A 71,382-nucleotide genomic window follows, 5' to 3' on the forward strand; every position below is an offset into this window, starting at 1 on the left:
AATGGAGAGACAGTATCGAGACCTGGAAGTGGATGTTCCTTGGGACCTAGCAGTAACCTTTTCCACATTCAGCCATCATGGATGGAGACTATCAAACCAAATGTCTTCCAAGAGGAAGGAGAGAAGAAACACCCTTACCACCTGCAGCCACCACTTTGGTGTGGAGCTCTCTCAGTGGAAAGGGACACGAGTCCCTCTCCCCGGAATGGGCTGCCCTCCTCTTGGAGGAGTCTCCTTCCATGTCCCCTTCCATGGAGGAGATGCTGGAGACTAGCTCACAAGATGGTGTCATGCTATAGCACCGTTTTCCTTCCAGGAATTGTCCTGCTTTTGGCCAGGATGGAGTCATTTTTTTTTTATTTTTATTTTTATTTTTTTTTTATTTTTCGTTGAAGCTGGTATGATGCTGCATTTTGGATTTGTGAGGAAAGTCATGTAGACAACCTGTGGATGTCTTATTTATTCTGAGGAGTGCTTCCACACAGCCACGGGCCCCTCTTCTTGTCATCACACTCTGCCAGTGAGGAGGTAGGGGATGCCCATGATATTGGCAAGGAGAACAGCCGTGAAGCCAACCTGAGTGGGCTAAAGGGATACTCCCTACATTATGACACTATGCTCAGCAATAAATCTGAGATACAAAGGAGGAAAGGGAGATATTCATATGATGGCATTGGTCTTCCCCAGGAAATGTTACCTGCGACGCAGCCCTGCTTTCCCGGAAATGGTTGAACCTCTGCCTGCCGATCAGAATCAGTGAATAAGTCCCACATTTTGCTTTGCTTGGGTTTCCTTGGGGTTGCAGATTTTACCTCTTAAAATCTCTCTATGTCAATCCATGAGTTCTCTCACTTTGAGCTTTCCACTTCTCTCCCCCAGCCAATTGGAGGAAAGTGATTGAGAAAATTTGCAGTATTTAGCTTCCCACTGGGGTTTAAGCATAATAGAATTGAAGGTTTGTTTAAGAATTGCACTGCTCACCTAGTTTGTTTTCCATCTCAAGCAGGCAGTCCTTGGTCCAGGACTTCTTGGCTGCCTCCAAACCTTTGGTTATTCTGTCTTCCATCTCTTCTCTGATGATCTGAAGGTCTTTCTCTCTGGATACCTCCAGGTTCTGCAGACACACCTGCAGATTATGTAGCTTTTCTGAGATGGCCTGGAGGGAAGTCTGGATGTTGGCCTGTTCCTCCAGAGGTGGGGCTGCATTCTTTGAAACCTCCAGTTGGTTCCGCAACACAGCCATATTCTGATCCATGATCCTCTCCACCTCTTGCTGCGAGGATTCTAGGGCCCTTGTGATGTTTATCTCCACAGTCCTTCCTAACCCCCCCAAACAAACAAACAAAAACAAAACAAAACAAAAACAAAACAAAACAAAAACAAAACAAAACAAAAAACAACAACAACAACAAAAAAAACGAAACAAGGCTGATTGGGAAACTGATTTTTTTTCCTGTTATGTTAGCCCTTCTCTCAATTATGTGAATGTGTGTTTTGAGAAAAACACAAAATGGAAAACATATATGTACTTTTCTTTTTGATGTTCCATAATTTCTACATAATTCTTTTGGAACAGTCTTTTTCTTTCAGTTCTCTCCAGGGAATTCACACTTTTGAAGGCAAGATTGTATGGAGAGGACAGAATTCACAAAAAGTCTAATTGGGCCCTACTTATCAAAACAAGAGTAGTAGAGCTTGCCAAAGACTTTGCTTCAAGGTCTCTCTTTTTTAGGTATCTCTCTGAGGCTTTTAGTTACTCATGATAACTTCAGCCGTACACTGCTCATCTCCTTGTGGTCCAAGGTCATATAGGTTTTGGTTAGAAATTTACAGAGCACAGAAGATCCTTTCATCTCCCTTGCATTGGTTTGAATGGATTGACACCAGAATGATAGAGCCTATAAGAATTCAGTCTTCCTCTCCCAAACACAGCAATACACTCTGCTGTAGGAGGACGTGCCTGATGTTAAAGAGGTGTGCCCCTAGGATCAAATTAATCCCTTCCCAGAGTCTAAGCCTTCTGCTGTGGACTGGAAGATCTTCTGTGGGTAAGTTGCGCAGTGACCCATCCTACACAAGCTGTTCCCAAAGAGGACCATGAAAAAGAGGAATGATATCCGGCATACTTACTTGGAGGCTCAAAATTCATCCTAAGGCCTTGGACCCTCCAAGATATTTCATTGCGTTCTGGGCATTGTATTCATATGAAAAGACAGAAAAGAGGAAATTAGCAAAGACCTTTTCCTAAGGAAGTAGAAGAAATTATATGCACAGCTTTTGGGAAAGAACACATCACGTAGGCAGCACAAAAAACATGGTGTCCCGTGAACCAAGGGCCTGATAGGAGCACTGTGGGTTTGCACCAATGAATCCTGCTGTGGAGTCCCATTCATGCTCTCAGGGCCATGAGGCTGTCTAAACTGCCCCAGAGCCCATCTAAACTGCCTCACAGCCCAAGTGCAGCATCCCATGGTCTTTGCTGGGAAGGTTTCAGGGAGCACATTCTGACCCTTCCACTCCTTCCAACCCACATAGGGATTGCTCTGCTTTGTCCCGTCTCCTCTCAGCAGGTAAAAGGCAACTGGACTTCATGCCCTGGAAGGTTCTGGAGGAGTTTGTTGCATTTGTCCAGCCTTGGATTGGGACGTAGGTTTTTGCCTTTTTCACCAAGTGACATAGTTGTTCAGGGTGGGGCGGACCTTGGAAGGCCTCTAGCAGTGTCTGCTGCTGAATCCAGGGTCTACCCTGAGGTCTGAGCAGATGTCTCTGGGCTTCTGTTGAGTGGGTTCTGAACTCTTCCAAGACGGGAGAGGTCAGGTGTGCATCTCCAGCCCTGCTGCAGTGGGGCAAGCCCACAGGTATCTGAGAGCTGAGCCAGTGTTAATCCCAATTGCAAATGAAAGGAAACTGAGGAATTCTCCAACGCATGACGCTTTTTGTGTCTGTGTGCTTGTGCTTGTGTTTGTGCTTGGTTGTGTGTGGCGGAGGTGGTAGCACATTGTTCCAGCTGCAGTTAGTATGGGAAGAGGAAAACAGGACCTGCAGAACTGTGAGAAGGGGACTTCCCCTCCCCGCCTCCCCTACCGACCCTTCCCTCCCCTTGTAGACTGCAAAGAAATCTCTGTGGAGATGGCAAGTAGCCCTGACATAAGGAGCAGGGCTACTGTCAGGGTGAGGACTCAGCATTGTAGAGATGGGTACTCTGTCACTCCTAGTTACCTCTTTGCAGACTTTCTGGATTTCCTTCCCCCTTGGTCAGCTTGGAGTAGTGCTCCTGTTCTCCCTCATGGGAATGCATTTGTCTTCCTTGTTGGAAGGATTGTTCTCCTTTAAGGGTGAAGCCTGAAAAAAAGAAACCATAGAACCTAGGTAAACCCTTATCCACAGCCAGAAGCATCTCCTGTCCACGGTGTGAAACTACGAGGAATGAAAACAAACAAATAAACAAGAAACCACCGCACAAACTAACAAGTGTTTTCAAGCAAAAGCAATGGCCATACGTGAGGACGCAGGTCTCAGTAATACTAGGTCATCCTTGAGCTAAGAGTGTGACTTTGGAGGCAGGTCTTCTGGGGAGGACAAAGGCAGGAAAAAACTTGCCCTCCATGCCAGGGAGGATGGGATTCAGTGCAGTCTGGCAGCTGGTCTGACGGCTGGCCTAGCCTTGCAGAGTGTTATTATAGACACCCTTCTTAAAGACATCACATGCTGCCCAAGAGATCTGCGTGGGTTTGCAGCGTACAATAAGGAAATTATTCCAGGCCTTTGGGAGGCACGTTATGTGGGATGGTGAAAGAGACAAAGAGAAGAGGTCAGATTCACCAGGCATCTGTGCCAGGGCTACCAACTAATTTGCCCATTGTTAGGCAGCTTCTGCTGGTGTCCAGGAATATCTGACACTTGTCGTTCACCTGTTATGCCTTCAGGAGCTAGAGCTCTTCCTTGCCTTTTGAGTTCCTTTTTCACAGGTAGTCCTTCTCTGAGGGTCTGTCATCCTCCCATGGGTGTTCTCCAGGTTCATGGTCATTCCTGACTCATGCCCACAGGAAGCTGAACACCAAGGGGGGATGCAGTTGTGTGCTCGGAACAGCTGATAGGGAAGGCTTACTGCGCTCTTTCCAAGAGGTTTCACGAGGCTGAGGTCAATCTTTAGCATGACAGACCTCCACAGGTCCCACGTATCTGGCAGTGCCTCACACCAGCTGCCAGCCAAGAAGGAGCAGCAAGTGCAAAAATACAGCCAGGAAGGGGCTGAGAATACCCGAGCCCTCTGTGCCCACAGAGCTAGTGCTATTTGCATTGGACAGGGGAGAGGTGACCTCTCCCAGAGTGTAGCCAAAGAGGTGGAAATGTCTTGAGAAGCCCTTATGAAGATACCTTTTCTGAGAAAGTTCAATGTACTGGACACCTTCCCAGCTCTGAAGAATAGGCTGTGGAGCCCCACGAGGTAAGATGGGACCCTAGGAGGGAGAGGAACTGACCCAACACTGCCCTTCTAATTCTTCCCAAGACAAGAGCACTTGTCCCAGCCCCTCCACTTCCCTTTGCCTCCAGACAGCATGCATGAAGCCAGGCTCCTATGTGCATGGGGAGCTGTCTTATTTCCACCAGGGACTTCCAGCTGAGGAGCTGCAAAGCTGCCACTCACATGAGAGTTGAGGTGTAGAATATCCATTGCTTACTCTACAGCACTATAGCTATGAATGTCCACCCTTACCGTACTGCAGTGGAGGGAAATCTAACAACGACCTGTTCACCCCTTCACCTCCTCCCCCATCAGCAGCATCTTCCTTTGAGCCCATTGTCTGAAAGCCTTCTGGTCCCCACAACAGCAATGCTCTCTGATGGAGAAGGACATGCCTGATGTTAAAGAGGTGGGGCCCTGGGAACAAATCCATCTTTCCTGAAGGCCATGCCTTCTGGTCTGATGTGGAAGGGTTCTGTTGAAGCTTGCTCAGTGGAGTAGACCTCCACAGGGGGTCACTTCTCTCCAATCCGAGATTCTCCCAGGAAGGACCATGAGCAAGAGGAATGGAATCCTGAGTACTTACTTGGAGGCTCAAAATTCATCCTAAGGTCTTGAACACTCTGAGACATTTTCTTGCCTCCTGGATAGAATATTTAAATGAAAAGACAGAAAAGAGGAAATTTAGCAAAGACCTTTCCCTAAGGAAACACAAGAAATGATATGCACAGATTTTGGGGAAAAATAACATCCCTTCCCATAGTCTAAGCCTTCTGCTGTGGACTGGAAGATCTTCTGTGGGTAAGTTGCTCGCAGGAGTAGAGCCCACATGGGTGCAGTTCTCTCTGCAGACATCCATCCCACCTGGGATGTTCCCAAGGAAGACCGCAGGCAAGAGGAATGGGATCCGGCATACTTACTTGAAGGCTCAAAATCCATTCTAAGGTCTTGGACACTCGAAGATATTTCCTTGTGTCCTGGGTGTTGTATTCATATAAAAAGACAGAAAAGAGGAAATTAGCAAAGACCTTTTCCTAAGGAAGTAGAAGAAATTATATGCGCAGCTTTTGGGGAAAAATCTGGGGGAAAAAGAGAGTTTATGTCTAGTGGAAGAAGGGACTGGCTACTCAGGGAGAGTATAATGCAGTTGCCAGCTCTTTCTAAGAGCAGCAGTTTTATGATACCACGGTGGTCCCTTAGGCATGACAGACCTCCACAGGTTCCACCTATTTGCATGTCCCACAACAGCTACCTGCCCAGAAATAGCAGCACGTGCAGAAACACATTTGGGACGGGCTGAGGATGCCCGAGCCCTGTGTGCCCACTGAGCTAGAACTGTCTGCATTGCACAGGGGAGACACCACCTCTCCCAAAGTGTGGCCAGAGAGGTGGAAATCTCTGGACAAGCCCTTATGAAGATGCTGTTTCTGAGAAAGCTGGCTGCACTGGACACCTTCCCAGCTCTAAAGAATAAACTGTGGAGCCACATGTGGGGATCTGAGAAAGGATGGGACTCTGGGAGGCAGAGGAAGGGACCTAGCAATGCTCTTCTAATTCATCCCAAGACAAGAGCACTGCTCCTAGCCTCTCTGCCTGCCTTTGCCACCAGACAGAATGCATGAGGACAGGCTCTCACCGGCATGGGGAGTTTTCGTTCTTCTGCCTCGGACTGCCAGCTGAGGAGCTGCAGAGCTAGCACCTGCAAAGAGTGTAGGGTGAAAATATTCCATTGCTTCCCTTAGCAGAGGAAGACCTGGCCTGGTGCCTTGCCCTCCTCATCACAGGGAAGTTCCACAAAGGGTTGAGACAGTCCTCCTTACCATACAGCAGTGGAGGGAAATCTCACAATGACCTGTTAACACCCTCCCCCCTCACCTCCCCCATCAGCATCATCTTCCTCTGAGCCCATTGTTTGAAAGTCCTTCTCTCCCAAACACAGCAATACACTCTGATGTAGAAGGACGTGCTTGACGTTAAAGAGGTGTGGCCCTAGGATCAAATTAATCCCTTCCCAGAGTCCAAGACTTCTGCTGTGGACTGGAAGATCCTTTTTGGGTAAGCTGCTGAGAGAAGTAAACCTCACATGCCTGCAGTTCTCTATGCAGTGATCCATCTTACCCAAGATGTACTCAAGGAGGACCATGAGCAAGAGGAATGGAGTCCTGTGTACTTACTTGGAGGCTCAAAATTCATCCTAAGGTCTTGAACACTCTGAGACATTTTCTTGCCTCCTGGATAGAATATTTAAATGAAAAGACAGAAAAGAGGAAATTTAGCAAAGACCTTTCCCTAAGGAAACACAACAAATGATATGCACAGATTTTGGGGAAAAAAACATCCCTTCCCATAGTCTAAGCCTTCTGCTGTGGACTGGAAGATCTTCTGTGGGTAAGTTGCTCACAGGAGTAGAGCCCACATGGGTGCAGTTCTCTCTGTAGACATCCATCCCACCTGGGATGTTCCCAAGGAAGACCGCAGGCAAGAGGAATGGGATCCAGCATACTTACTTGAAGGCTCAAAATCCATTCTAAGGTCTTGGACACTCGAAGATATTTCCTTGTGTCCTGGGCATTGTATTCATTTGAAAGACAGAAAAGAGGAAATTAGCAAAGACCTTTTCCTAAGGAAGTAGAAGAAATGATATGCACAGCTTTTGGGAAAGAACACATCACGTAGGCAGCACAAAAAACATGGTGTCCTGTGAACCAAGGGCCTGATAAGAGCACTGTGGGTTTGCACCAATGTATCCTGCTGTGGAGTCCCATTCATGTTCTCAGGGCCATGAGGCTGTCTAAACTGCCCCAGAGCCCATCTAAACTGCCTCACAGCCCAAGTGCAGCATCCCATGGTCTTTGCTGGGAAGGTTTCAGAGAGCACATTCTGACCCTTCCACTCCTCCCAACCCACATAGGGATTGCTCTGCTTTGTCCCATCTCCTCTCAGCAGGTAAAAGGCAACTGGACTTCATGGCCTGGAAGGTTCTGGAGGAGTTTGTTGCATTTGTCCAGCCTTGGATTGGGACTTAGGTTTTTGCCTTTTTCACCAAGTGACATAGTTGTTCAGGGTGGGAAGGACCTTGGAAGGTCTCTAGCAGTGTCTGCTGCTGAATACAGCGTCTACCCTACACTTAGAAGTGTAACACTAACAAGTCCTCCACTAAACCATATCACTAAGTTCAACATCTAAACATCTTTTAAAGACCTCCAGGGATGGTGACTCCACCACTTCCCTGAGCAGCCCATTCCAATGCCTAACAACCCTCTCAGTAAAGAAGTTCTTCCTAATATCCAACCTAAAACACCCCTGGCACAACTTTCGCCTGTTCCCCATCATCCTGTTACTAGGCACATGGGAGAATAGACAAACCCCCACCACACTACTGCCTCCTTTAATGTACTTATAAAGAGTGATAAGGTCGCCCCTGAGCCTCTTTTTCTCCAGGCTGAACAAACCCAGCTCCCTCAGCTGCTCCTCGTAGTGCTTGTTCTCCAAACACCTCACCAGCTTTGTCACCCTTCTCTGGACTCACTCAAGCACCTCAATGTCCTTCTTGTAGCGAGGGGCCCAAAACTGAACACAGTACTCGAGGTGCGGCCTCACCAGAGCCAAGTACAGGGGGACAAACACTTCCCTAGCCCTGCTGGCCACACTGCTTCTTAGACAAGTCAGGTTGCTATTGGCCTTCTTGGCCTCCTGAGCACACTGCTGCCTCATATTCAGCTGTCTATCCACCAATACTCCCAGGTCCTTCTCTGCCTGGCAGCTTTCCAACCACTCATCTCCCAGCCTGTAGCTCTCCTTGGGGTTATTGTTCCCCAGGTGCAGGACCTGGCACTTGGCCTTGTTGAACTTCATAGAGTTGACCTCATCCCATCAGTCCAGCCTATCCAGGTCCTCCTGCAGAGCCTTCCTACCCTCGAGCAGATTGACACACACACCTAACTTGGTGTCATCTGTGAACTTACTGAGAGTGCACTTGATATCCTCATCCAGATCATCGATCAAGATATTAAAGAGGACTGGCCCTAGTACTGAGCCCTGGGGAACTAGTGACCAGCCTCCAGCTGGATTTGACTCCATTCACCACAACTCTTTGGGTCGAGCTATCCAGCCAGTTCTTAACCCTACGAAGCATACACCAGTCCAAGCCACGAGCAGCCAGTTTCTTGAAGAGAATGCTGTGGGAAACGGTGTCAAAAGCCTTACTGAATTCAAGGTAGACCACATCCACAGCCTTTCCCTCATCCACCCAGCGTGTCACTTTGTCATAGAAGGAGATCAGGTTCATCAAGCAGGACCTGCCTTTCATAAACCCATGAGGACTGGGCCTGATCTCCTGGTTCCCCTTTAAGTGCCGTGTGATGACACTCAAGATAATCTGCTCTATGAGTTTTCCTGGCACTGAGGTCAAACTGACAGGCCTATAGTCTCCTGGGTCTGCCCTCCAGCCCTTCTTATAGATGAGCATCACGTTTGCTAGCCGCCAGTCAACTGGGACCTCCCCTGATAGCTAGGACTGCTGATAAATGATGGAAAATGGCTTGACCAGCTCCTCCGCCAGTTCTCTCAGTATCCTTGGTTGGATTCTTTCTGGCCCCATCGACTTGCGCACATCCAAGTGCCGTAGTAGGTTGCCAACTGTTTCCTCATGGATAATGAGGGCCACATTCTGCTCCCCATCCCCTTCCACCAGTTCAGGGTACTGGGTATCCAGAGAGCAACTGGTTTTGCTGCTAAAGACTTAGGCAAAGAAGGCATTAAGCACCACAGCCTTTTCCTCATCTTTTGTAACTAAGTTCCCCCCTGCATCCAGTAAAGGCTGGAGATTCTCCTTAGTCCTCCTTTTTGTGTTGATGTATTTATAAAAACATTTTTTATTGTCTTTAACGACAGTAGCCAGATTGAGCTCCAGATGAGCTTTGGCCTTCCTAATTTTGTCCCTGCACAGCCTCACAACATCCTTATAGTCCTCCTGACTAGCCCGCCCTCTTTTGCAAGGATTATAAACCCTCTTTTTTCTCCTAAGCTCAAGCCACAACTCTCTGTTCAGCCAGGCTGGTCTTCTTCTGTGCTGGCTTGTCTTTGGGCACGTGGGGACAGACTGCTTCTGAGCCATTAAGATTTCCTTCTTGAAGATTGCCCAGCCTTCCTGGACTCCTCTGCCCTTCAGAATCACCTCACAAGGGACTCTACCAACCAGTGTCCTGAACAGTTCAAAGTCAGCCCTCCAGAAGTCCAAGACTGCAGTTTTACTGATCCCCTTCCTGACTTCACCAAGAATGGAGAACTCTACCATTTCGTGGTCACTCTGACCAATACAGTTCACAACCACCACATCTCCTACCAGTCCTTCTCTGTTTATGAACAGAAGGTCTAGCAGGGCACCTCCCCTGGTAGGCTCACTAACCATCAGGAAGCTATCTTCCACGCTCTCCAGAACCCTCCTAGACTGCTTCCTTTGGGCTGTGTTGTGCTTCCAGGATATATCTGGGAAGTTGAAGTCCCCCACGAGAACAAGCGCTGACGATTTCGCAGCTTCTGCCAGCTGCCTGTAGAATTCCGTGTCCATCCCCTCATCCTGGTTCGGCGGGGTCTATAACAGACCCCCACCAGGGTGCTTCCTTTGTTGGCCTTCTCGCTGATCTTAACCCATAGGGATTCAACCTTATCATTCCCAGCCTCAAGTTCCACAACATCAAAACTCTCTCTGATATAGAGAGCCACACCACCACCCCTTCCGTGCTGCCTGTCCCTTCTGAAGAGCCTATAGCCAGACATTTCAGCCCTCCAGTCATGAGAGTGGTCCCACCACATTTCCATGATGGCAACCAAGTCGTAGCCTGCCTGCCTGCACCTTAGAGCACAGGAATGGGAATGGGGGGTTGGTCAGTTCATAGACTTTATTTCCATTGATTCTTTTTCCACACAGTGTTCCACTTCAGTGTGGGGTCCCTTGCGAACAATGCAGTCCTTCCAAAACTGCTCCACCATGAATCCTCTCCATGGCCTTCAGCTTCCATTATGTGGAACTGGCTGGAACCGGCTCTGTCTTACACAAGGCAGAGACACTGGTCTCATTCCTCAGAGGCCACCCTTGCATCCACTGCTACCCTCAGCCCCACCAAAGCCTTCCCAAATAAAACCAATACATTATCTTACACAGTCAAAGGAGAAAGGTATCTTCCATTGGAGACTCAGAGCAACAAGCTAAGGAGGTGCTCTGAAGATAATTCTGACCAATCATTCTGAAGGGAGAAATAGGGATCTGTTTGTTACTGTGGAGGAGTCCTGCTCATGGCACACCTGATTGCTGTGCTCTGCTCTTCATCTCTCTCCCAGTCATCTTTCCTGTTGCTGTCTGCTTGTCTTCTCTTTAGCTTTCTTTGGAAAGTGCAATGATGAAAAAGAGAAGGACTTTGTCCAGGAGTTAGTGAATTACAGGAAGGACTGTTAGGTGTCAGCAGAGTCACTGCCTTGAACGTGCTAAAGGCAATGAGAAAGTGGAGGTGCTAACAGTGAGAAAAGATACATATAAATGTTTGTGAAAGTGAATGTATTTGTGTGTGCCTTAGTGTCATGTCTGAGCTCTGAATTCCTGATAAGTACTTTGTGGTATCCATGCAACCTGCAGGGGATGCAGGAACTTTGGATTCTATGAGACATTTCCTAAAATACACCACTTATTTGTCATAACATCCATTTGCTACACAATAAAGGCAGCATTGTACTCCACCCAGTTACAACATCAAATGGGAAGGCAAATTTTAAAGAAAGCCAGTCCCAGAGGACAGTACAGTCCCACAGGATGCAATTGCAGAAGCTTCCTTGATACAAAGAACAAGTGATGGAAATGTACAATGTATGCATATGAGTAAACACATAAGACACAAGGCAGCAGCCCACAAGTGTGGTTTTATCAAAGGGAGGAAAAGGAACCCTGAAGAGGAGCCCCCAGAGTCCTGCTGTGCCTACTTCAAGCTGATCTACATCCCTCACTGTACACCTTTGGCTGAGCTGACTAGCTCTCCTCTAAAATGCAAGCTAAACTGAACAGCACACATGTAGATCACCCCAGCCTTGGCTACTGAAATGCTTGTCTACCGTTTATGCCAGCATTGGTGTTTGAAGTAGGAATGCGTTCCTTGGAAGGGAATCCTGTTCTGGGTTGTGTAACACCACTAGCTTAACTATCTGGATTTCTGGTGTCTGGGAGATGTTGGTGATGCCCTTCATCATCTGTCCCTGCTCTTCTCCAGCAGTTGCCAATTGAGGGCCCGGGTCTCACTAAGTACTGACTCAGACCTGCCAAGCCTGTAAGGGAGTCTCCAGTAACCAAGGGGATCCCAAAAGATGCCAGACAGCCAGGTAGAGATGTGAACTGCACCCTATAGGTGAGGTAGTGGCTCTGCTTGCTCGAGCATATAAACTTCTGCACGTTGTCCCAGGAAGGACACCCTGTGCAACTATGAACTCCAAGTGACTCAGCCCCCGTGGAAGGACGCTCAGTCCTAGCAGTGAATCTTTAAGTCCCAGGCCTGGAGACATACATCCTCCTCTCTCAGGGCAATAAATGCCCAAAGTTACCATGCTGGGAAAGAGCACCACAGAGGTAAGATGCTTCCCATCTCAGTACTTCTGAGAGCAACAGAAATTACCACAAACAGCTGAGAAAAAGACCTGAAAGGAACATTATGGAAACACAGTTTTAAGCGCAGTATTCCTTCTTCAGCAACCAGAGCACCCACCCTGAGCAAGTGAAACTTTTCTACCAGCTGAACTGGCACTTGGAGGGAGAAATCCCTTGTGAGAAATGGAGCAAAGAATTGTTCTCCTCATTGATTTTGCAGATAAGACTTGCCATATCTTACTTTTTCTCATGGCTAAACAACTTATGATAGCAACTGTGTGTACTTCTGGTTGTCTTTTTTTTCACCCCAGAACAATACATTTCTCAAACCTGAATTTCAAAATGTCCTGAAATCCTATTGGTTGAAATATGTATTTATATATAATTACATACATATAAAATATATATATTATATTAAAAATATCATGCTTTTATATGACTAACAAAACTCTATTCCTTTAAGCTGCTTTCTTATTTGTTTATTTTCTTTTCGAAACAATGAAGGTAACCTAGAACACTATGCTTTCACAGATTTTTTCCTAGCAACAGTACAATAGAGTGATACATTCTTAAAGAATGACTGTAGATATATACAAAAATGTGTTAACGTACCTTCAGAGAAACCTCATCTCATCTGTGTCTCTTCTGAACTGACTGGCTTTCACTTGCAGTAAGATGGCACAGTTACGGGCAGCCTTCAGTGCCCTTGGACTTTATACAGTTACAGGAAAGAGGGCTTTAAAAAAATGTTGCACTAGGCCTTTCACTAACAGGCAGAAGAGTTTTTATGACCCTTTGAAATCTCAACCTTGCATAAGATTTAGCATTGTGCCTTTCTTTAATGAATGCCTCCAAGTAATCTGAGGAAGAAAGGTTGCAGGACATACATGATGTGTGTGGTTGGAGTTATCTTTGATATGCCTCTGGTACAGATAACATAAGAATGGGTCCTACATGGCGAAGGCTGGTCCCTAGCAGAAAGACAGCTGTATTTTCAGGAATGGATTACCCTGCTGATTTCACAGTAGGAGACAATTTATTGTAAAGGAACCCCTTTATTGTGCATTTTTAGGGATGCTTCTGTAGGCCAGATCGAGCCATATCTGACTTTTTCTATTGTTTCCTTTACAGAACATTGTAGGACATTAAGTGGTGAATGGGACCTTTTAGATTCAGAATAAGTTGGGAATCAGGTTTAAGAAACATTGTCTTGCCCATGAAATAGTGATTTCTAGTAGTAGCATGCCAGCAACCATGTTCTAGAATTTTTCTCTAAATAACAGAATCAAAGAATCATATAATCATTAAGGTTGGAAACGACTTCCAAGATCATCTGGTCCAACCAGCCCCTATCACCAATATCACCCACTAAACCATGTCCCTAAGCACGATGTCCAACCTTTCTTTAAATACCCTTAAGGACAGTGACTCCACCACATCCCTGGGCAACCTGTTCCAAAGCCTAACTATTCTTTCTGAGAAGTGTCTCCTAATTTCCAACCTGAACCTCCTCTGGTACAACTTGAGGCCATACCTTCTTGTCCTATCACTAGCACTCCAAGAAGTTTGTCCTCCTCTGAAACTGACAAGAGTTCCCACTAGTAAGGTTTTATAGCCCTACCTGAAATCTACTTTATTGCCATATATTGCCATATATATTGCCTCCTCTTGATAAGCTATTTAAAGTACAAAAGTCATTTTAAAGTCTTATCACAATTTCTTGGATTATTTTTTATGGCCTTTTCTTGTGAATTTTATGAAATATTAACTTGTGTTGTGGTTTAACCCAGCAGAGAGCTAAGTACCACACAACTGTTTGCTCACTCCCCCCCTCTCCCCCCTCCCCCCAGTGGTGAAACAGGGGAGAGAATCTGGAAAAAGAATTGCAAAACTCACAAGCTGAGATAAAGTTTAGTAGGAAACAATAAGGAGGAAAAAAAAAAATGAAAGAAAATAATACAGAAAACAAATGCTCAACCAGTTCCTAAGCATCAGCAGCACGCTTGGAAAACTCCCCTAAGATTTTATTGTTCAACATGATGTTATGAAAAATTCTTTTGGTTACTTTGGATCATCTGTCTTGATTCTGTCCCCTTCATCTTCTTGTGCATCCTCAGACTCCTCATGGGCAGGGCAGTATGAAAAGCCAAGAATTCCTTGACTTAGTCTAAGCACTGCTCAGCAACAACTAAAAGAACACCATACCAGCTACTAGGAAGGAAATTAACTCTATCTAGACAGATTTGGTTTCAAGAGTTCTACTTAGTGTCTCATTACTTCTGCATTTCTGGCTGTCATCTGTACCCTATGGGACAACTTCCTTCACTAGATCACTCTGCATGAGGCAGATAGCAGAATAATAGTAAAGGGATTCTGACTGCATGCTGCTTCATAGAACAGGCTTTACAGGAAGCTACTCTTTCAGGACTCTTTCAGGACTTTCATAGTCTGATGGGAAAGAGGAACATGGATGCCTGGTGAGGGAAACACATTTCTGGGTGTATGCAGTTTTATGAGGGTTAGAGTGCTAGTAGCAAAAGGAAATTTATCTAAATGCACCTGAAGAATTTTTTTTGTTTTAGGTGAGATTGGATTGTTTATTTGTTCTTTTCTTCTAGTTTGTGTTTCTAGGTGATATTTTGTGTGATTCATCTAGTCTCTATTCATTTGCTGCTTGCCTACTAGAACTTGTTGCATTTCAAACCCATGGCCAAGGTTTTCTCTAAGGGATGTCAAACTGCTGGCAATTGCCTTGATCTGAGTTTTCAACACTGAAAGAGGATCGTGGGATTGTGTTTTGAGATGTTGGTGGATACTTATAAATTTATGATCCAGTAAATTCTTCATTTCATCTTGACTGGATCTAATCTCAGCCATTATGTGTTCTTTGATATTCTTTCCTAAGAGTAAGTAACAAATCACAATTAACAATTGGTAACCTTGTGGTTATTGGAAGTTATTAGAAACATACATGTATATTGAAAATAAGAAGTAGAAAGATAATATCTGACTAAGATTTTATGCATATTGTTCTGAAAACACTACAGATGTGGTAGAAGGGGCTGAATTCCCTGGTTTTTCCCAGCCCAATGAACACAGAAAATGCAATTAATAGAGCTCAGAATGATAGGAATTACTAAAATGCTTAATATTTCAGCTAGTCACAGAGAATACATGTATAATAAACTCTCCATTTTCATCATAAGGGAGTTGAATACATGACTAGATTTCTCAAAAAAACAAAACAAAACAAACAAACAAACAAACAAAAACACTAATATGTGAAGATTCCCTGAATCTAGGTAAGAAGGCAAGTTCACAAATTCAGGTTTATTCTTGAATAAACCTCTGGATACAAGACAAGACCCAACAGCTGAAGTGACATGACATTCAAATGGTGAGTTTCCTCCCTTACTTGCCCCCATCAGCCATCCCGTTCAGGGTCTCTCTTTCATCAGCTCCCTGTAGCTGAATAGCTGTCCAAAATCAAGTCTGGATTTCTCTTGGTAAGTTCAGAGTTACTTTCCTCCCTTTATAAAGATCTTTATAACAGGAAGTAATCCACCTGGTCTGTTCACGTGAGAAGAAACAGAGGAAGCTCTTTACTGTGGTTTTCTTTTCCCATTCTTCTCCAGAATAAGTAGTGTTCACTTGAACTCAGTAACCAGAGTGCTTCCCTTCCCCATAAATGTACAAAGCTCCCCTCCCCCCCAAAACAAAACAAAATAAAACAAAACAAAACTGGAATGTCCTTTTTACCTTGATTGGTCAGAAGACTAGTACTGACTGGTATAGGTGTCCTCCTAGATCTGATGCTCCTTTTCTCATGGGTGAATTGGAAATTGGAGGGCATCTTGGCCACAGTGACCATGAAGTAGTTGAGTTTAAAATCTTTGCTGATAGGAAGAAATTGCCACCAAAACTTCAATTGATTAGGGGAGAGCAGACTTCAGGCTGCTCAGGGAACTGGTTAGTAACATTCCCTGTGAAACTGGTTTTGATGACATCAAGGTCCAACAGTGCTAGTCACTTTTGAAGGACCACCTCTTAAAAGCACAGAAACAGACAATTCCAAAATCTCAAAATTTAATCAGGCAGGGCAGAAAGTCATCTTGGCAGGGCAGGTATCTTCTTCTAGAGCTTAGGTAGAAAAAGAAAGCACATGACCACTAGAAGCATGGACAGGTGACATGGAAGGACTACAGAGATTCTGTTTGCTGTTCTAAGGAGGAAATTAATACAGCCAAGGCTCAGTTAGAGTTGAAGCTGACCAGTACTGTGAAAAGAAAAGAAAAGGTTTTTAAAACCTTAAGAAAAGGTTTTTAAAAAAATATATATATCAACAGCAGAAGGAGGACCAGAGTAAACATTTGTCCATTACCTGTGAGGATGTTCACCTCACAAACAGGGACACAGACAAAACAGAGACATTTAATGCCTTCTTCGTATCTGTCTTCAAGATTGACGATGAGCACTGGTACCCCAGGTGCTTTGAATTGGAGGACCATGACTGTGAAAATGATAAACTTCCAGCCAGCACTAAGCTTCTGTTGGATTTTCTGCTCCAGATGAATGTGTGTAAGTCTATATGTCCTGATGGGATTCATCCTAGGGTATACAAAGAGCTTGCTGATGTCATTACAAAACCTCTCTCAATTATTTGTCAATTTGTCCTGTGAATCTGGAAAGGTCCCCGTTGACTAGCAGCTGGAAAACATTGTTCAAATTTTCAAGAAGGACAAGATAGAAGACCCTGGTCTTCTATCTATTACAGGCCCATCAGTCTCACTTCAGTACCTATTAAAATTATAGAGAAGATTATTCTGGGAGTTACTGAAAAAAAAATTGAATGACGACACAATCATTGGTCATAGGCAACAAAGACTCATGAGGGGAGAGACCTATTTAATTAATTTAATTTTCTTTTATGACAAGGTTACCCATATAGTTGACCAAGGGATGCCATTTTATGTATTTTTTTTCTAAGCAAAGCTTTAGATATTATCTCTCAAAGGACCCTTCTGGACAAAATGTCCAGGTGTATGAGCAATTGGCTGATGGGTTGGGCTCAAAGCATTATAGTAAAAAGGGTAACATCAAATTGGTGGACAGCTATTAATGGGGTTCCGCAGGGCTCAATTTTAGGGCCAGTAGTCTTAAACGTTTTCGTGAATGATCTAGGTATCTGCCCCCTTCAGTGTGGATATCTATTCTGGTGTGGTTGTCCACAGGCTGAAGGGACACCTGCTCCACTATGGTCCTCTTCACAAGCTGCAGTGCGGTACCTGCTCCACTGTAGTCCTCCCTATAGGCTGCAGTGGAAATCTCTGCTCTGGGGCATGGAACACCTCCTCCCCCTCCTTCTTTGATGACCTTGCTGTCTACAGAGCAGTTTCTCTCATTTATTTTCTTCATTCCTACCTGTCATACAGCATTTTGTCCTTTCTTAAATATATTTTCCCAGAGGTGCCACCAGCTTGACTGATTGATTCATCTTTCTCCAGCAGTGGGTCCATTTTGAAGACTGCTGTACCCAGCTGTGCTCAACATGGGGGCAGCCCTTCACTTTTTCCCAAAGAGATCACCCCTGCAGCCCCCCAGCTACTAAATCCTTGCCACAGACACCCAATACACACAGAAAGGAAGATTTTTTTATTCTTCTACAATTACCTGTCATGTTATACCAGTCTTCTCGATTTTATTTCTAGCAGCAAGTGAGAGGCATTTATTGTCCTTTTCCCATTAGTGCAGAATTGCTCCTCCTACTTCATCCTGGAACATGAGTCATCTCTTTTCTTCCTGATTTTTTTAGTAATGGGCGGTTGAGAAGTTTCTGCTGATAGGTAAGAGCACGAGACTTTTAAAGGCTAAAAAAGAAGCACAATTAAAACAGCAAAATAATATATTCTAGATGCTGTTTTGTTCAAGTATATTCTCTTTACTACTTCACAAGATATATCTTGGGATTGTTATAATGATAAGAAATATAGTAGAAGATATCTTAGCGTTATTAAGGAAAGAGTGTTTTGATAACTAAACCTCTGAGTATTTATATAAGTTAATCATGTATTGTTTTGAGATTTATATTGTAGTTTATATTATTTTATTTAATTGAACTACTACTTTGTAAACATATGTAGTGTTCTGATGTGAATGATTGAAAACGTAACATACTCTGTTTTGGAATGGTAAAAATCTGTTAAAATGATCATAATATAAGTGTAAACATTTATCGTAACAAGGAATTAAGGATTGCAGGAGAAATGTGCAAAGATATGGAATGACAGATACATATTTTGCTGTTTTCATACTTTTTTATTCTTGAATGATTTAGACATAGATGTTAATACTCTGTCCTTCAAATGGGGTAATATGGAAAGAGCTTGTAAGTGCAAACTTGCAATCAGAATGTGGATTAATGTGCATTTTCATATTTCAGTTTATCTTTTGTAACATGCAGCTTGTCACAACTTTGTTGGTTGGAAAAGAAAAGGGAGGTGACTTACATGGGGACTCATTATTCTCTAACCTCACTTTTGAGTGATTAGAACAGTATCTTGTGTTTTCCTGCACTGTAGTTGAATTGCCTCCCTCTTATACTCTGCGTATTTTGAGCAAATGCTGGACTCATGAAGCCATGATATATTCCCCAGGTGCTTCCTTACAACACTCAGTTTCATTGCCCTCTTTTACTGCACTTCAGTGGTTCACAGTGGTCAAGGACAAGAGTACAAGCCTTTTGGAATTATGATGGCTTGCAGGTGCAAGGTAACACACACACAGAGATAAGGAATGGGGTATGCTGGGAGACACAGGCTGATTGATTTTGAAAGGCTATGAGAGGAAGTGAAAAAAAAAAAAAGGAGTGCCTGGTGGTAGTTAAGTCACAACAGACTAGAACTGTATGCACAAATGAGGTCCTGTGTTGCAACTCCACAACTGTGTGGAATGCATTTATTGTCTGAAGTCTTCTGAGATGGGACCCTGGAGAAGTTTCTAAGGAGGTTATGGAAGAACCAGACTAGGCCATCATTCCCTCTCTCAGTTATGTATAGACTACACATGCTAGTCTGTTACAAAGTGAAAGCAGGATGTCATGTCCACTTTCAGGATGTGTTCTTACATTGTGCCTCTTGCACCAGGATGTGACATACCACTGTACAAACAAAGTAGGTGGGGAAGTATTGATATACAGCCCAGTTTCCTAAAAAGAACACAAGAGCAGGTGCTCTTGCATACATTGAACGAGAGCCCAGCAATGTAAGTAGAGGGCTGATAGAGGGCATTCTCCACTCCTGGCCTGACATAAAAATAAGTTTTAAGTTGAAAGTTACTATGCCCCATAAAAGGGATAGTTAGGAAACTGATGGACAGCAATTCCCTCAGATACAGTGAGCTATGAGCTGTGGAAGCACAATTCCCCCTTTGTCCAAATAACCCAACAATGCCACAGGGTCTGAAGACAGCAGGCAGAGCCACGTGCTGCTGGTGGAGTCCATCAGCAGCCCTACACAAGGCAAAGTGATGAATCAGTTGTAGGATCCATTTAAGGGGTACAGTCAGGAGCAAGATGGAGACGGGGCTAGAGACAAGCTCCAATATGAGTCCAAAATCTATTCAGGACACAAGGTCCAAAGTCTGTCAAGGAGGGAGAGGTAGGCACAGGCCTGTGGTCCATGACACAAACTTAAATGAATTTCCAAGAGCAATGAGCAGAGAGTGTGGTTAGAAGTGAGGGTGGTCAGGGTTGTGAAGGTTCCTTAGTGCACTTAGGCACTGACAATGACAAAACTGACAATGCCATGTGATCAGCTCAATTCTTTGTGCCGAGAGAGCAGGCAAGAAGGACCCCAGTGGTTACACAGTATGACGCTGGCTGGAGAGACAAGAGGGTCAGTCTGTGCTCCCCTGTTGCTCATGGATTTTACCATAGGCTAGTACAGATCTGAAAGAGTCAATGTAACAGGGACAAGATTTGTCTGCAATTTATACCAAAATAAAATAATACTCAGCTACAATGAGGGCAAAACTAGATTAGTTCTAAGAGCTGTATATTTTGTTTGCTCTGTTTAGAAGTAAAGAAATATATTCTAAACATTCCCTGAGAAATTGTTAAACCTTCACCTCAGGGAATATAGTTGTACTATAGAGCAGTTCTATGGTTTTCAAGTCCATCCTTGACAAAGCAAAAAACGCTTCCAGGCAGTGGCCTAAATGCTATTCCCATCCCAAGAGGGAAAATTCAACAGAGTTTCATCAAAAATTAAATGTATTTAAATCTTTCATGAAGCCCATCTTGTGGTTTAAGCCCAAGTCAGAACTATGTAAGGCAGTAATAATCAACATGGCTAGAAATATGATCACAAAGAGCTTAGCTAGGAGGGAAAGATTTTTCCAACCTGCATGCAATTCTTTGACTGCTGTTTCTTTATTGTCTGTTGGAAAATGCTTGAATAGATGAGGGGGGAAAGGCCTATATTAGAGCCGTAAGGAATTTTCTTTATGTGGCCTCTGTTCAAGTCACACATTTTTCACTTAGGAAAATATCATCAGGAAGTGTGCAGGATATTTCCCACTTACGATATACACAGCATCCTCTGGTTTGCCACCTCCACTTATCACCCTGCTAAATAACTTCCACCCAGGATGCCAAACATCTGTGCTCACTGGTCCATCTCTTCTTCCCAAGACTCCCCTCCCCAAAAGTTATCCAGTCAGATAGTGCCTGTACATGCAAAAGAAAAGTGAAGATTTCTGTGCCTTGTTTGAGAAAGTGTTTCTGTTTTAGTGAGATTATGTTTCTTTTTTCTTTTTCTTTTTTTTTTTTTTTATTCATTTCAGGAATTCTTTCTCATGGTACATCAGCCATTTCCAGAATTCTTAGCAAGTTAACTTGATCGACATTATATTTTTGGAAGTTTTTCAGAACGTGTGCTAAGAAATGAATCTCAGAGCAGTCCTGTTCTTAGCTCTTCCAAAATGTTTTTTAATTTCAAAGTGGTTTACAGGTAAGAAAATCCTTACTATATCTAGCAATTCACTTTAGCTACAGAATAGAAATAAATATGATGAATTATATGAAAGATCAGTACATTTAATGAAATGAAGAAAACAGGATCCATGGAGGAAGCTGGAACACAGAAGAAAAAAACCTTCCCTTTCCCCTTTTCCCTCCATTTGTAGAAAAATGACAGTACCACCAAGTTAGACATATTTTTTTTTGTGGACTATTTTAGTTGCTGATCACGAAGGGGTTGTTGTTCAGGGTGAAAAGTCCCTCACAGAAACAATTACTGAAACCTAACTTTGGTGTAGATGGATAATCCCGATTACTCTGGTCTGAGATGCCAGTCCCTGCCTGAGTCACCTTTAGGACATTTGTTTTAATCCCATGCCTGGCACTGCATGGCCAGGAGTTGGCTCCAAGTTGTTCTGCTCATGTCTTATGCATGGCTTAATATTTGGTTCAGCTAGCCAATTTCCTAAGTTATCACACTTGCACTTTCATTCATGCACCCATTCCCTGAAGGAATAAAGGTACTGTAGACCCTGTGTAATGTCTGGCAACTCCCAAGTGTGGAATAACATTGGCCATCTCAGATGAGGTGAGACATGACAGTCCTGCTCTGGAGTGTTGGCTATCTCAGGGAGATAATAGGTTTATTATCTTACCACACAGATGAAAGAGGCTTGGTCAGTTTCTCACGGATAGTACAGCCAAGGTCAGTGGAGAGCAAGAACCTACACAGATTTCTTTCAGGCTGATCAGATTGTCAGCTCCTTGCAGCTCATTTATGGTAACTTGCTCCTATCTCAGTGAGCTTTTGTTTGCAATCCTCCCACCGGCGTACCTATGGTCTTCTTGAATAAATTGCTGCCCCCAATTCCCCTCTTTTCCATGAACATATAACATGACTTCCATGTGTATAAAACCTGGAAATGTGGAAATCCTAAAGCATGTATGTGCCTGGAAGAGGTGGTAACAATGACTAAAGATCCTGTCCTCATTTTTGCAGGGGACTAGACAACTCTAGCCTAAACCTGAGATTTCTGTTTTGGATTAAAGTAACACATAACTTTTTGCCTAATTGCTTCCTTGATAGAAAGGATATATTTGCAGAAAACAACAACAACAACAATGCATTTGGTCCCACTTTTTCCTTGCAGGTGAAGTTCCTATCACCATCAATGTTGATCCTTCAGTAGTATGTGTTGGCGAGCAAGTGACTCTGTCCTGCCAGTTGACACACAGTCTCCCCTCCAACACAGGCTTGATTTGGTACAAAAAGGAAAAGGAAAGGGATACTCCACTGTGCTCTTCCCCCAGCCTGGGTGGGGTGGTGGAGCAGTACCAGGATGAAGAATGGTGCAGAATTAAGGGGCGCTGGGAAAGAAGATCACTTCTTCTGATTATCCAGCAAGTGCAAGTAACCGATGAGGGGGAATATGTTTGTGCTGTGAGTGGCAGTGCTGGCTCACAAGAGGCTGTTACTCACCTTGATGTTACAGGTAAGCAGGGAGGTTGTCACAGTGAAATGAGACCTGCTACTACAATGCTGAATTCAATTCCCATCAGGGCTCTTTAGGCTCTGCCTATTCCTTCCTCAACAGTTGAGACCTTCTCCTGGGGAAATATACAGAGACCCAGGGAATAGCTGGAAAGTTTTGCTTCAGTTCTGAGTATCTGAAGACAGGGTACTGAAGGGCATAGGCCATGTGGCTTGTCATGTGGGAAAGCCGTGCAATGGGGAACTGCTGAGTATCTGTACGAGTACCTATCATGTTTTTCTACTATGGAATTATCGATATTCAGCTTCTCCAGTTAGCTTTGTAAACTGAAAGTCTGGCTTTGTAAAACGAAATATATATATACATATATATATATATTCAGAGCTACTAGGGAGGGTATTTACCAATGTGCAGTGAGCACAATGATACACTAAGGACCCCTTTTCTCTCCTCATTTGAAATTGCCCATCATGGAAGACTTGTCCCAAATATAAACCTGGAAATACTGCCAGAAAGCACTTTTTCAGGTGTGACGTTCTGTTGGACAAGTCAGACAGGAGCTTAGTTTGAGTGCATGTAAACAACTAGCATCCACAAAAATGTCATTGATGTATTCCACAGATCAGTGGAATGTGTGAAATCATTTTTTTCTTTTTTGAATCTGTTATGTGCTAGTCTGATTTGATGTCTCTTATTTTGGTATTGGAAAAGACAGGGAACAATTCCTTGCTCTTCTTCCTCTTCAGAGCATTCCCTTTTTATAGCCCTGTATCATATATACTCTCAACCATGTGGAGATTGCTCATTTGGTTTTGCAAGTTCCCAGATAGTTTATTATCACTTTTCATTCTCCATACTCATTGGCATTCACTGTCTGGGCTAGTGTGTTTCCTTGTGGGAATCAAATTAAATGGCCACTTTCATCTGATCAATTGTGGTTGTTTCTATGTGCTATGAATAGTTAGAGCAGTGTATTAACAAACAAATTGAAACAAGACAAAACAGAAAAAATCAGAAAGTGTCATCTTTCTGTAGTTTTTGTTGTTGTTGGTACTTATATGTTTGTTTATATTTTTATTTAACTCTCATGTTTCATCCTTACTGCAATAATTCCATTACAGCGCTTGGAAATAAGCCAACTTTGGAAAGGGATCTGCAGGAGGAAGGCATGTGTCGCTACACATGTAAGTCAAAAGGATGGAATCCAAAGCCTGAAGTACTTTGGACAAACTATGGAGGAGGCAATAAAAACGTGGAGGCCGAGACCTATGTAACATGGAATGAGAGAGATCTTTTTGCATTGCAAAGCATCATGACAGTGCCTTGTGATGATATAGATGTGAAATATGTAGTCACACTCGTCAAAGAAAAGATAAGCCGAACTGGTAGGTAACATTTTAACACTTGTATCTGCATTGCTGAGGAAATCAGACCCCTTCCGGGAAGGAAGTTACACATTTGTGAGTAGAAAACAAAGAGAAACATTTGTTGTATTTGTTGTATTTTAATACAAAATGCTTAAAAGCCAGAGGGTTTTTAATTGTAGATGAAATAGCAACAAAAGTGCAGGTGTTTTGTGAGATCTCTCCCATGACGTAGTTGGCATTTCTTTGTTGTGCCCAATGCAGTGGTGGTAAGTTGCCTCTGTTACAGGTTCCCTGAATGGAATGATTCTGAAAAAGCCAAACACTTGTATGTACGAGAGCCAAATAAGAGGTTCCTTTGTAAAGCCCAAAGCCATGTGGGTTAATCCCCAAGGAGAAGACCTATCTTCACTGGCCCGGACAAGCATTCTACAGGAGAAGGACAGTGTTTTTGCAACAGAAAGTTCCATTGAGATACCCTGTGGACAACCATCTCATTCTTTCTTTACCACTAATGTGGAATCCAGTCTACACATTGCTCAACAGTCAGGTATGCAGCAATTAAGATCCATTTATTGAATTTTGACATTCTCTGAGGAAGCAAATGTACCTGCTTTTAATATCAACCTGCACTAATAAACAGGATGGGCCTAATGCTGTGAATTATTTCACTCGTTTTCCAACAATGCTCCATAGTTAACTATGTTCAGGAGTATGTTGCTCGAAACTTTGATGAAGCCATAGTCTCTGCAGTCATGGCATCCCGTCCTCAAGGCTGTGGCTGAAAACTGGACGCAGGGGGGAACATGACTACTGAAGATAAGGAAAAGACTGAGGTTCTTAATGACTTCTTTACATCAGACTGGACTTCTTTACTAGCCACCATGTATTCTTGGGGTACTCAGCCTCCCAACCTGGAAGTCTGAGACAGAGCAGAAGAAACCCCCCACAGTTCAGGTGGAAACAGAGACCTGCTCTCCATAGCAGGTCTCCTGAACTGTCACAAGTCCATGGGGCCAAATAGGATTCACCCAAGGGTGTTGAGAGAGTTGGCAGATGTGATTGCTGGGCCGCTCTCCATCATCTATCAGCAGTCATGGTAATCTGGAGAGGTCCCAGTTGACTTTAGACTTGCTAATGTGATGCCTGTCTATAAGAAGGGTTGTAAGGAGGACCAGGGAAACTACAGGCCTGTCAGCCTGACCTCGGTGCCAGGAAAGATGATGGAACAGGTCATCTTGAATGCAATCTCACAACATATGCAGGACAACCAGGGGATCAGACTCAGTCAACATGGGTTCATGAAAGGCAAGTCCTGCCTGACCAGCCTCATCTCCTTCTATGACCGGGTGACCCGCCTGGTGGATAAGGGAAAGGTTGTTGACGTAGTCTGCCTAGACTTCAGCAAGGCCTTTAACACAATATTCTCCTGAAGAAGCTGGAAGCACATGGTTTGGACAGGTACACTTTTTGCATGGTTAAAGACTGGATGGATGGCCAGGCAAAGAGAGTAGTGGTGAGCGGAGTGAAATCCAGCTGGCAACTGGTCACAAGTGGTGTTCCCTAGTGGTCAGTGTTGGGACCCTTCTTCTTTAATATCTTTATTGATGATTTGGATGAGGGAATTGAGTGCACCTTCAGTAAGTTTGCAGACAACACCCAGTTGGGGGGAAGTGTAGGTCTGCCGGAGGGTCCCTGCAGAGGGATCTGGACAGGTTGGGTCTATGGGTAGAGGCAAGTGGGATGAGGTTCAACATGGCTAAGTGTCAGGTCCTGCACTTTGGTTGCAACAACTCCATGCAGCTCTACAGGCTTTGGGCGGAGAGTGGCTGGAAAGCTGTGCAGAGGAAAAGGATCTGGGGGTGTTGGTCAATGCTCACTGAACATGAGCCAGCAGTGTGCCCAGGTGGCCAAAAAGGCCAACGGCATCTTGGTTTGTGTCAGGACTAGTGTAGCCAGTAGGACCAGGAAGGTGATCATCTCCTTGTATCATCCCCACTGGTGAGGCCACACCTTGAGTACTGTGTTCAGTTTTGGGTCCCTCACTACAAAAGTTTATCGAGGCCCTGGAGCGTGTCCAGAGAAGGGCTACAAAGCTGGTGAAGAGTCTGGAACACAAGTCCTGTGGGGAACAGCTGAGGGAACTGGGGTTATTTAGTCTGGAGAAGAGGAAGCTCAGGGGAGATCTAATTGCTCTCTACCACTACCTGAAAGGAAGTTGTGGGGAGCTGGGCATCAGCCTCTTTTCAAAGGTACCTAGTGATAGGACTAGAGTGAATGGCCTCAAGTTGTGCCAGGGGAGGCTCAGGTTGGAAATTAGGAGACATTTCTTCTCAGAATTAGTTAGGGTTTGCCCAGAGAGGTGGTGGAGTCATTGTCCCTGGGGACGTTTAAGGAAAGGTTGGACGTGGTGTTTAGGTACATGGTTTAATGGGTGACATTGGTAGTAGGTTGATGGTTGGACCAGATGATCTTGAAGGTTTTTTCCAACCTTAATGATTTTATGTTTTTATGAAAAGGGAAGAATAGCTGGTGATGCCAGGAAAGACAGGAAGACAGTGGGCTCCTGAGCTCAGTGCTTCTAGCCTTTTTTACTAGCATGGACCTCTCTGTTTTGATGTTGGCAGAGAGGTTTCTCTCATAGATCTTTAGACTGTCAGATGCTGTGATTTACACCATCAATGAGAAACTTTGGTGTTAGGCTCTTAAAGAATTATTCTGTCTGAAAGGTGTTTTCAAGCAACAAGACTAAGGCTGAGCTTTCCTCTGTAATTCTTATTCATTTAAAGCTTTGAAAATCAACTTAACTCAAGCTAAAGTATTTTTATGATATCACTTAGAGCAATATCACTCCATTCAGAGGTCATGTAGGAAATAGGTATGCTCTTGAATAAAAATAGAGACATAACATCAAGTATAATTTAAAAATTCCCTGTGGGAAAAAAAATACTTCCCACTTTATCTCCAGTTTGTTTGAACAGTGATATAAAATACAAACATCAAGGTTGTGTCTAAACTTTCTTTAGAACTTCTAGTGTTCCTCACCACTCTTCCATATGAATAATTGCTTTTTAAAGTGTTCTTCAGCTAACCATGTTCAAATGGGACAGATTATATGACCCCACTGCCACTCTACATCTGTGTTATATTGCAAAGAATTTGATGTCATTTTAAAAAAATGTTTTTTCTAAATTTTTCAGAAAACTCTGACTGGTTCTGGATTCTTTACCTCTTTTGCCTCCTCCTCCTTATAGTAATGGGTAAGCTATTCCCCCATGCTAGATTCTCCATTTTCCAGTTCTTCTTTGCAGTGAACTTCCAAAAACATTGTAACCCACATTTTCAAATTATTTATTGCCCCTCCAAAATGGCATAGATATCCCATGCTATAGATAACTCATTCTTCCCAAGAAACTAGCAGCTCTGGATGCCTTCAGAAGAATCCTTTTGTAGGTAAATTCACTCAAGAATTTACCAAGCCTTCCAAATGTATCCCAGAGCTCTTCAAATCCACAAATCGGCTTCTTCCATCATAACCCCATAAACATATCCTTCTTTCCCTTTCCAGATCCTCTGTGTTTCTAGCACCCAGACTTACTGACGTTGGTTTTCTTCAAGACAAACACTTGTGTTTTTTTTCATCACCTCATCATTCCTGTTCCTATTATCTTTTTATATGGTTAGTTAGTTAGTTTGTGTGTGTATGTGTGTGTGTGTGTGTGTCTGGCTTAGTGTATGAACTACTTTCTCAGGAGTATATGTATATGAATGTATACGAGTACAGTATATGAACTACTTCACACGAGGGAGAGCACAGGGGCAGGCGCCAATCTATTCTCTTTAGTGACCAGCGATAGGATCCATAGGAATAATGTCAAGCTGCAGCAGGGGAGGTTCAGGCTAGACATCAAGAAGAGGTTCTTCACTGGGAGGGTTTTCACGCTCTTGAACAGGCTTTCCATGGAAGTAGTCACTGCACCAAGCCCATCAGAGTTTAAGAAACATTTTGGCTGTGCTCTTAGCCTCATGGTCTGAATTTTTGGGTAGACCTGTGTTGTGCCAGGAGTTGGACTTGATGATACTTGTGGGTCCCTTCCAACTTGGGATATTCTATAATTCTACAATAAATATTCATTACTAATGGACATCAATCAGTAAAGATGTTAGGGATCTGGTGTCCACATTTTTATTTTTCCTTCACAATGCATAGAATTCACCAAATCAACCTGCATTTGCTAGTACTTTGAAGCAACTGAGATGACATATTTTGGAAAATTTAATATTACTTGGGGAAAAAAGAAAAAATAGCTCTTGTGAGCATTAGAAATAAGAACATGATTTATGCAAATTAAATATACCAATGTCTCAAAGCCTCTGGGACATTTCTGTAAGAAACAAAATCTTCAGCATTTTTAGAAAACAAATGTGAAGACATCAGATTGTGATAAAATGAATAGATATCTGTCCTCTCTGGGGCAATGGCATTACTTTAAATGTTCATGCTTTGTGTTCTGTCATGATAATAATAATATTGTCTTGTTTTTAGCATTTCTACTACAGATCTTCAAGTATTTTATCTGGTACCCATCCATTGATACAAGTGAGTTTTCTTGATATTTATTTATGTCTTCTAAGTACAAATACATAGTTACCATTTAGGTGTTATGTCTTTTGGCTGGGAGCAAGGTTTCTGTCACTTTTCTACTATTATTGTTTCAATGAAAAACAAGTAGCAAATTGTAGGGTTGATATATTCCAAAATCATAAGGAATATGCATTTTTGTGAGATGATCTTTTCTGTGGAAAGGAGATGTGGGATTGTAATGACAAAAGGATGCTGAGAGATGTCTGTGTTAAAGAAAACCTCTCAGAGCTTTCCCTCATCATTCTCCTAAAAAACTGTCCAAAAAGATTACATTGAGGGAGTGACTCCACAGTACTAAAAAAAGACAAATTTGCAGATGCAACAGATATTCTCCCTCTAGAGAAGATGCTCTTCTGCCAATCTTTCTATGGGGATGGGATGTTAACCAACGTTTCCTCCCTTTCTACTTTATTGTTTCAGAGTCCCTGAAGAAGGAGAATGGTGAGTGTGGTAAGCTGCCTGGAGGCTGAGCATGCCAGCTAGTTCCACGGTTTTGGTCACGGTATAGTGTTGCTGGTGGTGTCATGTGTGGGGGAGGCTTTGGAGCAGGAGCGAGGGTGAGGGAAGGGGTTGTGAAGGGAAATGTGAGGAGTGGTGACTGGACGTGGAGAGCCTGGTCCAGAGAGCAGCCCTGTTTCCTTTGGGTGGAGTGCTTGTGTGGACTGGGCTGGTGGCAATAATCCGTGTCAGAGTTAAAGGGGTTCTAGGGGTAGTAGTAAGGGACGTGAGCCAAGGCCTTTGCCAGAGGTATTTTCTGCGCTGCATGGAGTTGGACAGTACAAATTAGGCACTGCTTTGTAACTCGTGTGTCTTGACGTAAATTGTCTTCTTCTCTGGTGTCCGCGGCGACTGTGCAGAGGAACTCCTTGCAAAGTATGGTGAGTCTTTCTATTTGCTGATCAGCTTTCCCTGTGGGGACGCGGGCCTTGGAGGTGTCAAGTGAGAACAGCCGCTCCAGCAATGGCAGCTGCCCCTGAGCCTGTACCATGGTCGAGTGAGCCAATGTGCCAGGGCCGGGGTTCCAGCTGGTGCTCCCTAGGTTTGGTTTTGTCAAAGAAGTGCCCATCGGCCACTGGAGTAGGTGCTTTTGCTTCTTCATTTGAAGCGGACGGTGGAAGGAGGGGTGGGTGCGGGTCATGAAACCTCCCGTGCAGGTACTTTTGATGTTGTCTTTGCCTTTCAGCATACGCTCAGAGGCAGATTGGTAAGTGTGGGACTAAGGCTAGATGGCTGCTCAGATCCCACTGTTTCAAGTTCGTAGTGGGGGGAGGTGTGGCGTGTACTGGGGATGGGTCATTCCTGGTGTAGTCATTGCTCCAGCATGCCATGAGCAGGGCTGCTGGGACGGCCTTGCAGTATGTCAAACGCTGTTGCCGAGTGGGCTTTCTCGTGCAATCTCAAGAGACTTCAGTCTGAGTCAAGGCTTAAAGCAGTGCCTGGGGAGAGCAAGTAGGCACACGGAAAAGGAATGCCAGGTGCTGGGATGTCGGGTACTGCCAAGATGAATTCCTGGTGGGAGGCAGCAGGAAGGTCAAGGGGTGCTGTGGTAGGGGTACTGCTGATTCTGGCGTGCACGGTGTGGCCAAGGAGAGGTGCCGTGTCCCCCAGCACCTCAGCTGCTAGCCCTGGCACGTGGCTGTCATGAGCACGGTGACGTACACGTAGCAGGCCATGTATGCCCGGCATGGCTGTTTCCCCAAGGTATGGGGAGGACATGGGAGGGCAATGGAGGTCTCCCAGTGTCAGGTTGGACCGTGAATGGCCCAGAGCCCAGGGAGCCTTTGTCCCCCACCCCTGCTGGCAGCAGCTCCTGCCTGGCACAGCCCTCATTTCTCTTCCTTCTCCCCACCTGTCTTTTGCAGAGGAGCTGCAGGCACAAGGCAGGGCACAGGGGGATGCGGAGAAGGGTGAGTGCGTGCAGAGCGCTGCCCCTGTGCTCTGTGCACGGGGAAGCCGTGGCTGGGTGTGGGTGCTGGTGGAGGATTTGTGTGCCTTGATGAAGGCTTCCCATGCTCTTCTGCCAGTCTTTCTATGGGGATGGGATGTTAACCAACGTTTCCTCCCTTTCTACTTTATTGTTTCAGAGTCCCTGAAGAAGGAGAATGGTGAGTGTGGTAAGCTGCCTGGAGGCTGAGCATGCCAGCTAGTTCCACGGTTTTGGTCACGGTATAGTGTTGCTGGTGGTGTCATGTGTGGGGGAGGCTTTGGAGCAGGAGCGAGGGTGAGGGAAGGGGTTGTGAAGGGAAATGTGAGGAGTGGTGACTGGACGTGGAGAGCCTGGTCCAGAGAGCAGCCCTGTTTCCTTTGGGTGGAGTGCTTGTGTGGACTGGGCTGGTGGCAATAATCCGTGTCAGAGTTAAAGGGGTTCTAGGGGTAGTAGTAAGGGACGTGAGCCAAGGCCTTTGCCAGAGGTATTTTCTGCGCTGCATGGAGTTGGACAGTACAAATTAGGCACTGCTTTGTAACTCGTGTGTCTTGACGTAAATTGTCTTCTTCTCTGGTGTCCGCGGCGACTGTGCAGAGGAACTCCTTGCAAAGTATGGTGAGTCTTTCTATTTGCTGATCAGCTTTCCCTGTGGGGACGCGGGCCTTGGAGGTGTCAAGTGAGAACAGCCGCTCCAGCAATGGCAGCTGCCCCTGAGCCTGTACCATGGTCGAGTGAGCCAATGTGCCAGGGCCGGGGTTCCAGCTGGTGCTCCCTAGGTTTGGTTTTGTCAAAGAAGTGCCCATCGGCCACTGGAGTAGGTGCTTTTGCTTCTTCATTTGAAGCGGACGGTGGAAGGAGGGGTGGGTGCGGGTCATGAAACCTCCCGTGCAGGTACTTTTGATGTTGTCTTTGCCTTTCAGCATACGCTCAGAGGCAGATTGGTAAGTGTGGGACTAAGGCTAGATGGCTGCTCAGATCCCACTGTTTCAAGTTCGTAGTGGGGGGAGGTGTGGCGTGTACTGGGGATGGGTCATTCCTGGTGTAGTCATTGCTCCAGCATGCCATGAGCAGGGCTGCTGGGACGGCCTTGCAGTATGTCAAACGCTGTTGCCGAGTGGGCTTTCTCGTGCAATCTCAAGAGACTTCAGTCTGAGTCAAGGCTTAAAGCAGTGCCTGGGGAGAGCAAGTAGGCACACGGAAAAGGAATGCCAGGTGCTGGGATGTCGGGTACTGCCAAGATGAATTCCTGGTGGGAGGCAGCAGGAAGGTCAAGGGGTGCTGTGGTAGGGGTACTGCTGATTCTGGCGTGCACGGTGTGGCCAAGGAGAGGTGCCGTGTCCCCCAGCACCTCAGCTGCTAGCCCTGGCACGTGGCTGTCATGAGCACGGTGACGTACACGTAGCAGGCCATGTATGCCCGGCATGGCTGTTTCCCCAAGGTATGGGGAGGACATGGGAGGGCAATGGAGGTCTCCCAGTGTCAGGTTGGACCGTGAATGGCCCAGAGCCCAGGGAGCCTTTGTCCCCCACCCCTGCTGGCAGCAGCTCCTGCCTGGCACAGCCCTCATTTCTCTTCCTTCTCCCCACCTGTCTTTTGCAGAGGAGCTGCAGGCACAAGGCAGGGCACAGGGGGATGCGGAGAAGGGTGAGTGCGTGCAGAGCGCTGCCCCTGTGCTCTGTGCACGGGGAAGCCGTGGCTGGGTGTGGGTGCTGGTGGAGGATTTGTGTGCCTTGATGAAGGCTTCCCATGCTCTTCTGCCAGTCTTTCTATGGGGATGGGATGTTAACCAACGTTTCCTCCCTTTCTACTTTATTGTTTCAGAGTCCCTGAAGAAGGAGAATGGTGAGTGTGGTAAGCTGCCTGGAGGCTGAGCATGCCAGCTAGTTCCACGGTTTTGGTCACGGTATAGTGTTGCTGGTGGTGTCATGTGTGGGGGAGGCTTTGGAGCAGGAGCGAGGGTGAGGGAAGGGGTTGTGAAGGGAAATGTGAGGAGTGGTGACTGGACGTGGAGAGCCTGGTCCAGAGAGCAGCCCTGTTTCCTTTGGGTGGAGTGCTTGTGTGGACTGGGCTGGTGGCAATAATCCGTGTCAGAGTTAAAGGGGTTCTAAGGGTAGTAGTAAGGGACGTGAGCCAAGGCCTTTGCCAGAGGTATTTTCTGCGCTGCATGGAGTTGGACAGTACAAATTAGGCACTGCTTTGTAACTCGTGTGTCTTGACGTAAATTGTCTTCTTCTCTGGTGTCCGCGGCGACTGTGCAGAGGAACTCCTTGCAAAGTATGGTGAGTCTTTCTATTTGCTGATCATCTTTCCCTGTGGGGACGCGGGCCTTGGAGGTGTCAAGTGAGAACAGCCGCTCCAGCAATGGCAGCTGCCCCTGAGCCTGTACCATGGTCGAGTGAGCCAATGTGCCAGGGCCGGGGTTCCAGCTGGTGCTCCCTAGGTTTGGTTTTGTCAAAGAAGTGCCCATCGGCCACTGGAGTAGGTGCTTTTGCTTCTTCGTTTGAAGCGGACGGTGGAAGGAGGGGTGGGTGCGGGTCATGAAACCTCCCGTGCAGGTACTTTTGATGTTGTCTTTGCCTTTCAGCATACGCTCAGAGGCAGATTGGTAAGTGTGGGACTAAGGCTAGATGGCTGCTCAGATCCCACTGTTTCAAGTTCGTAGTGGGGGGAGGTGTGGCGTGTACTGGGGATGGGTCATTCCTGGTGTAGTCATTGCTCCAGCATGCCATGAGCAGGGCTGCTGGGACGGCCTTGCAGTATGTCAAACGCTGTTGCCGAGTGGGCTTTCTCGTGCAATCTCAAGAGACTTCAGTCTGAGTCAAGGCTTAAAGCAGTGCCTGGGGAGAGCAAGTAGGCACACGGAAAAGGAATGCCAGGTGCTGGGATGTCGGGTACTGCCAAGATGAATTCCTGGTGGGAGGCAGCAGGAAGGTCAAGGGGTGCTGTGGTAGGGGTACTGCTGATTCTGGCGTGCACGGTGTGGCCAAGGAGAGGTGCCGTGTCCCCCAGCACCTCAGCTGCTAGCCCTGGCACGTGGCTGTCATGAGCACGGTGACGTACACGTAGCAGGCCATGTATGCCCGGCATGGCTGTTTCCCCAAGGTATGGGGAGGACATGGGAGGGCAATGGAGGTCTCCCAGTGTCAGGTTGGACCGTGAATGGCCCAGAGCCCAGGGAGCCTTTGTCCCCCACCCCTGCTGGCAGCAGCTCCTGCCTGGCACAGCCCTCATTTCTCTTCCTTCTCCCCACCTGTCTTTTGCAGAGGAGCTGCAGGCACAAGGCAGGGCACAGGGGGATGCGGAGAAGGGTGAGTGCGTGCAGAGCGCTGCCCCTGTGCTCTGTGCACGGGGAAGCCGTGGCTGGGTGTGGGTGCTGGTGGAGGATTTGTGTGCCTTGATGAAGGCTTCCCATGCTCTTCTGCCAGTCTTTCTATGGGGATGGGATGTTAACCAACGTTTCCTCCCTTTCTACTTTATTGTTTCAGAGTCCCTGAAGAAGGAGAATGGTGAGTGTGGTAAGCTGCCTGGAGGCTGAGCATGCCAGCTAGTTCCACGGTTTTGGTCACGGTATAGTGTTGCTGGTGGTGTCATGTGTGGGGGAGGCTTTGGAGCAGGAGCGAGGGTGAGGGAAGGGGTTGTGAAGGGAAATGTGAGAAGTGGTGACTGGACGTGGAGAGCCTGGTCCAGAGAGCAGCCCTGTTTCCTTTGGGTGGAGTGCTTGTGTGGACTGGGCTGGTGGCAATAATCCGTGTCAGAGTTAAAGGGGTTCTAGGGGTAGTAGTAAGGGACGTGAGCCAAGGCCTTTGCCAGAGGTATTTTCTGCGCTGCATGGAGTTGGACAGTACAAATTAGGCACTGCTTTGTAACTCGTGTGTCTTGACGTAAATTGTCTTCTTCTCTGGTGTCCGCGGCGACTGTGCAGAGGAACTCCTTGCAAAGTATGGTGAGTCTTTCTATTTGCTGATCATCTTTCCCTGTGGGGACGCGGGCCTTGGAGGTGTCAAGTGAGAACAGCCGCTCCAGCAATGGCAGCTGCCCCTGAGCCTGTACCATGGTCGAGTGAGCCAATGTGCCAGGGCCGGGGTTCCAGCTGGTGCTCCCTAGGTTTGGTTTTGTCAAAGAAGTGCCCATCGGCCACTGGAGTAGGTGCTTTTGCTTCTTCGTTTGAAGCGGACGGTGGAAGGAGGGGTGGGTGCGGGTCATGAAACCTCCCGTGCAGGTACTTTTGATGTTGTCTTTGCCTTTCAGCATACGCTCAGAGGCAGATTGGTAAGTGTGGGACTAAGGCTAGATGGCTGCTCAGATCCCACTGTTTCAAGTTCATAGTGGGGGGAGGTGTGGCGTGTACTGGGGATGGGTCATTCCTGGTGTAGTCATTGCTCCAGCATGCCATGAGCAGGGCTGCTGGGACGGCCTTGCAGTATGTCAAACGCTGTTGCCGAGTGGGCTTTCTCGTGCAATCTCAAGAGACTTCAGTCTGAGTCAAGGCTTAAAGCAGTGCCTGGGGAGAGCAAGTAGGCACACGGAAAAGGAATGCCAGGTGCTGGGATGTCGGGTACTGCCAAGATGAATTCCTGGTGGGAGGCAGCAGGAAGGTCAAGGGGTGCTGTGGTAGGGGTACTGCTGATTCTGGCGTGCACGGTGTGGCCAAGGAGAGGTGCCGTGTCCCCCAGCACCTCAGCTGCTAGCCCAGACACGTGGCTGTCATGAGCACGGTGACGTACACGTAGCAGGCCATGTATGCCCGGCATGGCTGTTTCCCCAAGGTATGGGGAGGACATGGGAGGGCAATGGAGGTCTCCCAGTGTCAGGTTGGACCGTGAATGGCCCAGAGCCCAGGGAGCCTTTGTCCCCCACCCCTGCTGGCAGCAGCTCCTGCCTGGCACAGCCCTCATTTCTCTTCCTTCTCCCCACCTGTCTTTTGCAGAGGAGCTGCAGGCACAAGGCAGGGCACAGGGGGATGCGGAGAAGGGTGAGTGCGTGCAGAGCGCTGCCCCTGTGCTCTGTGCACGGGGAAGCCGTGGCTGGGTGTGGGTGCTGGTGGAGGATTTGTGTGCCTTGATGAAGGCTTCCCATGCTCTTCTGCCAGTCTTTCTATGGGGATGGGATGTTAACCAACGTTTCCTCCCTTTCTACTTTATTGTTTCAGAGTCCCTGAAGAAGGAGAATGGTGAGTGTGGTAAGCTGCCTGGAGGCTGAGCATGCCAGCTAGTTCCACGGTTTTGGTCACGGTATAGTGTTGCTGGTGGTGTCATGTGTGGGGGAGGCTTTGGAGCAGGAGCGAGGGTGAGGGAAGGGGTTGTGAAGGGAAATGTGAGAAGTGGTGACTGGACGTGGAGAGCCTGGTCCAGAGAGCAGCCCTGTTTCCTTTGGGTGGAGTGCTTGTGTGGACTGGGCTGGTGGCAATAATCCGTGTCAGAGTTAAAGGGGTTCTAGGGGTAGTAGTAAGGGACGTGAGCCAAGGCCTTTGCCAGAGGTATTTTCTGCGCTGCATGGAGTTGGACAGTACAAATTAGGCACTGCTTTTAACTCATGTGAAAATCTTGTGTCTTTGTTGTTTAACTCTTACAGTCAACTACACCAGCCAGTCACTCTCCCCTTTTGGTTTGTGAGAGGGAATCAGAGAAGAAAAATTGGAAAAACTCAGTTATTGAATTAATGACACTTTACTAGGGAAAGCAGAACTCACGCGTCAAGAAAGAAAGCATGGAATTGATTTGCTACTTTATTAACAGTGTAGTTTTTCTACCACTTGTGGGAAAGTAAGGGTTATGTGAAAATTTGTTTGGAAAGACAAACAAAATCACTACTAACATGTTCTCCCCCATCCCCCCAATCCGCATTGCTGAGCATGATGTGATTGGGATAGAGTATGTCTTTGGTTAACGCAGGTCACCTATTTTAGCTGTATCCCTTCCCGGCTTTTGGTGTACTCTCCCTACTACTTGTTGGCAGGGCAGTTTGAGAAGTGGAAAAGCCCTTGGCTCTCTATGAGCACTGCTCTGCAACAGCTAAATCATCACTATGTTATCAGTAGTATTTTCGTCAAAAAAGACGTACACAGTATTGTGTGAGCCTCTGTGAAGAACATTACCTCTGTCCTAGCCAAAGCCATGACAGGGGCATAGTACTAGTGAGCACTTGCAGACAGGAGCTTTTGCAGGCAGGAGTCACTTACTTGGAGCCAGCCTTCCACTTCCATAATCTTAATGTTTTAATGTCTTAATGTCTTATTTTTTATTAGCCATGAGACCATGTTTGTGTAAAGATGAAAAGACAGTTGTGAATGTTAAGTGTAGGGAAGAGTGGATCATGGATGGGACAATCCTGGTCTCTTCCTTCCCTGAGCTTTCAATCAGTGTAACTGCAGGGATGGACTCAGCATTTGGACATCACTGCTGAGTGTGCTCCTTTGTGAGGGCTTGATAGGCTCGATGCTGTGTCAAGGCTTAAAGCAGTGTCACAAGTGAGCAAGTAGCCCTGAGGAAAGGGAACCCCATGCTCTGGGATGTAGGAAGTGGCCAGGCTGAATTCCCCATGCAAGCAAGAAGGTCTTAGGGGTGCTGTGTTAGGGTTATTGCAGATTCTGATGTGCAAGGGTCTGGCCAAGGAGACTTGCTGTTTCCGTCAGTACCTCGGCTGCCATCAAGGGCACGTGGCTGTCATGTCCATGCAGACAGACACATTGCAGGTCATGTGTGCCAGGAACGGCTTAGAGTTTTGGAGAATAGGTGGGAGTGCACTGGGGCTCTCCTTCTGTTGATGCTGCACTGCCCAGAGTCCAGGGAATATGTTATGTCTTTCTGCTTGCCCAAAAGCTTTCTGTGTGAAAGCGATACATGCTTTGGAGAATGTAATGAGGGCTGTTCCAGGAATGCCAGGCTTCTCACAGAGAGCACCCTGACTGCGACTGCCAGTGCCTCAGCTTTGTTGTTCAAGCTGATGGACTTTATCTTTGGCTTTGCCAAGGCAGTTCCTCTTAGCTTTTTGTAGACTCATTTTACCTTTCCTTTCTGGTGCTTCTGGGCTGCACTAAACAGAAACAGTGGACTTCCTGTTTATGTATGGATGACTTATATGTAAACAGTTGGTGTTTTCCCAGCTTGACTTTTTTTTCTTTGCCATGGAAGGTCATATGACCTTCTGATTAGCCTTCTGGCTTGTAGAAGAGACTATCTACCGCAGAAGAACATGATCTTCTACAAACAGCATAGTATGTTTGTTAGGTCACTGTATTCTTTATTTCCTGAAGAACACTCTTGGCATCTTTTTCTTGTTTTCCACAGAATTGCTGCATGTACAACGATACAAAGGTAAGAAAAGAAAACAAAGCATGCTGGATTCTACCACTTGGAGCTTCAATGCAGTTCTTTAAAAAATTTGCCCTTGTCATGTAACAGTTCTGAAATTAGCATCACAACAGCAAAATAATAATAATAGTAATAAGATCTGAATCTCTCTTATTTATTTGCTATTCTGGAAAACACAAAACATTTGTTTACTGCTTCTGGAATATGAAGCAACATTATTTCTTCTCCAAGAGTGTGTATCTGAAAGAAGGTGAGACTCCTTCTTTCAGGGTGTTTAGCTGGAACATTTCTACTGCCCAGTGTACACTAACATAGTGTATTTGCCAAACAGTCTTGGCCAATGGAATTTCTCCCCATTCTCATGCAAGAGGCTTTTATGATTCTAGTTTTACTCAAAGACGTGTTCTGTGCCAAAGCATGGCTCTTTTCCTCTTGTCACTACTATACAGTTCCAGTGATTAAGGCAAGGGCTTGTAATCTCCATACATTCCTTTTTGAAGCTACAGGCCATTTTTTAAGGAAGAGTCTCTATGTGTTACTTTGCATTTTCTTTATCTTAGTGTCTCTCTCAGTATGCCATAGATGAGAGACAAGGAACATGCTAGTTCTGGGAGGGCAGAAGGTGGAGGCATCCTGGTCAAAGACACTTCCTAGGGCCCATCAGAATGGTGATCAAAGAATGGGAGGGGAACAATAGAGGCAGATGGTCAATGAATAGAAAGTTTCAAAGCAGTAGCCTTGTTGCCCTTCACTACTTAAAAAATGACTTGATTATTGCAGTTGATGTCATCCTTGATGCTAACACGGCTCATCCAAGACTGCAAGTGTCGGAAGATGGGAAGAGTGTGACTGATACTGGTGTGATCAGAAGGGTGCCAGTCAAGAAGGAGAGATTTGATTGCCAAGCTTTTGTGTTGGCAAAGGAAGGATACGAATCTGGGAGACGCTACTGGGAAGTGGATGTTGGAAGGAGAAGCAACTGGATCTTGGGTGTTGCCCAGGAGACTGTGACACGCAAAGGAGAAGTGGTTCTCTCTCCTCAGAATGGCTTCTGGGCCATAGCATTGTCAGATGAGCAAGAGTATGGGGTCCACACGGATCCTTGGACCCGTTTGACTGTGAGTGGTAGACCACGAAAGATTGGGATCTTCCTGGATATCCCTGCCAAGAAGTTGTCATTTTACAATGTCCGCCAGAAACAAGCTTTGTACACTTTCACCTTTGATAGTGACCGCACACAGGAAGTGAGGCTCTTTCCTTTCTTCTCAACAGGTTCCACTGCAATAAAGGCTGAGACTGAGCCTCTACAAATAGCACAGGAGTTCGATGATGAGATCTGAAGGATTGAAGCAAGAATGCACAGTTAATGTACGACTGATACCCAGAGCCTGAGTTCCGACTACACTGTATGTGCCGACAAATTAAGTCTGAATAGCTAACTCAGAAATATGCTTTCACCACTGCTTGCTAAGCCTTCTGTGAGATATTTCTGGAGGAATACCTGGACTTCAGGCCACTAAGTCACTGGGTACAGACAGCCACCAAGTATTCTAAGAACTTACATAAATAAAAGAATTCTCAGACCAGGAAATTAAAAATATTCAGTAGTGGTTTTGTTTGCTTGTTTTGTGTATTAATCCTTCTATTGGTGTGAATATGAGTGTTTTTTTTTTTTTTTTTTTTTTTTTTTTTTTTTCCCTGCAGACTGTACATCACAAAAACATTTGGAATATCTTTGAGCAATAGGGGGTTACTGTTCTAGAGTGTAAGAGTTTTCTGATGACCTGAAACCACCTTCCTAAAAAAAAAAAAATAAATGTTTTTTTATAAATGCACAAACAAGGAAAGGAGGACTAAGGAGAAATGTAGAACTGTAGAAACATGGAAGGGTTTGGGTTGGAAGGAACCTTAAAGATCACCTAATTCTAACCTCCCTGCCATGGGCAGTGACACCTTACACAGGACCAGGTTACTCAAATCGCCTTCCAACCTGGCCTTAAATGCATCTAGGGATGGGGCATCCACAACTTCCCCAACTTCTCTAGGCTACCTGTTCCAGTGCCTCACCACCTTCATAGGAAAGAATTTCTTCCTTATATCTAAGCTACATCTACCCTCTTTTAATTTAAAGCCATTTCAACATTTCCTATTACAACACTCCCTACCAGCAGTGAGAAACAAAGTTGTGTTTTTGCAATAGAAGGGTTTTTTGCAGTGGAAAATTCCACTAACCTTGCATATTCAAAAGTGATCATGCAGCATAGCAGTGGGGAGTATGTTAATAAGGGGAAAGTTCTACTGTTCCAAAATAAGGAGAATAGCTAAGAAAAACAGCATGAGCAGTATGAAATCAGTAAAAAACAAAAGTCACAGGCCTTGTAGTTATGAGAGAAGAGGAAAAAATGGAGAAGAAGAAATTAATGGTTGGTCAAATAAAATTGTACATATGTGGTATAGAAGTGTGTCAAGTAGGTTGTGAACTTGTAGTACTCAGACAATGAGGAAATGGGAGAAAAATCAGGTGTTGGGTCATAGGGAATATAAGGTTATGATAAACTCTTACTGTACACTCCTGCTTGCAGAATGCCCACCATTACAATCGAGAATAAAATAGCTTCACAGGAAGCTCTGTCTGAAGAAAATTATTGAGCGTTTTCTCACAGGCTGGGGGCTCGTCCGGCATCTTGTCATCTACCGAAGAGTTCTTGTCACCAAGGATAGGAAAGTGCACCCTGCTGATTTCAGCAGTCCTGTTGGGGATGGTGGGTTGTCTCAGGATGGCCAGCAAAGGACAGAGACTGTTAATCTGAAGACAGGCTCTGCGTAGCACTGGGGAGAAGGGAGGCCAGCACTGACATACCAGATACAGCCCAGACACAACATGGACACAGGATAGACACAGGACAGACAGTACAGGCACAGGGAAATCCATGCACAGACTGAGGTAAAGCAAACTTTACCATATATTGCCTTGGGGTGGGTTCAGGGAGACTCTTGTGTGGAGAGTGAATGAGACATGCTTTTAGCATGAAGTAAGTGTGGAGTCCCAATCCGTGGTTCTGTAGCACAAGGGACATGGCCAGAGACGGAAGAAGCAAAAGACTAGTAAAAGAAAGTCTCGGGGGTTTGGGCCATTAGGTGTATGGTACCCCAAGCACAGTGAGGTGACGTGCTTGGCAGTACACCCCACTTCTGTCCTAATCCTAGGTGAAGGTGTGTGGTATCCTGTGGGTGGTAAAGTCCACAGCAGCACATTCTCCTTTCAGGAGAATGATGATGATTTGGAAAAAAATAACAAAAAAATGGGGAAAAAGATTAAAAAAAAAAAAAAGAAAAAATATTGTCTGGCCTAAAAAGCCAATAAAAGGGAAATTTTGGGCAAAAAAATGGGTCTGGTGAAAATTAGGCTTTAAATTTATATGTAATATGAACTAGGGCCTAATTTGTATTCCTGGGAGGAGGGGGGTTGGAGGTGGGGGGGGGGGAAGTCAGTCTTGAGTATGTTATTCACTGGAGAAGAATGTTTCACAGAATCACAAAATTGTCTAGGTTGGAAGAGACCTCAAGCTCATCAAGTCCAACCTCTGACCTAACACTGACAAGTCCTCCACTAAACTATATCACTAAGCTCTACATCTAAACGTCTTATAAAGACCTCCAGGGATAGAGAGTCAACCACTTCCCTGGGCAGCCCATTCCAATGCCTAACAACCCTCTCAGTAAAGAAGTTCTTCCTAAGATCCAACCTAAAACACCCCTGGTGCAACTTTAGCCCCTTCCCCCTCGTCCTGTCACCAGGCATGTGGGAGAATAGACCAATCCCCACCTCGCTACAGCCTCCTTTAATGTACTTATAAAGAGCGATAAGGTCGCCCCTGAGCCTCCTCTTCTTCAGGCTGCACAAACCCAGCTCCTTCAGCCGCTCCTTGTAGGACTTGTTCTCCAGACCCCTCACCAGCTTTGTTGCACTTCCCTGGACTCACTCCAGCACCTCCATGTCCTTCTTGTAGCAATGGGCCCAAAACTGAACACAGTACTTGAGGTGCTGTGGTACAGGGGGACAATCACTTCCCTAGCCCTACTGGCCACACTGCTTCTTATACAAGTCAGGATGCCATTGGCCATCTTGGCCACCTGAGCACACTGCTGGCTCATATTCAGCTGTCTATCCACCAATACTCTCAGGTCCTTCTCTGCCAGGCATCTTTCCAACCACTCATCTCCCAGCCTGTAACTCTCCTTGGGGTTATTGTTCCCCAGGTGCAGGACCTGGCACTTGGCCTTGTTGAACTTCATAGAGTTGACCTCATCCCATCAGTCCAGCCTATCCAGGTCCTCCTGCAGAGCCTTCCTACCCTCAAGCAGATTGACACACACACCTAACTTGGTGTCATCTGTGAACTTACTGAGAGTGCACTTGATACCCTCATCCAGATCATTAATAAAGATATTAAAGAGGACTGGCCCCAGTACCGAGCCCTGGGGAATGCCACTAGTGACCGGCCTCCAACTGGACTTGACTTCATTCACCACGACTCTTTGGGCGAGGCTATCCAGCAAGTTAACCCAACAAAGTATATGCCGGTCGAAGCCACAAGCAGCCAGTTTCTTGAAGAGAATGCTGTGGGAAACGGTGTCAAATACCTTGCTGAAGTCAAGGTAGACCACATCCACAGCCTTTTCGTCATCCACCAAGCGCATCACTTTGTCATAGAAGGAGATCAGATTTGTCAAGCAGGACCTGCCTTTCATAAACCCATGCTGACTGGGCCTGATCGCCTGCTTGCCCTGTAAATGCCGCATGATGACACTCAAGATAATCTGCTCTATGAGTTTTCCTGGCACTGAGGTCAAACTGACAGGCCTATAGTTTCCCAGGTCTACCCTCCGGCTCTTCTTGTAGAAGGGCATCACTTTTGCTAGCCACCAGTTGACTGGGACCTCTCCCGATAGCCAGGACTGTTGAAAAATGGTGGAAAGCGGCTTGGCCAGCTCCTCCGCCAGTTCTCTCAGTATCCTTGGTTGGATCCTTTCTGGCCCCATCGACTTGCGCACATCCAAGTGCTGTAGCAGGTCACCAACCATTTTCTCATGGATAGTGAGGGTCACATTCTGCTCCCCACCCCCTTTCACCAGCTCAGGGTACTGGGTATCCAGCGAGCAACTGGTTTTGCTGCTAAAGACAGAGGCAAAGAAGGCATTAAGCACCACAGCCTTTTCCTCATGTTTTTTAATTAAGTACGTTACTAAATAACTGAGCCATTAGATTTCCTTCTTGAAGAGTGCCCTGCCTTCCTGGACTCCTGTGCCCTTCAGAACTGCCTCCCATGAAACTCTACCAGTGTCCTGAACAGTTCAAAGTCGGTCCTCTTGAAGTTCAATACAGCGGTTTTACTGGTCCCCTTCCTGGCTTCTCCAAGAATGGAGAAATCCACCATTTCGTGGTCACTCTGCCCAAGACAGTTTCCAACCACCACATCTCCCAACAGTCCTCTGTTTGTGAAGAGAAGGTCTAGCGGGGCACCTCCCCTGGTAGGCTCACTAACCAACTGCATCAGGAAGCTATCTTCCAGAAACCTCCTAGACTGCTTTCTCTGGGCTGTGTTGTGCTCCCAGGATATATCTGGGAAGTTGAAGTCCCCCATGAGAACAAGCACTGACGATTTCACAACTTTTGTCAGCTGCCTGTAGAACTCCTCATCCATCTCCTCATCCTGGTTCGGCAGTCTATAACAGACCCCCACCAGGATGCTAGCCTTGTTGGCCTTCCCGCTGATCCTAACCCATAGGGACTCAACCTTATCATTCCCAGACTCAAGTTCCACGACATCAAAACTCTCTCTGATATAGAGAGCCACATCACCACCCCTTCTGTGCTGCCTGTCCCTTATGAAGAGCCTATAGCCAGACATTGCAGCCCTCCAGTCATGAGAGTGGTCCCACCATGTCTCCGTGATGGCAACCAAGTCATAGCCTGCCTGCTGCACGATGGCTTCCAGCTCCTCCTGTTTGTTACGCATGCTGAGTGCATTAGTGTAGATGCACTTCAGCTGGGCCTTATCCCCTGGCCTTGCCATTGTTCCCCCTGGCACAGCTCCAACAAGCCTTGTTTCAGCCCCATCCCCCTTCTTACCTAGTTTAAAGCCCTGCCAGCTCCTGGCCCAGGATCCGTTTTCCCCTTAGAGATAGGGACCCGTCTGCGGCCATCAGGCCAGGTGCCGAGTAAAGCGCCCCATGGTAAAAAACAAACAAACAAACAAACAAAACTTCTGTGTTGGCAGCAGCCTCTGAGCCACGTGCTTATCAGGTGGGTTTTCCGTTTCCTCTCTGTACCCCTCCCTGCCACTGTAGGGATGGACGAAAACACCACCTGTACTCCCGCTCCATCCACTAACTGTCCCAGTCCCCTAAAGTCCTGTTGGATGGTATTCAGGCTTCTCTCTTCAGTATTATCACTGCCAGCCTGCACTATCAAAAGAGGGTAATAGTCAGAGGGGTGAACCACGTTGGGAAGCTTTCTGGCAATGTCCCTGACCACAGCCCCAGGGAAGCAGCAGACTTCCCTACAGGTAGGGTCAGGCTGACAAATAGGGCCCTCTGTTCCCCTGAGAAGGGAGTTCACCCACAACAATCACCTTTCTTTCTGTCTTGGTGGAGGCAGTCCTGAGGCGTGGAGTCGACTTCCTCACCCTAGACATCCCCCTGGTTGCACTTTCTACCTGTTCCTCAGCTACTGGTCTCTCAAGCTCCAGGGCCTCAAACCTGTTGTGTAACGGCACCTGGAAATGTGGGGCTGGTAGGGGGGGAGCGTTGCATGCAAGGTCGAGCAGGAACCCGTCTCCATTCCTCCTCAACTCCCAGGTCCACTACCTCTGCCCGGCAGCAACAGGTTAGGTGATCCACCCCCATTTGGGGTGTCTCACCTTGGTACCTCTCCTTCAGGCCTGGCAGGGAGTTGCTCCACCAGTCTATCTCCCGCTCACACTCCCTGATGGCCCTCAACCTCTCCACCTCCTCCTTGAGGTCCGCCACCATGCGGACCAGGTCATCCACCTGCTCACACCTCACACACGCAGTTTCTCTGCCTCCTTCAGACGGCAGCAACAGGCTCAGGCACTCCCTGCACCTGGAGACCTGAACTGCTGCATTTTTGAGCAGGCAGTTATTCTGGGTGCTTACAGACTTTCTAGAGAGAGCTCTCTGCCCAGTGTAGACCATTGCAGCCTATCTAGTGACAGAGAGCCTTTAGATGAGTTACTCTTACGGGTGAGGGGGAACGCTCTGCCCTGCCTGAGTGTGCCCTGCCCACATGAACTGCCATGCAAACTGCCACTTCGCGACCTTCTGACGTGCCATGCCCTGTTTGCCCACCCTGGTTGCCATGCTCCTGGTCACTTGCACTCCCTAGGGGCTGCTTCTGAATGTCAGGGTAGCGGGGCATTGCTGGCTCCACCTAAGCCTCTTGAGCCTCCCTTGTGAGGGCTGCCAGGTCCTGGCAGCTCCTTCGGCTGGTTCGAGTGGCCTTAATGCCAGAAAAAACCCTGCCTGTCCCAATCCCCTGCGCCGCTGCAGAATGTGTCTGCCCCGGAGCTGATCACCTAAGCAATACGTAACAAGGGCAAGTGTGGAGTCCTGCATTTGGCCAAGAACAACCCCAGACACTGGTATAAGTTGGGGACTGACCAGTTGGAGAGCAGTGCAGGGGAAGGGGACCTGGGATTCCTGGTGGACAGCAGGATGACCATGGGCCAGAACCATGCCTTTGTGGCCAAGCGGGCTAATGGCATCCTGAGGTGTATCACAAGGGATGTGGCTATCAGGTCAAGAGAGGTTCTCCTCCCGTTCTACTCTTCCCTGGTGAGACTGTATCTGGACTATTACATCCAGATCTGGGCCCCACAGTTCAAGGAGAGGGAACTGCTTGAGAGAGTCCAGCACTGAGCCACAAAGATGATGAAGGGAGTGGAACATCTCCCTGGGTCTCTTTAGCTTGGAAAAGAGGAGACTGACAGGTGACCTTATTAATGTTTAGAAATATGTGACAGGTGAGTGTCACGAGGATGGAACCAAGCTCTTCTCGGTGACATCTAATGATAGGACAACGGGCAATGGGTACAAGCTGGAACATAGGATGTTTTACCCAACTATGAGAAGAAAACTTTTCACAGTGAGGGTGACAGAGCACTGGAATAGGATGCCCAGGGGGGTTGTGGAGTCTCCTTCTCTGGAGACATTCAAAACCTGCCTGGACACATTCCTGTGTGACCTGATGTAGGCGTTCCTGCTCCTGCAGGGGGATTGGACTAAATGATTCTTCAAGGTCCCATACAATCCTTAACATTCTGTGATTCTGTGATTCTGGGTCACTTTTTGAGTGCCATGGTAATGACATCCTTTTTTCCAACATTCACTCAGATCATCAGTATCACACGCTTGTTCAAGGGTGAAGTCCCAAAGCACTGCACATGAGCATTGTTCTCCATCCCTACCCTGATTCTCTCACTCACCTTGCTATCCATAACCACTTCGCCGGGGCACAGGTCCCTTACTTAGACTCAGAAATAGACATTTAGCCTTTGGAAAAGCCCAGGACACATGCTGGAGAGAAGGTGAAGGTGCCACTCCTTGTTTACTCCTCCACTTGCCCCTTGGAGGAGGCAAAGTATATTTGTAGATGTTAAATGTCTCTAACAGAAAGTTCCCAAAAAGCAAGAAGGAGAGGAACACAGAGCCCATTCACCAGAGTAGACTCATGGCCACTGCTTCTATCAAAATTGTCCCAGGCAAAATATCACCAACGGCTGCATAGCACAGCAAACCCAGAAAGCCAAACAGCCTTTCACACACTCTCGCGTCTGATCTACTGCAAAAGAAGGAGCATGGGACAAATAACATAAAACAACACCAAAAGGAAATGCATCACCATCCTGAGCAGGATGGGAAACAAACTGAATAAAGATGAGAATTCTGCGCAGCCTTCAAGTCAAACCTGTCATGATCTCAACCCTTGAAGCCACAAGTAGGGTTCCAAAAAGGGCAGTTGTTGATTAAATCCAGTCAGCAGGCAAGCAGCGCCCAGCAGCACTCAACCAAACCCCTGTGGGATATGGACAAGAGAATGAAGATGGCAAAAGTTAGGAATTTTTTCGGTTGATAGAACTAGAGGATATTACGGAAAAAAGGAAACAAATAACCCTACAACATAAGGCCAATAAATGACCTCATTACAGCTTTTCATTTCCTGACAGGGGCTTAGAAAAAAGATGGAGATCAAGTTTTTGCTCATTAGACAGTGACAGGGAAAAGGGAATGGGTTTAAACTTAAAGAGGGGAAATTTAGATTTAAGCTCAGGAGGAAATTCATTCATTAGAGGGTGGTGAGGCACTTGAACAGGTAGCCCAGTGTTGTGGATGCCCCATCCCTGGAGGCATTCAATCTATGATTCCACAGTTGTGGGATTTCCAGGCAAAACCTAACCAAGTGCTGCACAGCACAGCAAACCCAGAGAGCCAATTAGCCTTTCACAAGCTCTAGATCAGATACAAGAGAAAAACAGAGAGCATGGGACAGATCACATAAAGCTACATCAAAAGCAAATACATCATCATCCCCAAAAGTACCTGCTATAGAAATAGAACAGAATAGTCTTAAATAAATTTGCTGGACAAATCTGCTATAATATCAACCCTCGCAGCCCCAAGTGGGATGCCAAATAGAGTAGTTGTGCTTTAAATCCAGTGGGTAGGGGAGCAGCACAGAGCCACTTACTCAGCCAAACCCCAGTGGGATCAGGGCAAGAGAATCAAGACGGCAAAATTTAGGAAATTTGTGGGTTGAAATAAGTACAGTATAGTAAGCAAAAGGGAAACAAAAAAAAAACCCACATAACAACAACAACAACAAAAGCAGGGGTGATGAAAATGCAATTGGTCACCAATATCTGAACCATGCTCATCCAGTCCCAGAGCAACAGAAGCCCCAGCAGAACTGTCCTTCCCACCCCAGGCCCTCTTTTTTGTACAGCATAAATTGTCTTGTCAGATGCACTAGGAAACGTCAGAAAAGGCATAGGTTGCGGAAAGGAGCCAGAGTCTCCAAATCCCAAATGGGATCATGGCAACTGAATCAAGGTGGCAAAATTTAGGAAGTTCATGGGTTGACATAAATATGGTATATTAAGCAAAAGTGGGAAAAATAAAAGGTGATGAAAACAAAATTTCTCACTCTTACTTGACCCATGCCCATCAAGTCCCACAGTTACGGCAGCCTCCACAGAACTGCACCCCCACTTATTCTTGTACAGCACAAAGCAGGTTTCCAGGTGCACTAGGAAATGAGAGAAAAGGCAGAGATTTGGGGAAGAGAACCAGTGCCTCCTTGCCAGAAACCCCCAAGGCCTGGGTTGTGAGGGAGTGCCCTTCTGCACAGGACAGAGGGCTGCAGCACCAGGTCTCCCCATGGAGCTGCTGGCAGGCAAAGGGGCTCAAGCTGTGCAGTCATGTAAAAACAACAACACTATGGGGGCTGATTTACAATTAACAAACACATGCAAGGAGAATGAACTAAAAAGTTCTCAGAAAGGCTGATGATGTTTTCTAGTGCCATGGGAGCTGTCAGTCAAGGGGCTAAAGCTGGCTGGGGTCAAGGTCCAGTAGGGCTTTGCAGGGAGGATGCTGCCTCTGAGATACAACTGAAAATAATGTGTGGCAAAGTGTCTTAGTATCTGTAACTGAAAGTGCAGGCTCTGCACATGAAAAAGACGCAGCAGGGGCTGAGACAGGGCCTGGCTGGTCAGAGTGTCTGTCTGTGGGCAAGGCTCAGGCGGCTAAAGAAAGCCCACAGGACAGCTCCCAGCTGCACTGCAAGCCTCTGTCCCACCGTCCCCAGCTCACAGCAAAGCAGACACCTGAAGTTGACGCTGCTCCCCAAAAGCAGGGCCCCAAAAGATGCTGGGGCAGGCGCCATGGGCAAAGCTGTCTCCTTCTGGCCCTGCCATCCTGCTGCTGGCACTCTGTGAGTTGGGGCATTGCTGGTGTCCTGGTTTCAGTTAGCACAGAATTAATTTTCTTCCTAGTAGCTGGTGGAATGCTGTGTTTTGGCTTAGAATGAGAAGAGTGCTGATAACACCCCGATGCTTTAATTGTTGCAGAGCAGTGCTTATACTAAGCCAAGGACATCTCAGCCTTTGCTCTGTCCTGCCAACGGGCAGGCTGGGGGGTGCAGTAAGAGCTGGGAGGGGACAGACCCAGGACAGGTGACCCAAACTAGCCAAAGGGGTATTCCATCCCATCTGACGTCATGCTAAACAATATATAGGGGTGGCTAGCCAGGGGGAGGGGGCCGGACTGCTCGGGGTTAGGCTGGGCATCGGTCAGCGGGTGGTGAGCAATTGCATTGTGCATCACTTGTTTGTACATACTATTATTACTTTCGTATTATCACCATTGTATCATCATTATTATTATTGTTATTATTATTTTGTTATTTTTTTTTCCTGTCTTATTAAACTGTCTTTATCTCAACTCACGGGCTTCACTTTCCATTTCTCTCCCCCGTCCCAGAGAGGGAGGGGGGAGGGTGAGCGAACGGCTGCGTGGTGTTTAGCTGCCGGTCGGGTTAAACCACGACAGTCTTTTTGGCGCCCAACGTGGGGCCCGAAAGGTTGAGATAACGGCAGATCTGATCAGAGTGTGTTAAACTAAAATTGGTGTAAGGATTAGACCTGCTTAATAGTCACTTGTCATGATGCTGATTGCTTTAATCACAACTCTGCTGCGCCTGTTTTCCAAATTGAGTATTATAGTACATTATTTTCCGTATTTGCTCTCTGTAGTGTTGTTTCTCCTCTCCGGGCCCTGGTTTCAGACCATTATGGTACTAAGTGTTATAGCAATGGCTTATGAGACGATAAGATATCTGGTCATGACTCTAACTTGGTATTTATACTCAGTAACATCGTGGACTCTGTACTTTGGAAACAGCATCTTGGGAACTATTAGCAATTATACCTATTGTTTTTCTCCATTAGAGAGTCAATCTGTGGAGGGGAAAGGGGAGGATATTTTTCCTTACTTGCTTACTCTCCCTTTCTCCTTCACCACCCCTGTATCCTCCTGGGTCACTCTGCCTTCCTCCTTCACCACCCTCTTATCCCCTGAGCTTGTCACAATAGCTCTCCAAGATATTGAATATTTCTGGAATACTCAGAATACCATAGTCTTGTTGTTCTGCCTCATGAATGCACTTCAGATTCTGCTTAAAGTTAAACAACTACTTATGAAGCTCATCCGGAGATCTGCCCGGAGGCAGTATAGTTGTGGGTGGCAGGGAGTATGGGTGGATATGGGCAGGCATCTAGAGCAGTTGGCACCCCCAGTGTGTTGGAAATTCACCCCTGAACAATGGCAAAATCCTCAAAAACTGGCAGAATGCTTGAAAAAAAGGTGTAATGATTCTGGCAGTTCCAAAGTAACACAAATCATTGTAACGTGCTGGGGCCTGGCTCATGCCTATCGAGCTGCCATTGATACTGCTGTCAACTTAGTGACAGACCCTGCGGCCACTCCAAACCCTGTGACAGATCCAACGGCCACTGTGACCCCTACGGTGGATTCTGCAGCCGCTCCAGTCCCAGCTCCTGCAGCCGCTCCAGTCCCAGCTCCTGCAGCCGCTCCAGTCCCAGCTCCTGCAGCCGCTCCAGCTCCAGCTCCTGCAACTGCTCCAGTCCCAGCTCCTGAAGCTGCTCCAGCTCCAGCTCCTGCAGCTGCTCCAGTCCCAGTTCCTGCAGTCGCTCCAGTTCCAGCTCCGGCCGCTACTCCAGTCCCAGTTCCTGCAACTGCTCCAGTCCCAGCTCCTGAAGCCGCTCCAGCTCCAGCTCCTGAAGCCGCTCCAGCTCCAGCTCCTACTGCTGCTCCAGTCCCAGCTCCTGCAACTGCTCCAGCTCCAGCTCCTACTGCTGCTCCAGTCCCAGCTCCTGCAACTGCTCCAGCTCCAACTCCAGCTTCTGTAGCCGCTACAGCTCCGGTTCCTGCAACTGCTCCAGCTCCTGTAGCCGCTCCAGCTCCTGTGGCCGTGTCAGAGAAACGAGCTGTAGCAGTGCAAGTTGACCCTGCAGAGGGCATTCCAACCCCTGTGGCAGACCCTGTAACAAAGTCAGAGAAACGAGCAGTAGCAGTGCAAGCTGCCCCTGTAGAGAAGGTGAAAATATGGTATAGAAATTCAAGTCGTTTAGAACGCAGAGAGTCTTCTGCCAATCCAGGTAAGGCTTCTGCCAAAACTAAGTATAGAGATGACGAAGATGATGACGACGCTGGGCCGTCAAGGATTCAGGAGGAGGAAGATGAGGATGCCGAAAGAGCAACAGTAACTACCCGAAGCCTAAACGAGCGCGAGCTACGAGATGTGCGAAAAGATTTTGGTCGCTGTATAGGTGAGCAGCTTGTCACCTGGCTGCTCCGGTGCTGGGACTCTGGAGCCAATTGTGTGGAATTAGACGGCAGGGAAGCCAAGCGACTGGGATCCCTTGCTCGAGACGCCGGCATTGACAAAGCAATTGCAGATGGAGCACGACCCACCAGCCTCTGGAGGCGTCTCCTCTCAGCTGTGAGGGAAAGGTATCCCTTCAAGGAAGATATTTTATGTCTACCAGGCAAGTGGACCACTATGGAGAAGGGAATCCAGTACCTGAGGGAATTAGCCGTACGGGAAGTGATTTATGAGGATCCAGACCTCAAACAAACATCCACAGATCCAGATGAAGTCAAGTGTACACGACCCATATGGCGGAAGTTTGTACGGAGTGCACCATCATCATATGCCAGCTCATTGGCAATAATGGCCTGGAAAGAGGATGAGGAACCCACAGTGGGTGAAGCGGCTAAACAACTCCGGCAGTACGAAGAAAGTCTCCCCTCTTCCTTACAGGCCTGCGTCTCAGCTGTGGAGAAACTTTCTGAAAAGGTTCACCAACTTGAAGAGAATCTATTGTCCTCCCCACCTGAACCAACCAGTGCCCACCGACCAAAGGAGAACACTTGGGAGAAACTTTCTGAAAAGGTTCACCAACTTGAAGAGAGATTATTCTCCTTCGCACCTGTACAAAGCAGTGTCTCAGCTGTCAGGGGTAGGCGTTCACCCACACAAGGAAGACGATATGGTGGGTACTCACCCCGTGCCACCCTGTGGTTTTACTTACGAGACCATGGAGAGGACATGAGAAAGTGGGATGGAAAATCTACCGCGACCCTAGAGGCACGGGTACGTGAGTTGCAAAAGAAAACAATCAGGAAAAAGGGATTCTCCGAAAAGTTTGCTGCTCCAACTTCCAGCAGACAGTCCTTCAAACACAGAAACGAGGAAGATTCTGACCAGGATTAGGGGGGCCCTGCCTCCAGCCAGGGGGAGGAAAGGGACAATCGAGTTTATTGGACTGTGTGGATTCGATGGCCTGGCACATCACGCGCACAGAAGTATAAGGCTTTAGTAGACACCGGTGCACAATGTACTATAATGCCATCGAGCTATAAAGGACCAGAGCCCATCTATATTTGTGGAGTGACAGGGGGATCTCAGCAGTTGACTGTATTGGAGGCTGAAGTGAGTCTGACTGGGAATGAGTGGGAAAAGCACCGCATTGTGACTGGTCCGGATGCTCCATGTATCCTTGGCATAGACTATCTTAGAAGAGGATACTGCAAGGACCCAAAAGGGTTCCGGTGGGCTTTTGGTATTGCTGCCTTAGAGACAGAGGGCATTAAACAATTATCTACCTTGCCTGGTCTCTCAGAGGACCCCTCTGTTGTGGGGTTGCTGAGGGTCGAAGAACAGCAAGTGCCAATTGCTACCACAACTGTGCACCGGCGGCAATATCGCACCAACCGAGACTCCCTGATTCCCATCCATAAGCTAATTCGTCAATTGGAGAGCCAAGGAGTGATCAGCAAGACTCATTCACCTTTCAATAGTCCCATATGGCCAGTGCGAAAGTCTAATGGCGAGTGGAGACTAACAGTGGACTATCGCGGCCTGAACGAAGTCACGCCACCACTGAGTGCTGCAGTGCCGGACATGCTGGAACTTCAGTATGAACTTGAATCGAAGGCAGCCAAGTGGTACGCCACAATTGATATCGCTAATGCATTTTTCTCCATCCCTCTAGCAGCAGAGTGCAGGCCACAATTTGCCTTCACTTGGAGGGGAGTCCAATATACTTGGAATAGGCTGCCCCAGGGGTGGAAACACAGCCCTACCATTTGCCATGGGCTGATCCAGTCTGCACTAGAGCAGGGGGAAGCTCCTGAACACCTGCAGTACATCGATGACATTATTGTGTGGGGTGACACAGCAGAGGAAGTTTTCGAGAAAGGGAAGAAAATAGTCCAAATCCTTCTGAAAGCCGGTTTTGCCATAAAACAAAATAAAGTCAAAGGACCTGCACGGGAGATCCAGTTTTTAGGAATAAAATGGCAAGATGGACGTCGTCAAATCCCAATGGATGTGATCAACAAAATAACAGCTATGTCTCCACCAACTAACAAAAAAGAAACACAGACTTTCCTAGGTGTTGTGGGGTTTTGGAGAATGCACATCCCAAATTACAGTCTGATTGTAAACCCACTCTACCAAGTAACTCGTAAGAAGAATGAGTTTGAATGGGGCCCTGAACAACGACAAGCCTTTGAACAAATCAAGCAGGAAATAGTCCATGCAGTAGCCCTTGGGCCAGTTCGAACAGGACCAGATGTAAAGAATGTGCTCTATACTGCAGCCGGGGAGAACGGCCCCACCTGGAGCCTCTGGCAGAAAGAACCTGGGGAAACTCGAGGTCGGCCCCTGGGGTTTTGGAGTCGGGGATACAGAGGATCTGAGGCCCGCTATACTCCAACTGAAAAGGAGATATTGGCAGCATATGAAGGAGTTCGATCTGCTTCGGAGGTGGTCGGTACTGAAGCGCAGCTCCTCCTAGCACCCCGATTACCGGTACTAGGCTGGATGTTCAAGGGAAGGGTCCCCTCTACGCATCATGCAACTGATGCTACATGGAGCAAGTGGGTTGCACTGATAACTCAGCGGGCTCGAATAGGAAACCCCAGTCGCCCAGGAATATTGGAAGTGATCATGGACTGGCCAGAAGGCAAATACTTTGGGATATCATCAGAGGAGGAGGTGGGTCGTGCTGAAGAAGCCCCACTGTACAACCAGTTGCCAGAGAATGAAAAGAAATATGCCCTGTTCACTGATGGGTCCTGTCGTATTGTGGGGAAGCATCGGAGATGGAAGGCTGCTGTATGGAGTCCTACGCGACGAGTTGCAGAAGCTGCTGAGGGAGAAGGTGAATCGAGTCAGTTTGCAGAAGTGAAAGCCATTCAGCTGGCTTTAGACATTGCTGAACGAGAAAAATGGCCAGTTCTCTATCTCTACACCGATTCATGGATGGTAGCAAATGCCCTGTGGGGATGGTTACAGCAATGGAAGCAAAACAACTGGCAGCGTAGGGGCAAACCTATCTGGGCTGCTGCATTGTGGCAAGATATTGCTGCTCGGGTAGAGAACCTGGCTGTGAAAGTACGCCACGTAGATGCTCATGTGCCCAAGAATCGGGCTACTGAAGAACATCAAAACAACCAGCAGGTGGATCAGGCTGCTAAGATTGAAGTAGCTCAGGTGGACCTGGATTGGCAGCATAAAGGTGAATTATTTATAGCCCGATGGGCCCATGACACCTCAGGCCATCAAGGTAGAGATGCAACATACAGATGGGCTTGTGATCGAGGGGTGGACTTGACCATGGACGCTATAGCACAGGTTATTCATGACTGTGAAACATGTGCTGCAATCAAGCAAGCCAAACGGTCAAAGCCTCTTTGGTATGGAGGACGATGGCTGAAATATAAATATGGAGAGGCCTGGCAGATTGATTACATCACACTCCCTCAAACTCGCAATGGCAAGCGCCACGTACTTACAATGGTGGAAGCAACCACCGGATGGCTGGAAACATATCCTGTGCCTCATGCTACCGCCCGGAACACCATCCTGGGCCTTGAAAAGCAAGTCCTATGGCGACATGGCACCCCAGAAAGAATAGAATCAGACAATGGGACTCACTTCCGAAACAACCTTATAGACACTTGGGCCAAAGAACATGGTATTGAATGGGTGTATCACATCCCCTATCATGCACCAGCCTCCGGGAAAGTTGAACGATACAATGGCCTGTTAAAGACTACCTTGAAAGCAATGGGCGCTGGGACGTTCAAAAACTGGGATACGCATTTGGCAAAGGCCACCTGGTTAGTCAATACTAGGGGATCTACCAACCGAGCTGGACCTGCCCAATCAAACCTGTTACGTACTGTAGATGGGGATAAAGTTCCTGTAGTGCATGTAAAAAATATGCTGGGTAAAACAGTCTGGGCTACTCCTGCCTCAGGAAAAGGCAAACCTATTCGTGGAATTGTTTTCGCTCAGGGACCTGGATATACTTGGTGGGTGATGCAAAAGAACGGAGAGGTCCGGTGTGTACCTCAAGGAGATTTAATACTGGGTGAGAATAGCCTATGAACTGAATTGCACCATGTTAAATAGTATATTATACTGTATGTTATCACTACCATGATTACTATAGGTGACTAATTAGAATGTATGGAAAAGAGTGTAACCTGAGCATGACATAAATGGTATGGAATAAGGGGTGGATAGATGTCCTGGTTTCAGTTAGCACAGAATTAATTTTCTTCCTAGTAGCTGGTGGAATGCTGTGTTTTGGCTTAGAATGAGAAGAGTGCTGATAACACCCCGATGCTTTAATTGTTGCAGAGCAGTGCTTATACTAAGCCAAGGACATCTCAGCCTTTGCTCTGTCCTGCCAACGGGCAGGCTGGGGGGTGCAGTAAGAGCTGGGAGGGGACAGACCCAGGACAGGTGACCCAAACTAGCCAAAGGGGTATTCCATCCCATCTGACGTCATGCTAAACAATATATAGGGGTGGCTAGCCGGGGGGAGGGGGCCGGACTGCTCGGGGTTAGGCTGGGCATCGGTCAGCGGGTGGTGAGCAATTGCATTGTGCATCACTTGTTTGTACATACTATTATTACTTTCGTATTATCACCATTGTATCATCATTATTATTATTGTTATTATTATTTTGTTATTTTTTTTTCCTGTCTTATTAAACTGTCTTTATCTCAACTCACGGGCTTCACTTTCCATTTCTCTCCCCCGTCCCAGAGAGGGAGGGGGGAGGGTGAGCGAACGGCTGCGTGGTGTTTAGCTGCCGGTCGGGTTAAACCACGACAGCTGGACATGGGGGCTGAGGGCTGGAGGGCTGTTGCTGGGGGCAGGACAGGCCAGTGGTGGGCACAGGGGAGGATGGGGACAGCGTGTGTGGGGCAGGCATGGAGCACAGTGGGACAGTGTTGCTTTGGGGAAGGCAGGAGGTCGCTGCCCCTCTAAGCAAAGCTCTCTCTGCCCCATGCTGCAGGTGCTGGTGTTACCACCCAGGACATCTGCAGATCCCCAGGTGAGGGGGGAGCGTAGGGATGGGTGGCAGAGGGGAGGGGTGTGTGGGTGTGGTGGTTGATATGGGAAGGCAGAGGAGGTTTGTTCTTCCCGTGTTAATCCCTTGACAGGAGACTTTTCACCATTTGGGATCCAAATATCTTTGTGTCTCTGCTGTCAGTAATGCTGCCCAGGCAATCCGTGTGCTGTTTCTCCAGGTGACCTCCCGGCTCCAGCCCTCTTCCTGAACACCTCCAGCAATCAGGAGGGGGAACTGGTTTCACTTCGCTGCACCATTAATGGCCCTTCAGTGCCTTCCCGGATTGTATTCTGCAAGGATAGGATGGAGGCCCGCAGCCTGAAATGGCAACCATGGAAATTGAGCTACACCATAACTCTAAAGGTCACCCAGGAGAACGAGGGGACATACACATGTGGGTACCAGGTCAACGATGGCAGCAACTGAGCAAGGGGCTCTGCCCTCAGTGCTGGCCGCATCCTGGATGTCCCCGGTGAGACACAGCCCCATAGAAGTCTGGAGAGAAGAAATAGAGACACTTGCATTTAGACACTGGATCCATACGGGCCCATGTTGGCACAGCAGCCATGGGCACTTTTACACCTCCACTGAGGATGGTGTTGGCTATCGGTGGGGGGATGGGCCCATGGGGCTGTGTTTCCCCTGCCCCACACAGATGTGCAGAGGGATGTTGCAGGACACAAGATCAGTATGTGCCTAGTCTGGGCAGTACCGGGCATGCTGCAGACACTCATCTTGTCTTTTTCTCCTGCCAGGCAGTGTGACAGCTTCCCTGACATGGTCATCACCCCCAGGTGAGTGATTCCCTCCTGCACCCCCAGGAACACCAGTATGAAGTCTAGGGCTGCCAGGCTCCCCAGACCTCCAGGTCATGTGGGAGCTTTACCAGGCAGGAGCTGTTCCAGCTGCACGGTCACGTCCTGCTCCCTGCCTCTCCCCATCACACCCCGCTGCCCTCACACCCTCTGTCCCCCAGCTCCCCATGCCGGATCCCACACACCCTCCCCACAGGCACAGTGCTGGCAGTGGCAGCTGTCGGCCTCATCCTCCTGGCTGCAGGCAGCTGCCACTGATAGGTAGATATTCGTAGAGTGTATTAAAGGGTGATGGGTCTGGCTGGGATGGTGGTAACTTTCCCTGCAGGATCCCATGCAGTGCTGTGCAATGCACTTGTAGCTAAAACAGCACTGGTACAACACCAAGGATTTGTCTATTGCTGAGCAGAGATGGCACAGCAACAAGGCTCCCTCCTACCCCACCACCAGAGCCAGTAGGCCTGGGGGAGGGCAAGAGGTGGAGAGGGGACGGGAGGGGAATAATGTGGGTAGTTACGGTCTGGCGGCCGGAAGATGTCGCGCTGTACGGAAAGGTGGAGCCCCTCCCTTGATGGACAGTAGCGCATGGTCTGTGATGAAAGCAAGCGGAAGTGATGCTATGGGCCTTGGCTATATAACCCCATGTGACTTGACAATAAACGCCATTTGCCATCCACCACATTGATGTCTGTGAGCTGATGGACCGAGCGGCCTGGGGTTGGTCGCCGTGCCATTCCTGAACCAGGTTGCCACTGCCCCCTGAAGGCAACAAGTGGTGCCGAAACCTGGGAAAACTGGATTCGGGTGAATGGCAGCCGGAGCAGCGGGACCAGCCCGGCAGGGAGAACGCTCCCGGACCAACAGGGAAGATGGAAACCCTTGTGAAGGTCGTATCAGAATTGTGGAAGCTATGGGGTGGCTCAGCTGAGGAAGCCAGGGGTGCCGATGGGGAACCAGAGCCTGAGGAAATCTGGGAGAGACCACGGCCATGTGCGCCCCAGTATGGTGCTGAACTAGAAGACAAAGAGTCGGGTGAAGAAGCCTCCGGCGGGAACGGGGATGAAGTGCTAGGTTTTACTAGGACGTGGAAATGGACGTGGACGAAAGAAAATGGTTGCGGGGACGACCGGGGAGGAGGTAGAAGCGTGAGAGAGGGGCAGAGAGCCGATCGGAACGGCCATCCGAAAAAACGCTCTAGTGGCACAAATGCCTCGCTGAGAAGGCGGCGGGGCGAGCCACGAGAGAGAGAGTGGCCCGCCCGCAGGGGTGGGGGGCGGGGCTGGAGCGGGGAGCGCCCCCCCCTCAGGGGTAGTGGGCAGGGCCCGAACTCGACGGGAGGGTACCGGAACTTGGAGGTGAGCAGTCAGTCGAGCTCCGACTCCGGATCAGATACCGATTCAAATTTGGAGGAGGAAATGGGGACAGATAGCAAAAACATCCCCAACTGAAATAAAGCTGCACCGTGAGGGGGAGAAATTCCTCTCACAGATTGGAGGAAAACTAAGATTGCGTGTGCTGTCTGGGCTCTATCGGCCATGCTAGCATTCCCGGTCTGGGTGACAGACGGAGTGCAGAGGGTCCACTCACCAATAAACCCTAAAGATGTACAAGCGATTGTTAAAGCCATTGTGGATAAAGGGCTTCATTCTGCAATGGTCTCCACCCTCATAGATGGTGTTTTCGGGGGAGACGATATGCTCCTGTTTGATATAAAACAAACTTGTAGACTGATCTTTGACGGGGGGGGGGGGGGTATGATCATTTTTAAACAAGAATGGGAGGACAACTGTATGCTAGCCTGCAGCGGCTAATGGGTATGGACCCAACAGTGATCACCCCCCAGGCGCAAGCCCAGGGCCTGTGGGCCCATGCCAATGCTCCAACTTCCAGTGGAAAATGCTGCCTCAAGGAATGATCAACTTGCCTACTATTTGCCAGATCACAGTGGATTGGGCACTGGCACCAGTTCGGCGCATTGACCCAACCGCGACTCAGAATAAAACTAATGAAAACTGAGTTTCTGTTCACAGGAACGGATCATTGGACACCCCCGTAATCTGTATACCCCGGTGACAAGAGAAGACAATAAGTCAGCAAGCGTCCTGTCTAAGCCTGAGAGTTCCACACTGGCAGAATCCAGACAACAGCGAAGTGACTTCTGTGGGTGGGGGGCTGCGATGCCTTTGTGTGATCTTATCTTTGGACCTTGTATACTAAATAAGCTTGTGTTGTTTGTTAAAAGTTGGTTAGAGAAAGTTAACATTATGTTGGTAGAACACCAACAACTACTTTAAGAGTGTATTTACTCAGGGTTACCAGTTACCTCCTAGTTTTCTCCTGGTTATTGTACCTTATGTTTTTTATTTAAGTTATGATGCCTACATCTTAAGATTGTTATATTTTAGCTAATTTGGTTGTGCATAGGGAGGGGAATAATGTGGGTAGTTACGGTCTGGCGGCCGGAAGATGTCGCGCTGTACGGAAATGTGGAGCCCCTCCCTTGATGGACAGTAGCGCATGGTCTGTGATGAAAGCTAGCGGAAGTGACGCTATGGGCCTCAGCTATATAACCCCATGTGACTCGACAATAAACGCCATTTGCCATCCACCACATTGGTGTCTGTGAGCTGATGGACCGAGAGGCCTGGGGTTGGTCGCCATGCTGTTCCTGAACCAGGTCGCCGCTGCCCCCTGAAGGCAACAGGGGACATCACCAGGGCACTTGCCCTAAGCTGACCAAAGGGGTTTTCCATAGCACGGGATGTCACACAGCAATAATAGGTGGGAAAGGGGAAGGAGAGGGGGGTGTCTCATTATAAATATGTCTGTCCTCCCAAGCAACTGCTATGCTTATTGAGGTCTTGCTTCCCCACTCATGGTCCAACATTGCTCGTTGATTGGAAGTAGAGGATGATTTCTTTTTCTCTCTCCATTCTTCTGCATGGACATTGCTTGTTTTTCCCCTCTTAATTTTCCATTTAATTTAATTATCCTTCTCTTGACCTGTGACACTGCTTTGTTCTTTCCAACACACTTTCTTATCTTCTTCCAATGGAGGAACTCAGAGAACGGTTGTGGTGAAGTTCAGAAGCCCAGCAAAATAAAACTGTCAGAGAAGGAAAAAAAAGGGGGAGAAAACAAAACAAAACAAAACAAAACAAAACAAAACAAACCAACCAAACAAAACAAAACAAACAAACAAACAAACAAAAAAACAATAGGCCAAAAAGGAGAGGCAAAATATTATTACTCACCACTACCTGGCTTATAACCATTCAGTGGCACAACAATTGCATCCCCTACAGAATGGCTCCCCGTTATTGTTGTACAGCACAAAGTGCTCTTTTTTCCACAGCAAAAATGTGTTTCTATGTGAACTCAGAAAGTGTAGGAAAGGCAGAGATTTTGGGAAAGGAGCCAGTGCCCTCTTGCCAGACACCCCCAAGACATAGTGTTGAAGTGACTTCCCTTCCTACGTGGGACACAGGCTGCAGCACCAGGTCTCCCCATGGAGCCGCTGGCAGGCAGAGGGGCTCAGGCTGCACAGCCTTGCACAAGCAACAAGAGTACAGGGGCTGAGCATCGACAGGGGACGCAGCAGTGCTGTGCCCACATGGGTGTGGAAGGAATAGAAATGGATTTGGGAGAGGCTGCAGATGTTTGCTAGCCTCATGGAGAGCTGCAAAACAATGAGCCAAATCTGGCAGTAGGAAAAGGGGCAGGAAGCCTCTGTTGGAAGAATACTGCCCCTGAGAGACACGTAAAAACAGCAAGAGCTGCAGTGTGTGAGCATACAGAAATAAGAGTGGGGGCTCAACAAAGGCAGCGGATGTAGCACGGGCTAAGGCAGGAGCTGCAGTGCGTGAGCATAAAGAAATAAGAGTTTCTAACAGTAACTCAACAAAGGCAGAGGATGTAGCAGGGGCAGAGGCAGGTCCCTGCTGATGAGAGCCTCTGGCTGTGGGCCAGGCTCAGGCGGCTAAAGAAAGCCCACAGGACAGCTCCCAGCTGCACTGCAAGCCTCTGTCCCACCATCCCCAGCTCACAGCAAAGCAGACACCTGAAGCAGATGCTGCCCTCCAAAAGCAGGGCCCCAAAAGATGCTGGGGCAGGCGCCATGGGCAAAGCTGTCTCCTTCTGGCCCTGCCGTCCTGCTGCTGGTGATCTGTGAGTTGGGGCATTGCTGGGTATGGGGCCTGAGGGCTGGAGGGCTGCTGCTGGGGGCAGGACAGACCCGTGGTGGGCACAGGGGAGGATGGGGACAGCGTGTGTGGTCCGGGCATTAAGCACTGTGGGGCAGAGTTTCTTTTAGGGAAGGCAAGATGTCACTGCCCCTCTAAGCAAAGCCCTCTTTACCCCTTGCTGTCGGTGCTGGAGTGATGACCCAGGACATCTGCAGCTCTCCAGGATTGCAGGAACATGGAGGTGGATCCCAAAAATGAACATGTCTTGGGGAAAGAGATGGGGAGAAGGGGATTATTCCCTCAAAATTCCCTCCGTAATCCCCAGGAGAACAGGCTCTTCCAGTCTTGGCATGCAGTTGGTTTTGCCACCTGGCAATCATTAACGCTTGCCTGGGGAATCCCTCTGCCTTCCCTCCAGGAAAAGACCAGACTCCAGTCCTGTTCCTCAACACTTCTAGTGCTCAGGAGGGGGAAATAGTTTTCTTTCAATGTACCATTGATGCTTATTTTCCTGCTACGCGAGTTGTCTTCTGCAAGAATGGGCTGGAGGAGTGCAGCCTGAAAGCCCAGCAGGGCAGGCTCATCTATGCTCTGGTCCTGAACATCACCTCGAGAAGTGCCAGGACGTACACATGTGGGTACCAGCAGAGGAATGACAGCAACTGGGTGAGGAACTCTGCTCTCAGTGCTCCCTGGACCCTGTCTGTGGCAGGTGAGATACAGCCCCGGGGTGGTGAGGGTAGAAGGTTTTGGAAAACTGCTGAGGCTGGTGCTGTGTGCTGCAGCAGGAAGGATTATGTCTCTGGGGTGGTGCCCACTTGGGAGTGTTCCCTCTCCACAGAGGCAGCCCCTAAAGAGAAAAAGCTGCTCTCAAGGGGTTGTCCCCATTTCTGCAGCAGCACCTTGGCTGAGACATGAGGCTCTGCAGTGCCCATGCAGAGAGAGCAAGAGCTGGGGGTGTTGATGGACCCTGGGATGAGCCTGGGATGTTCCAAGATCTGCCCTGTAAATTGATGAGCCTATGGCAGGGGAAGTGGTGTGATTGTCATGAGACAGGCTATAGCCTGTACATCAGCAATAGTGTGGGATGGTTCCAGAAGGGAGAGCACAGTGGTGCTGGTTTGACACACAGGGGCATAAAGGTGAGTGCTCAGGAAGAACAAACAGTAACCAAATATGCTCAGGTATGGTGGTGTGGCAGGTCTTGGCCACACTAAGAAAAACAAACTTTGCTTCAAGGTGCAGGTGCTGGCGAGACCACTCAGGACATCCACAGCTCCCCAGGAGAGGACAAGCATAAGGGTGTGCTGGCTGCACCAGTACTTCCTGCTCCCTGCCTCTCTCCATCACACCCCGCTGCCCTAAAACCCTCTGTTTACCAGCTCCAAATTCCTGGATCCTGCACACCCTCCCCACAGGCACGGTGCTGGCAGTGGTGGCCGTCGACCTCATCGTCCTGGCTGCAGGCAGCTGGTTTGTCATCAGGAAAGGTGAGGGAGTGGAGGAAGAAGGGGGGAAGGCTGAGGCCGTGGGGGTCCTGCTGCGGGGCTGGTGCAGTGGGAAAGACGGTGGGGGGAACCCTGGGTGTGTGCAGCTGGGGCAGACGGTGCCTGGGGGTGATGGCTGTGGGCAGACCAGCTGGGGAGGCTGCTGAGGGAGCTGGGGAGCTTCAGCCTTCGTCCCCGAGCCCTGAGATGGGAGCCAGGGCTGGGCAGCACCTTGGCCTGCGCACCTCAGCCCCTGTTCTTCTTGCAGGTGCCTGCAGAGGGAGATGCCCAAGGTGAGCACCAAGGCTGTGGGGTTTGCAGGAGGAATTCAGAAGCACAGCGGGGCCCTGGGGTGTTTCTTGGCCAGGGGCATTCCCTGTGCTGAAGGCAGGAAGAATGGGCCTTACTGTGGGTTGCACTCCAGTTCAATTCCAGATGTGGAAAGCAATACCAAAGTGCATAAGCCTCATGTCCCCTCTTCAACACACACACACTCCAGAACCATTCCATTCCTCTCCAGGTAGCAGCACGTTTACAGCCTACAGATGGAAACCACCGACTCTGGAGAAATCCAGTGTAATTACTACCTCCTCCCTTGGGGTAAGCGACACGCCCCTCTCCCCATGGGCATCCTATGCACCTGTACATGCAATCCAACCACTTTATTTCCCACAGAGACATACAAAATCCATGCCTATTCACCTTCTCTCCAGCACCTCATGTCCTGTTCTTCCCTGCATGCAGAACATAGCTGCTGCCTGCACAAGGGGTGTAGCAGCATCCCAGTGTTCCCAGGGACAAAGACCCTTTCCTTGGGAGGTCCTTCCACACCAGCTCCAGCCTCTGGCTGCAATTCCTGCATCCCAGCTGCTGCTTTTGTCCTTTCTTCAGTTTTACTTCAGTGGCAATTCTGCTTCAAGAGAAGCACAAAGTACCGCAGAGCAATGGAAGATGTGGCTCCTTGCACTGGTGGGGAAAACATTTTATAGTTCGCTCTGAAACCACAGGCAGCAGCAAAGGGAGGATGTTGTGGTTGGTGACAGGTTATAGATATATCCCCACTCTATGTGCACCTCGCTCAAATTGCAGCACAACCTTGTATTCCCACACTTGCACAGAGCAGTTTGCAAGGTGTGCTGGCTGTGCAAAGAGACGAGATGGCACAGAAAGCTTGAAATACACCAAAACCTCAGCATCTCTGCTCCACTGCTGCTTGATTCACACCCCAGATGAGCGTGATGGGAGGGAAATGTGGTCAGACATTGAGTGTTAACCCCAGGCAGCTGATGCCCAAAGCTCATGGGGGTTCACCCCCCTCCAATCAGCAAGAGATTACGGTGTGTTCTTTTGCGCCCACAGACTCCACCATCGCCAGGGACAGGGTGAGTCGTGGCACAGCTGTGCACAGCTCCTTTCTGCACTCCTGCAGCCTGGTGCCCGCACATTGTGCAGGGCTCACAGTCAGCAGCTGAAGTAACAGGATTTCTTTTCCCCCTAAAGCCTCCTCCTGTGCAGCAGATGAGCGACACCACGACGTATGCCACGGTGACCCGCACCCAGACCTGATAGTGCTGCCACAGGGCAAGGGCACAGGAGCCTTGCCCACGGCTGCATTTGCTCTCTTACAGAGGGCTCCTGCAGCCATAATGTGGTGCATGGGGATATGCTTTGGGCCTCTTTGGGGTTTGCTGTCACAGGGAAAACTGTGTGTGTCTAGCCAGAGGATGTAGGACTCATTTCTCTCTTTAATCACACAGAATCACAGAATTTCTAGGTTGGAAGAGACCTCAAGATCATCAAGTCCAACCTCTGACCTAACGCTAACAGTCCCCACTAAACCATATCCCTAAGCTCCACATCCAAACGTCTTTTGAAGACTTCCAGGGATGGTGACTCCACCACTTCCCTGGGCAACCTGTTCCAGTGCCTCACAACCCTTTCAGTGAAGAAGTTCTTCCTAACATCTAACCTAAAACTCCCCTGGTGCAACTTCACCGAGTTAAAACATCTCCCTGTGCTCAGTGGAAGACATGAATACTTGTAAACTACACGATAAAGATACAGGGGTGCCCTTCTACCCACTCACAGAGATGCACATTTGGACCTGCAGGGACAGATATCACTGCAGGGATGTTGTAGTGGGTTTACGTGACAAGGTTTTGGTAGCAGGGGGCAATAGAAGTGGCTTCTGTGAGAAGGATCTAGAAGGTGTCCCATGTTTGGTAAGGACCCCACTGCTGACCAGACCTAAGCCAATATTTGATGTTATTTTGTGTCTCCATGAGAACATGTTTAAGACAGGGAAAAAAAAAACGCTGCGCCACACAGCAGCTGGGAGAGTGAGAGGAGTGAGGAATGGCCTTGCAAGGTCAGTAAAGAAGGAGGAGGAGAGGTGCTCAAAGTGCCGGAGCAGAAGTCCCCTGCGGCCTGTGGTGAAGACCATGATGAAGCAGGATGTCCCCCTGCAACCCATGGAGTACAACAGTGGAGCAGGTGACCCTGCACCGATGAAGGCTGCACGCTGTGGAAGACCCCTACCAGAGCAGTTTTCGGGCTGCACCTGTAGCCCGTGGAGAGGAGACCACGCAGGAGCAGGTGACCTGGCAGGAGCTGCTGCCCGTGGGGGACCCAAGTTGGAGCAGTTTGCTCCTGAGGGATGGACCCCGTGGTATGGACCCATATCTGGAGCAGTTCTGGAAGAGCTGCTGCCTGCGGGAAGCCCACGCCGAATCAGTTCATCAAGGACTGCATCCCGTGGGTGGGACCCCACAGCACAGGGGATGAGAGTGACCGAGAAGGAGCGGCAGAGAAGAAGTGCTGTAGACGGACCACAAATCCCATTCCCCCGTTCCCCTGCGCCGCTCAGGGAGAGGAGGTGGAAGAGGGCAGATGGGTGGGAAGGTGCATTTGGTTTCTTTCTTTTGTATCTCACTTCTCTAGCTTGTTAGTAATAGGTAATAAATCTTACTGTCTCCCTATGCCAAGTCTGTTTTTCCTGTCACAATAATTACTGTGCCATCTCCTCGTCCTTATCTCAACCCCTGAGCACTTTTCATCGTATTTTCTCCCCATTCCTTTTAGAGAAGGAAGAGTGAGAGACCGGTTGTGCTGGAGATCAAGTGCCCGCTCCAGTAAAACCACCACAGATGTGCTCACATGTGTGCAAATAGTTGTGTACACTGAAGATGTTGTTTTGCTCAGAAGACAAATAAATGTCTCTGACTTTGTGTTCCTGATGGCACCTCAGACCCATGCAACCACATCAGGAATGCGACGGAGGAGAGAGACAGACACCAAGACACAAAGGGGTGGCGGTGTCGATCTGAAGGTGTGAGATATGTTCGTCTGATTTGTGTCAGTATGGAACAATGCTAGGGCCGCATGGTATGATGAATGTGATCTTCTGTCTTACATACCCTTGTATAACCACAAGTCTAAGAAAAACAGAGTGGTTAATGTATATATCACAGAATCACAGAATCACAGAATTTCTAGGTTGGAAGAGACCTCAAGATCATCGAGTCCAAACTCTGACCTAATGCTAACAGTCCCCACTAAACCATATCCCTAAGCTCTACATCTAAACGTCTTTTAAAGACTTCCAGGGATGGTGACTCCACCACTTCCCTGGGCAGACTGTTCCAATGTCTAACAACCCTTTTGATAAAGAAGTTCTTCCTAAGATCCAACCTAAAACACCCCTGGTGCAACTTTAGCCCATTCCCCCTTGTCCTGTCACCAGGCACGTGGGAGAATAGACCAACCCCCACCTCGCTACAGCCTCCCTTGAGGTACCTGTAGAGAGCGATAAGGTCGCCCCTGAGCCTCCTCTTCTCCAGGCTGAACAAGCCCAGATCCCTCAGCCGCTCCTCGTAGGACTTGTTCTCCAGGCCCCTCGCCAGCTTCGTCGCCCTTCTCTGGACCCACTCAAGCACCTCGATGTCCTTCTTGTAGCAAGAGGCCCAAAACTGAACACAGTACTCGAGGTGCGGCCCCACCAGAGCCGAGTACAGGGGGACGATCACCTCCCTAGCCCTGCTGGTCACGCTGTTTCTTATGCAAGCCAGGATGCCGTTGGCCTTCTTGGCCACCTGAGCACACTGCTGGCTCATATTCAGCCAACTATCAATAAATATATATAATAAATTTATATAATAAAATATAGTTTGATGTTTAGATGTAGAGATTAGGGATATGGTTTAGTGGGGACTGTTAGCGTTAGGTCAGAGGTTGGACTTGATGATCTTGAGGTCTCTTCCAACCTAGAAATTCTGTGATTCTGTGATTCTGTGATAGTTCTTGTGTCTTGCAAAGGAATGATCCAGCAATTCATGTCAATAGAAAGCTTGAAGAGAAATGTATTTGCAGGCTTTTCCTTGAAGTCTCTGATATCTGGGGGGGGTTCAGAATATCTGCTACCTATTATGACTATTGCATGGGACACTGTGCAAGTTTCTGATACCTGGCCAGGAGATTAAGGAGACGGGGAGAGCTGAAGAACAACTAAACGACAAAGCTTGCAGGGGACGTTGCACAAGTCTCTGACATACAGCCAAGTTGGACAAAGCAAAAGGACAAGAGGGAGGAAGACTATGAGCCTTCAGCACGAGAGACCCCCAGAGACCCCCAGAGTGACCCCCAGAGACTGATACGCATGCTCCAGTTGGAGGGTTTGGATTCCGGAAGCTAATTATAATAACCCTGGTTTTTTTTTTAGAAGTAGTAATGAATATGTATTAGCCTAGGAGCATAAAAATCAGCTGCTTGATGTAACTTGTGTGCGTCTTGGTGGAGCAGAGAGTCCCGGCGCACCCTGCACTGTTTGCTTACCTCTATTCCTTTAATAAATTGTAAACTTTGATCATAGTCCTGTTTTGAAGACTGAGCCATTTATTACAAAGGGATGTGAAGTGCTTTGCAGACAGACCATGCTGAGAAGAACTACACCAGCTCCTTCCTGTTTCTGAGGACCTTCCACTCCTTTTCTCTGTGGTCTCTCTATGCCTCTCCATGGTGCTGGTACTGCTCAGGACTCCTCTTCTGATCCCAGCCGTTTCTGTAAGTGCCAGTCCCTTCTTCACCCTTCTCTAGGCACTGTGTGAAGTGCTTGATGCAAGCCGTGGCCATGGGGTCATCTCTGGTGAGGGGTGGGGAAGCCCTGCCTGCTGTGTGTGGCTGGACACTAACTCAGGTTCTCCCTCCAGATGCCAACATGGATGAGATGGGCAGAGTGAAGGTGAGTTCAGCCCAAGCACAGCCTTGCAGGCTGAGCATGCACATGATGGTTGCGAGAGGGCAGGCTGTTGGAGAGCAAATGCAAGCCAAAAGTGCATCCAATGGCAGGAACCTGGGAGCTTCCCATGGCTGTGCTCTGGCTGAATCCCCCTCCTTCCATGCTCTAAGCATGACCCCATGAGAGCAAGGCCACTCCTTGTTCTCCCTTGTGTTTTTGCAGCTCTCTCAATCCAACTGCTCTCAACACCCACTGTATGCCAAAAGCTGAGCAAGGGAGAGGTAATGCAGCTGGTTCGCTGAGAGAGGCAGAGAGCACTGGGGAAAGCCTTGCTGATCTGCCAACTGTGAATAAAGCCACCCCAAACAGGAAGGAGCTGGTGTATTTCTTCTTGGCAAGGTCTGTCAGCAACGCTCATCACATCACTTCAGATCGACACTGCCAGCCCTTTGTGTCTCGGTGTCTGTCTGTCTGCTCCATTCCATTCCTGATGTGGCTGCATGAGACTTAGGTGCCATCAGGAACACAAAGTCAGAGATGTTTGTCATCAAAGCAAAACCACATCTGCAGTGCACACACCTATTGGCCCACACATGTGAACACATCCCTGCACTGATATCTGTCCCTGTAGGTCCAAATGTGCATCTCTGTGGGTGGAATCGCACCGTTGCGACTTTATAATGCAGCTTAGTTGTACAAGTCTTCCACTGAGCAAAGCAAGATGTTTTCTTCTGTTGAGAAATAATCAATACTTTCACAGTATGATTTTTTATAGCTCTTATATTTTAGAAGTTTTAATGTGTTATTGATGTAGGTGTAAGTCCTACATCGTCTTGGCTAGACATACACAGTCCATCCCTGTGACAGAAAACCCCAAAGAAGTCCAAAAGGCAACCCCAGTCCCACGTTATGGCTGCAAGAGCCTTCTGCAGGAGAGCAAAGGCAGATGTGGACAAGGCTCCTGTGCCCTTGCCCTGTGGCAGCGCTATCGGGTCTGGGTGTGGGTCACCGTGGCATACGTTGTGGTATTGCTCATCTGCTGCACAGGAGGAGGCTTTAGAGGGAAAAGAAAGCCCTGTTACTTCAGCTGCTGACTGTGAGCCCTGCACAATGAGCAGGCACCAGGCTGCAGGAGTGCAGAAAGGAGCTGTGCACAGCTGTGCCACGACTCACCCTGTCCCGTTGAACGTGGGAGATAGTGGAATCTGTGGGGTCAAAAATACACACCATGAGCCTTTCCTACTTGTTAGAGGGGTACCGAGACCCACCCTGGCTTTGGGCATCAGCTGCCTGTGGTCAGCACTCAATACCCAGCCCCACTTCCCCTCCCTCCTCCCTGCTTTGGGATGTGCATTAAGCAGCAGTGGAGCAGAGATGCTGAGGTTTTGGTGTATTTCCACCGGTCTGTGGCATCTCCTCCCTAGAGCCAGCACACCTTGCGAGCTGCTCTGTACAAGCGTGGGAAACCAAGGTCATGCTGCAACTCGAGCACAGTGCACGTCAGGTGGGGATATATCTATAGCCTGTCGCTCAACCACAACATCCTCTCTTTGATGCTGCCTGTGGTTTCAGAGCAAACTATAAAATGTTTTCCCCACAAGCACAAGGAAACAGAGCCACATCTTCATTGCCACTGTGTCCTTTCAACTGCATGAAAACAGAAATCGCTTTGTAGGAAAAATGAAGAAAGGAGAAATGCAGAGGCTGAAGTGGAGGAATTACAGCCTGGGGCTTCAGCAGCTGTGGAAGAACCCCCTAGGCAAAAGGGGTTTGTCCCTATGAGCACTGGGATGCTGCCATGTCCCTTGTGCAGCCAGCAGCTGTTCGCACTCTGCATGCAAGGAAGAAGCAGGACGTCAGGTGCTGGAGAGAAACCTGGCCTTGATGAACGGGCAGAGATTTTGTATGTCCCAGTGGGAAATGAAGTGATGGGATTGCATGGGGTATGCGCAGGATTATCATGGGGAGAGGGGCATGTGGCTTCCCCTGAGGGAGGAGGTAGTACTCACACTGGATGTCACCATAGTTGGTATCTTCCATCTGTGGGCTGTCAACGTGCTGCTGCCTGGAGAGGAATGGAATGGTTCTGGGATGTGCATGTGCTGAGGAGGGGTCAGGAGGCTTATGCCCTTTGGTGTTCCTTTCCTGCATTTGTCATTGAACTGGAGGGCAGCCCAAGACAAGCCCCATCCTTTCTGCCTTCTGCACTGGAGATGCCCCTGAACAAGGAGCACCCCAGGACCCTGCCATGCCCCCCATTCCCTCCTGCAAACCCCACAGCCAGCAGCCCTTGGTGCTCACCTTGGGCATCTCCCTCTGCAGGCACCTGCAAGAAGAACAAGGGCTGAGGTGCACAGGCCAAGGTGCTGCCCAGCCCTGGCTCCCATCTTGGGGCTGGGGAATGAAGGCTGAAGCTCCCCAGCTCCCTCAGCAGCCTCCCCAGCTGGGCTACCCACAGCCATCACCCCCAGGCACCAGCCCCAGCTGTGCACCCCCAGGTTCCCTCCCCCAACTTTTCCTCTGCACCAGCCCTGCAGCAGGACCCCCACGGCCTCAGCCTTTCCCCCCACCTTTCCCCACTCCCTCACCTTTCCTGATGGCAAACCAGCTGCCTGCAGCCAGGAGGATGAGGCTGATGGCCGCCACTGCCAGCACCGTGCCTGTGGAGAGGGTGTGCGGGAACCAGGAATTTGGAGCTGGGGGACAGAGTGTGTGAGGGCAACGGGGTGTGATGGGGAGAGTCAGGGAGCAGGACGTGCCTGTGCAGCTGGCATACCTACATGGTGGTCCTCACCTGGGGAGCTGTGGATGTCCTGGTTGGTCTCACCAGCACCTGCACCTTGGGGCAAAGCGCGTTTTTCTTAGTAGGCACAAGACCTTGCGCACCACCTTGCCTGTGCCCATGTCCCCACTGTTTGTCCTTGCTGAGCAGGCACCTTCCCACCCTGGTGTCTCAAACCAGCACCACTGTGGTCTCCCCTCTGTTTACCAGAACTTACTTTTTCTCACATATAGCCTGTATCCCATCTCATGACAATCATATGAATTCCCTGGCCACAGTCTCATCAATGTAAATGTCAGACCTTGGAGCAACCGTATCTCAGCCTAGGGTCCATCAACATCCAAGCCCTTGCTCTCTGTGCCTCCGCCCAGCACATCCCCAAGTTTGCATCAGAGGTGGACTCTTGAGATCAGCTTTCTTTCAAGGGGCTCCCTTAGAGGAGAGGGAACACTCCCATGGGGGAACCATACCAGAGCCATGCCCTGCCTGCTGCA

The 71,382-nt window shown here is 48.0% G+C and overlaps 1 protein-coding gene across 1 annotated transcript; it reads left to right on the top strand.

The window, feature by feature from the left end:
* Positions 1 to 8,994: 8,994 nt before the first annotated feature.
* On the top strand, positions 8,995 to 39,187 carry LOC116500175 (butyrophilin subfamily 1 member A1-like). Its single transcript, XM_032205091.1, has 16 exons — positions 8,995 to 9,091; positions 10,843 to 10,914; positions 22,260 to 22,601; positions 23,723 to 23,986; positions 28,512 to 28,565; positions 29,031 to 29,051; positions 29,794 to 29,814; positions 30,695 to 30,715; positions 31,458 to 31,478; positions 32,359 to 32,379; positions 33,122 to 33,142; positions 34,023 to 34,043; positions 34,786 to 34,806; positions 35,687 to 35,707; positions 37,824 to 37,850; positions 38,628 to 39,187. The coding sequence occupies exons 1-16, from the start codon at positions 8,995 to 8,997 to the stop codon at positions 39,185 to 39,187; spliced, it is 1,605 nt and encodes a 534-aa protein (XP_032060982.1).
* The last annotated feature ends 32,195 nt before the right edge of the window (positions 39,188 to 71,382 follow it).

This window comes from Aythya fuligula, chromosome 32 (genome assembly GCF_009819795.1).
Source record: "Aythya fuligula isolate bAytFul2 chromosome 32, bAytFul2.pri, whole genome shotgun sequence".
In the NCBI taxonomy this organism is placed as follows: Eukaryota; Metazoa; Chordata; class Aves; order Anseriformes; family Anatidae; genus Aythya; species Aythya fuligula.

Bases quoted from the DNA above. Each gene is read 5' to 3' on its own strand.
- LOC116500175 (XM_032205091.1), top strand. From the start codon at position 8,995: ATGGAAAATGGCTTGACCAGCTCCTCCGCCAGTTCTCTCAGTATCCTT. The intron at 29,052-29,793 runs GTGAGTGTGGTA...TTTGCCTTTCAG, and splicing joins GTCCCTGAAGAAGGAGAATG to CATACGCTCAGAGGCAGATT. The intron at 37,851-38,627 runs GTAAGAAAAGAA...TGATTATTGCAG, and splicing joins GCATGTACAACGATACAAAG to TTGATGTCATCCTTGATGCT.